This window comes from Dipteris shenzhenensis, chromosome 8 (genome assembly GCF_047967505.1).
Source record: "Dipteris shenzhenensis isolate YYH24624 ecotype China chromosome 8, Dip_SZ_1.0, whole genome shotgun sequence".
NCBI classification, from domain to species: domain Eukaryota; kingdom Viridiplantae; phylum Streptophyta; class Polypodiopsida; order Gleicheniales; family Dipteridaceae; genus Dipteris; species Dipteris shenzhenensis.
In genome coordinates this window covers 16,206,715-16,278,803 of record NC_141603.1, presented here as the reverse complement: position 1 = coordinate 16,278,803, position 72,089 = coordinate 16,206,715, and the positions used below count along the sequence as shown (strand labels likewise).

Below are 72,089 nucleotides of genomic sequence, written 5' to 3'. Positions count from 1 at the left end.
GGCGTGCCTACAACTAATCAAGGAGAGCTAGACCTAAGCTATGATACCATGTAAAATCGGGGGATCGAGCTCTCCTAGTCATGAGACAACATCTTAATGAAACACTAATCTAAGGAGGATGCAACCTAAGTGCAAACATGATGAAGAGAGTGCTCATGACATGTACCTCAAGTCAATTAGGTTCCAAGATAGATTAGCTTGGATTCATAAACAGAATCTTGAGTGTATGTGCATTTCTCTATTGTGCTCAACAATACATGATAGGCCTCTTATATATTCAGAGTGCCCTTTGAATAGTTCACCATGTGGGATCCTCTCATCCACATCTCTCCTTGTGGATATCCTCAATCCACATCTCCACATCATGTAGTCCACATCCTAGGGTGGCTACTTTGATTCTTTCCTATACCATACCTTAGCCTCTAATTCATGTGCACATGGCACCATATCTCAACATGGGTCTCACCACTTTGCTTCGAAAAGGGGTTTGTTGGGTTAATTCATACCCAAAAGTGTGGGAATTAGGCCATGAAAGTTCCACTTGACTAGATTAGATTAGATTAGATTTTGGCATTACCTCATCCATGACGCGTGTGAGTGTGAGAAGATGAGGCCAGCTAGCCTTTAAAATGGCACTGTTGTACTTGCCTATTGCATCAAGGAACCTACTCTACATTTGTGCCTCAACTTTGTGCCGTGTGTCTCAATCAAGTGAATGCATTCTCTCTCTTATCTCTAGCATGGGATTCCACCAGTGCACTATGCTGCTAGGTTCTACATGTAATAGGTATACCATTCCTAGGGTGCCCCTTACTACGGTACTTCTATGGATGAGTAAACATTCAACTAGCATAGAAAATGGGAAAATCAAGGCTTCTTTTAATTGAGCCCAAATAAAACAAATGGTAATTGTAGAAGCTTCTAGAGAATCCTAAAAATTTGAGGTGTCTGATGTAGGTTTGCCTCCCCAAGTTGTTGACAGTCAGAAAGCTTTTGAAGGTCCACATTCCACTAGATGGGGCTAGCCATTTTTCTCTAGCTATGCTCTTCATGGAGTTTAAATGTGAAGAGATGGATTCTCATCTATCCAATTTTAGCTCAAAGAATTTGATGAGCAAGCTAAACTTGGAACACCTCCCTGTGCTCCAAAGACAAGCTCAAGATGGTTCCATTCAGCATGAGTAGTCTCACAGCCATCAATGTGGTGGATAAAAGATCTTAGTGCAATTATTGCCAATGCTTTTTCATCCTTGGGTAACCATGATGCCTCTTCTTCCTTGGTATTGGGTTTCTTCTCTTTTCCATTAGCAATATTCCAGATTCCCTTTTTCCTGAGAATAAATTTTAGTTTGGTTTGTATGGAAACCTTCACCCTCAAATTTGTCAATCTTGGTTTTAGTGGCCATTTGGGAAGGTCTTACCACTAATGTGCCAGTGTCTAGTCCCTTACAAAGATAGCATTCAATTCAAAATATATCATAAATGCATCATGAGCATTTACCAAAACTGTCAAACCGCAGGACAAGGCTCCAAAGATAAGATTGAAAAATGCCTCAGACCACTTCCAATGGTCAAACATCCAAAAGGCAAAAAATAACTGAGATAATAATGAAACTTTCTAGAACTTAACCATATTCAATGGTTCATGTTAGAAGAAAATATCACTGTTACCCCCAAATTGAACAGTTTGAAGTTGGAGGGTGCAATTGAAGCAAGCAATGAAGGGGCTTTTGCAATGGAATGAAAGCTCTTTTACCATAGAGGATCCCCTAGAGAAGAATTGCGCAATGCTACGTCAGAACGTCTGTAAGAGTAGCACCTTTCTCGACTTTTTTTTTTTGCCTTTCTCCTCATCTACTCAACCATTGTTGCTCATACTTCATCAGCATGCTCCTTGTAGCATCATCGCCCAACAACAGCTAGAGCCATTTTGTGAATGGTGGCTCCTACGTGGAGAATTGTGCAAATCTTTGGTGGTTGGAAAGTGTGTCGGCATGGGCAAAAGATGTGGCCATTGTCTAATTCCTCCTAGCCAAGGATTTGCCCCAACACAAGGATGCTTCAGCTCAGAGGACAGGGGAAATGGCTCAGATAATGGAGAGAACAAGCTTAAGCAAATTCTGTTGGAAGAAAATGAAGAAAAGCTCCATTTGGGGAAGATGATGACATGGCACTCAAAGAGGGCTTAAGGAGGGTGGACGTGGCTCTGATACCACATGATGGAACAACAGCAAGGAATCAGCAAATGAAGCAAAATAGAGTTGTTTATTCAAGAGTAGAGAGGCCCTTATAAGGGCAACTGATTCAATGCATGTGCCCCAAAGGAGAGCATCTCCAGATCCACAAATCATTCCACTGATTTCTCAATCAGCCCCATGAATCTCTCAATCACACCTAATAGAACCTTCTACAACCAAACCTGGTCACACTAACCAACACACAACCCTTGTACCCCTTTGTACACCTCATTACATCAATTTGTCCTTCAATTATGACCTTATACAGATGACTGAGTTGGGCTTAATATTATTATTTTTGCATGGAAAGTAAAATAAATCAAAGGAAAAACAAGGTGGGGATCCCACTAAGGCCTTGCCTTTTGGAGTGTCTTTATAATTCTAAGTATGAAGTAACTTGATCAATATTTCCAATAACTTGTAAAAGGGAATCGATAGGTGTAAATTGAAAGGAAAGGAAAAGAGAACAAGGTGAATGATATTTAATCATTCATAAGGCTTGCCCAAGATAAAAAAAGCAAACAAAAAGGAATCCACTGGAAATGGTGTGGAGAAAGACTGCATGAGATAAAGGGGAGAGAGAGAGAGAGAGAGAGAGAGAGAGAGAGAGAGAGTTGGGCATGGGAGGGAGAAAATGTCGAGATGGTGTGTAGGAAGACTTGAGGAGATTGAGAGAGAGAGAGAGAGAGAGAGAGAGAGTCAACCACTTTAAAGTATGCATTCAAGTCTAATGAAGAAGAGAAGCCACACATCAACATATTGTCCAATAGGAAAAATGCACTTCCAAAATTTCTAAAAATGCCTAATTTCTACTTTGCCCAAATTGCATAGTCGCTAAGGCTACCCCAAGGGGCAGGCCAAAAAGCAATGAAGGTCTTCAAAGGAATATTGGTAAAGGTAGATGAGTGAAAGAGAAAAGAGGTGAAAGAGGTGTGTGTGTCTATGTGGTGGATGGACCATTAAGGGATGTGCCTATTTTGGCAAGAGTATCATAAAGGTGGTGTCATACAAGAGACAACTAGAGCCTCCATCTTTAGAGAGAACTACCTAACAAAAGACAAAAGCATTTAGGATCTTCACAAGAGGTCAAACAAAAGATAAGAACATTTAGAACCTCCACAAGCAAACAAAAACCTTAAACCCTAAACACATTGGAAGCCTTAAACTACTACTAACCCATACTTATACCTCATACTAGCCACAATTTGCATGGGAACTAACTTCAAAACGATGAACCTAATTAGTAACTCACTAACCAAGACATCCCTAAGGATAAAACAGATGAATTACATTCAAAAGGCCTGCCCTTAATTAAGGTCTATGTTGATGTATAGAAGAGAGTGGTCAGACATATATATGTAGTTTGTTCCAAATTCAACATGTTGGTTGCAATTGTTTGTCCAAATGTGGTCAATTATGGAACCATGACTATTTGTGGGATTTTTAATGAGTTGTTTGAAATTTTTTTTTGTCATGAATGAATATAGGTGTCTTGTTGCTAGGCTAGAGTTGTTGTAGTGAATATTGAAGTCTCCTACGATTGTTGTATGTGTTTGTTGAGGTATGTAGTAAAATTATTTTTCGAACAAAGTAGTGTGGAATGTTGTGATGATGGTGAGTTGTATACATTAATGCTAGCAAAATTTTGGAGATTTTTGGTAGAGAAAATTGTTAACAAGCATTCGCTTTTTTTGTCAATAATGTATTCTTGCCTTTCCAAGGATACTAAGTTTTTGAAACATGTTGTGTATTGTGGACTAAGCATGTGAATTGTGGTAGTGAAAGGGATTTGTTATTTTTTAAATGTAGTTCTTGAAAGCAAATTATGGAGGCATTTTGGAGACAGACTCTCATCGTTGAGAATGTCTTTGTAATGTGAAATCAAAGATCTTGTGTTTAGAGATTGCAAGTTCAATCGAGTGCTTTCATTTTTGGAGAAGTGTTTCTATTGGAAAATCCATTGTTTTTCAGTTCTTAGTCGCTCAATTTTGCATTTAACACTTTCGTCAACTTTTATGTGGTTTTGTTGGATTGGCTTCAGAGGAAAAATGTGATTTCGTATTCGTCAAAGTGCTATGTATTTTAGACCATGTGCTTTGATGAAGGAACGATCAAAAGCAAGGGAGTCCATGGATAGACCTTAGGATCGATGGATTGTTCTTGCTACTACGGGTTGTATTGGAAATTGTTTTCTTGACACTGAGTTTAGGTAGTTTTTACCTATTTGAAATTCTCTTGTGATTGGAAATATTGGAGTCCAAGTGGTAGGAATGTTCTCTTGGTAGAGGATTGAGTTGTTGTACCGTGCTCTTTTGCCGATGTTGTCGTTATTGGTAAACAATAGCCAAAGTACATGTGATTCATTTGGTTATCAATGATTGTTGAAATATGGTATCTTTACCATTGACCAACCGATTAGGAATGTCTAAGTTGCTCGAGCATATTTCTACTATCATTCTTGGTTTTAGATGAAGTGTATGGTGTAATTCTGCTATGCTCTTGGGGCATTTAGGAATTGATATTGTTTTGCTTCATGTCTTATGTCTTTTGTCAATTGCTTTTAAGATATGTGGATCGTCCACTAGCAATGCAAAAACCTATTCATTGTGAGTGTCTTTTGATGCATTTGTGTAGAATAAATGAGGAATGTTTTTCTTGTCTATTGGTTGACGGAGATATTGGTTGTTAAGATGTGAGATGTCTTGTAAAGTGTGCTCGCTTATCCTTATTCGATTGAGTATACCTATGTATTCAATGTTTGTTTGTCTCATTGGTTTTGTTAGTTCATATAGCTAAACATTTTCTTTCCAAAATGATGACATGGATGTTGAGTTTTGTGATTGTTCCATGAAAATCCATGAATCCTTGGTTGGACTTGCTTGGTACAGTCAGGTCCCCGTAGAGGATAACGTCTAGTCCTCCGAATGGTTTTTGATGATTGTGCTTAATCTCCCTGAGGTGCATGTCGGCTACAACCAGGGTGTTATATCCTATTAATGAAACCTGGTCAAATACAACTAATTCTAGGTCTTTATATAGTTGTGATAGCTCTTGTAAATTTTCAAATGACAGGCTTGTGTAATGGGAAGTCATTAGTGGCAAATGTAGTGCTGAATGTATTGTTGTGCCTCCTATGTTGAATGTTGCTTTTCCTACGTAGTCTAGTAGTAATATTTTAGGAAGGTCAACATTGGTTGTTTGTTTGTGTGAATAATGTCTCATAAGTGGTTGTATAATGAGAAGTAGTACAAATGTTTTTCCTATACCTGCATTGCCAGTCAAAAATAAATGATGTGGTTTTGTTAGTGCGCATCTTTTTTTTAGCATAATGTCTTCTAAAATTAGACGTTGCTCTTTGTTTAGTTTTCTTAAAGTGGAATAGTATTGTTCATTAGGAATTATGTTGTACTTTGGCAAGGACTTGTCTTGATGTTGAGTTACCTTTGGTAGATCTTGCATGTCAATACCAAGATCGTATTTGTCAATGCTTGAAAATGTAGAGTTGTTAGTTGATGAAAATGTTGTGGATGTAGTACTTGAGTTTGTGGGGAACTTAGGAATTAGTTTGTTGTTTTTTTTAAAATTTAAATCAATGACATATTTGTTTTGACAATACATGTCATGCCATGTATGGTTATTTTCTGCTAGGCAAAGTTCCATTTGGTGGTATGGGAGGAAGTGAATGCACAACTCTCTGTAGTAGTTTTTTGGATTGTGAATTTCATTGAAGTTGTTGAAGTGAATTGTCTTTGGTTTTTTCCTTTTTTGGGTCTTTTAAGGGAATATTGTGTACCCGCTTGCAAATGTAGCCAAACAAGTAGGATGGAGCTCTGTCGAGCATTTCAAATGCTTTGCAATAATGTCATCGAAGAAGATATTTGTGCTTTTAGGATGCATTTTCTCTAATTTCTCTCGACGCTTTAGTAAGTTCTTTTCTCTGGTGCGTTTGTATTAATGTATTGGAATTGTCTTGTTGTGGAGGATAGTGGCAAGGATAGAGCCAAGTATACTGCTTGTTGCGAGCTAATGTGTTGAGTGTTCAAAATTGCATTGCCAACCTTGCAGATGCGTTTGTTTGATGGTAGGCCGTTGGAAATGCTTTGCTTCATAGCGCTTTTGACTGCTTCTATTGTCTCTTTGTCTGCTTTTGTTATGTACGATGTGCAATATGTAGCGACTTCAGTGGATTTAAGATGAATTGGATATATGTATTTGCTTCCCATAGTTTGGACATTGTTGGATTGAAATTGTTTGCGTAAATGTCTTTTGGTTGTCTCTTTAAGAATAACGTGGGTTGTGAAATAGATGATTGAATAGTGCGAATGTAATCTTCTTCCATCATTTTTAATGCATCTAGAAAGGAGTCATAATTTAGCAACAATGTTTCGTCATCCAATAATTGGTTATTGATGTGTTTCATTTGTTTTTTGAGGATTTCTTTATTCAAATCATCTTTGAAGGGCTGAAAATTTCTTGTGGTTCGCATGGGTAAACATGGAAACCCAAATCTACATTCTGTTTTTTGCTTGAAGCAAGTTTTTCGATATTTATGTGTTTGTATTTCATGTTTATTAAGGGGAAATTCATTGATGTCAGTACTGATGTATGTGTCGACAAATTCTTCAATGTCTTTGTTAGGAGACATATCAAATGTTTGGGCATTGTGTACCCAAAGAAGGCCGTGGTCATGTTGGCTTCCTTGATTTTGAAATTCTGTGACAAAGAAAAAGTCGTGGACTTACCTAATATGGATTTGTCTTTTTTCAACAAAGTTATCAATGCTTGGAATTCGTGTGCATAGTATTGTGCTGTTGTAATTGGACCTGAGCGAATTAAATTTCAAAGGGAAATGTTTGAGCTTGAATCTTCATTTACATGGTGGTGACTTAGTTTTCTAAGACAATCAAGTAGTGGTTGCCACAATTTCTCAACTGCTGCAGATAGTGTTATGAAGAAGCATGAAGGCCCTAGTTGTCTCAACATTGCAAAGAGGTTTTTTTTTCAATTGGAATTTGTAGTCAATAGAGCTTCTTAGGTGCATAAAGTCACCAAATCCAATGTTTGATTGGAGTAGCTTCTCAATGTTTGTATCCAAAACAACATCTTTTACTTGCAATGTTTTTCCCTTGGTTTGTGCCTTTCTCATTCGAACCCAACATGAGGAGAGTACCTAACGCACTAAGATTTTCATTGTTTTGAAGAATAAATTGTCTATTGAGAAAGCAAAGAGCATGCAATGCTTTCATATGAAGTACAGTCTAAGATGTTGTAGTTTCTTTATTGCCCAAAGAACAACTTGGGATATGCTGGTTCCTCACAAAATTTGTCTTTAAAATACTAAGTGGTGAAAATCCTTCACAATAGTTTGATCTTCAAAGTCTACAACTTGATGGCTAGCATAAATTCCATGGATGAACGTGTCTGTTGCATATTCTTCGGCTTGTGCTCCAAAGGGTTTCTCATATTTTCATTTTCTATTTCTTCTTCTTTTTGAATGCTTTCAATGTGATTCTCCCAAAGAGGGTACATCTTCACGTTGTATTGTTGGTAAAGAGGAGTTTTCAGTAACTCCGTTAAAGCAACCATAGTCAAAGTTGGCTGCACAACACCGCTCATGTAGCTATGTTTATATGAGAGCTTGCCTTTTATGGCGACTGCCACTGTGTCGTTTTTACTCAAAAACCTTGGTAGGACGCGTTGGGCTCTATCGACATTTGCAAACACATTCACAACACTCCCGCAACCCATATTGACCTTCATAAGAGAGCTCTTGGATTTGTGCAAATGGAATTTGAATGGAAACAAGCCTAGCCTCTATTTTTTTAATTTATTGGTGCTAGGTTTGATTTTTGTCATTATCAAATCTTTCCTATTTAATAAGGGAAGCTTTAATTTCACAACATCCTTATAGAAAAGTGAACACAACAAATTTTTTTGTTTAGTAGTTGTTGATATATTTACTCCATTGCTTTGTAAGAATATTGCCATATGTTCTTTAAGCTTCTTCAACTTTGATAAGAATTTGAGCGAACCATAGCATGCACATGGATAACTTGGAGTATCCAATTTTTTTTTGTAGTATTGTTGTTGATAGATTTTTTGTTTTCTTTTTCTTTTGTTGCCGCAAATATTCATTTGGCATTTTGATTTTTCCTTTTGTGAATTCGATGTGTGCAACATTGAATGAGGTTGGACAGCAACTTTCCTCTTTTTGTATATTTTGTTTAAGGTTGCTTGAATAGTATATTTACTTTGTAAACAACTTGAGTAAAACAAAGAAGCAATATCTTTTGCGGCTAAATTTGGGTTTTGTAGCATTACTTCTTGTAGCTTGATTTCATCTTCTTAGTTCCATATTTGGTAGGTTCGTTTTGCATTCAAAGAAACCAATGGAGTGATTGTAGAAAAGTCATTTGATGAATCCAAAAACAAAGTATTTCTACTTTCTCTTTTGCTTGTGTCGATATTTGTTTTATTTTTAATGTAAAGACCATTGTAGCATAACAAAGAGAATGATGTACCGAACATAGAATGAAACCGTTTGAGAATATCAACAATTAGTGCAAGCGATGTTGAAGAATTTTGAACCAAGCTTTGCACTATTTCAATTGTTAAGAATGGAGCTTTAGATATTGTTGCAAAGATATACCATGGACTACTTAAATTGTTTGAATCAACACAAATGCTCTCAAACAAAGTATTCAACAATTGATCATAAGCTAGAGTTGGAAAGAATTGTATGAGACAATTTAGCACATTTGTGTTAGAAGGATTTGTACGTAAGAATTTCTTTCAAAGTTTCTTTTTTGAAGAAGTCCTTCTAAATCCATAGTTTAAACACCAAACCTTGAAGCAGTGAAGATTTAAAAAGTATATGGACACAAAATTAATGATTGAGACTTAATCAAAGGAAATCATTCCAGCGAAGTAGAAGCGTACATTATGCATTCGGCTCGAATGCAATGACAAATCCTGAGCTATTGATTGTAAAGCTTCCACTAGGTTTGCATGTTTTTAGCTTGCTGCCTGCCAACATAAGGTGTTCTTCATACATTTGGAGAAAAGGAACCCCTAGTGACAGCATTATGTCCAAATATGCTCCCCTGATATGAACTGGAACTTGCCCTCCATTGCGTTGTACTATGTCGCTAGTCAAGCTTGCAACTTGCTCAATGCTTTGTGGGCTCTTGCAAGTGTAGCAAAAAGGTCTAACTAGATCACGAGTGACAGGAAATCCTCCACAAGTCTCACATATGTGCTCCACAAGATCAGCATTCACATTGGTGAAGTATAGAACCCCAAACACCTACAATTGTCACAAAATATAAATGTGTTTGTATATATCGTCTAGAAGAAAAGCCAAGTGTAATACTAATATATGCACCTTAGTTCCATAGCGTAGTTGAGAAATTTGGCTAGAGAATGCTATCTTTAAGTCCTCCTTTGTTGAGCCGTCTGGAACATCTGCCAAAATAGTGAAGTCAAACACACAAATTGTGTTTTTTGCCTTCAAGAATGAAACATTCTTCAAGACATGCATAACCACACCCTTGTCATTGAACTCTTGCACAAGTTAGGTAATGTGGGCTTTCTTTCATTCACGCATGATAGCTACAAAACAAAAGAGGGAAAAATTGAGCCAATTTCCACCACATACTTTACATTTAATAAAATCAAGGATGTAAACTCAGTGCCGTCCTGTGGTCAATTTGCTATGATGATTTGATCAGCCATTCCGTCTTCATTTGCCACTTTGATAATGACAATTGCAATAGTTCCCACCACGACATTTGAAATGCTTAGCCTTCCAAAGTTTATCATCTCAGCTGCCCAAGACACATAGGTGCAAAGGGGGTGATCGGGCAACAAACGAAGGTTTCCTTCAAAAGGTTCTCCTCTAATGATGCATGTAGTGGCCTCAACAAGAAGGGAATATCTAGAAGTTCCCCCTTCAGTTGGTCCTCTCAACACAACGCTTGCTCCCTCAATTCTATAAAACTCAACAATTTGCAAGAAATTGACAAATTGGTGTTGAGAGAGGTTATTTTAGACAATAACAATTTCAACTTTCATCTCTTCATCATTACATTCTACAGTCTTTAAAAATTATTGGAAGAACACATTTCACATTTTATTTCAAAGAATATCATTGATCTTATTGTAGAAGTTCTTTTCAAAGAACTTTAAACAATAGTATGATTGAATAAGTGTGTATGTGATCAAAAGTTGCAATTTAAAAATGCCACATTAAAGAAAATTAGATACCATTCAAAGAAAGATGTCCATCAAAACATGAAGCACTTCTAAAGGAAATGTCTTCTTTGAGAGCATTCAAATTGCAAACCAGCTTTGGAGATCATCAATCAGTGATAATAACATTGTTCATGCCAATTTTGGGCGAAGGTTTCTTGGGTTCTTCATGAGTGGAAATTTCAGTGCAACTACTATGTTGCACACGTGAGGTTATGGTGGATTTAAAACTAACATATTATGGGTTCTCTCGGAGAAGCCTCTTCACTGAGACAAAAAAAATAAATCTAGTCAAACAACTTATGGTAGAACACAAAAATTAAAGAAAGAAGGGTTGTGAATTCACCTTGGGCATACGCAACTTGAGCCACTTCTTGAAATGAATGCCTCAAAGATAGGCAATGTGTTTTCTTAATTGCAGAAAATTTCAAAAGATTTTCTTTTGGAGGCCTACTTGGGCTTCCAAGTACCATTGAGGTTGACTTTGCACTAGGAGGAGAAGCACTCTTCTCAACATAAGAATATATCAGACTGCTACTGCATAAACGCGTAGGTTATCTTCTACTGCTGCAAAGACGATCAAGCCAAGAACCGGCCAAGAACCGAACACTGGAAAAGCGTTCCAACGACTAATGAAAGAGAAGTCGTGTGCTGCTACAGACACGGTTAAGCCAACAATTGGGCACCCTTGCGCGCATGTCGCGTACCCCCCCCCCCCCCCCCCCACCCCCCATGCCCCCCCCCCCCCCCACACCCCCCATGCCCCCCCCCCCCCCCCCCCCCCCCTCCCACTCCCCATGCCCCCCCCCAAACACCCCATGCCCCCCCCCCTTGCGCGCATGTCGCGTACCCCCCCCCCACCCCTCATGCCCCCCCCCCCCCCCCCAACCCACCATGCCCCCCCCTCCTTTGCGCGACATCCCTCCCACCCCCGCACTCCATGCCCCCCCCCTGCCGTGAGTGTTTAGCGGAACCTGTGACGAGTGGAGCCGCCACCCTGCCTGGCTGCCAGCGACTATATTATGGGGAGTGGTTCTCCTGCTTGTGGGCAAAGGCCGACCGTTGAACGAGGGTCGTGGTGTGGTGAGGCGTCTGGTCCCCCACCCCTCTTGTGACTACCGAAGGCTCCATGGGTGGGTGAACCCTTCTCTCCGCTGAACGTTTTGGCCGTTTTCGTGCGTGCCCGTCTTGCGAGATTGGGCACGGTCGTTGCAGCCGACGATCTAGTAGTAGCGTCTTGGACGGGCGTGTCGCCGTTGGCGTGCCACCGTTTGGGCCCTGCATGATCAAGGATTGCGTCGGTGCTTCCCGTCGCTGATGGTTTAACGAAAATTAAGGAATTTTAGCTTTGCTCCATTCAAACCATCGTTTAGGCTACCCTAGGGGCAGGCCAAAGAAAAGGAACGATGTAAGATTCATGTCCCATTTTGCCTCCCAATCCCCCAGCAGCTCATAGAGATTGATGTATCTTCTTGCATACTCAGAAGACAAAAGAGATTTAGACATCAACTTTCCTATTTTGGGCAGCACGACACAGCCCATCGAGACCTTGCTGCTGCATCGAATGCATAGATTAATATACCATGCTGCCAAGTTCGGACATCTCATCTTGTGGGAAGGCTGAATAGAGGTTTGGAAACGAATTGATAGACCCATTTGAGGAGCGGTCCTTGCATCATTTTTTGATTGGTTTCAGTACTGGTCCTTGCATCATTTCTGGATGTCCTTGCTGCTCAAATTGATATTGAGGATTTGAGGGAATTGGCGTTGAGGGATTGCTGTTCAATCAGTTTGGTTAGTTTGGAGCTAAGCAATTTAGAGAGCGTCTATTGCTGCCGAATTGTATGACAGCTTGGGAGCTGAAGAAAATCGTATGTGGACTCAGAATTTGAAGAAACGCGGGCGATTGCAGGAAGGTGCTATCGCTTGGGCATTCATAAATTCTCTCGAGAGGGAAAAAGACCAACACTTTTGGCTCTGCAGGTATCCCAGGAAACCAACTGGAGGAGCTTCGGTTAGAATGCAGGCGTACAGTGCTCTCGATGTTGTTATTGGAAAGGCCACTTTTTCAATCCACCACGCATCACCTCATCCTCCATTGCCTGTCTCACAGTCGGCGCATAGATGTCTTTCTGTCCTCAGATGGCCAAGTCTTCATATGGGTTCGACGATATCCTCCACCAAAGTGTTTTGCAGCCTGCGAACACCCGAAGACCAGAATAAACCATCCACTGGCGGGCAGCAAGTCAGTGACAGAATCAAAGAAGCATTGGAGACACCTCAAGGTGTGGAAACGGTTGCAGAGACAGTTAAGGCTCTGAAGTTTGCTTCAGACAAGCCAGAGATTTGTACTGCGGAGGAGTTGCATCACGTTCATGTGCCACAAACAGCCTGGAAGCTCGCGTTGTGGCGGTATCCACCACGTCCGGAAGTAAGTTATTGCTCACTTCGTTTGAGAATCAAATTGAGATTGTGCTGCAAAATCATAAGCTAGAAGCCGCGAAGGTGTCTACCGTTATCGCCTGTTGGTAACATTCTCCGTATTAGCAGGCCCCTGCGAGAAATCATCCACTTTTATTACTATCGGGAGTGGGCACCAATGCAATCGGGTTTGATTTGGACTCCAGTGTACGCACTAAGCCTCACTTATTGTCTTGTGTTTCGGTCTTTTCGTTGCACGCAAGGCCCAATAGAGTAACCCTGGCTACAATTTTAGGATTGATGTCATTATTTAGGAAATGCTGCTTACTTTGTAGAATTTCTTAAAAAACATCGGCTACATTTTTTAGTGGATAATAGACGGATGCTATACGTTGGTCTAGAATTTTGGAGTACGTTGTTGTTTTTCGGAATGTATGATGCCCAACATTCAAGTTTAAGAAGTTTACCTTTATCAATGGTGATAAGAAAGGAGTCTCCAAATAACACTTAATAGACTAATGTTGGGCAGAGATAAAACATACGTGACCCTAATTTCACCCAAAAAAATGTAAAAAAACATGCATTGTGCACATTACACTTGAAGCTAGTATTAATATTAAAGTCATGATTGGTGAAAGAGTCTAGCCTCCAGAGACCAAAGGCATCTGGAATATGGATTTTGATACATAGTGTCAATGATAGATCAATACTACATCAAAACATCATGATCAAGATTCAAAGGTATTAGGTAGTAGAAACTTGGAAGTAGGTTCTACACCAAAACATCATATAAGAAAAGGCTGTCACAGCCTGGAAACAAAGAATGCGTCACGATTCACAACCGATGAGGCTCAAGCCTCAAGCTGCACCCTCATCCTCATCCTCTTGCTCATCCTCATCATCATCTGCATCAGTGCCATCCTCCTCCTCATCACTATCATCCTCATCTGCCTCGCCATGGGACTCCAAAAGAGTAGAGCTGCTTGAAGTGGCACCAACATCCATCCTTCTTGTAACAAGAGGTGCTGCAATCTCTTCTCCCTCTGTATCCTTTTGCAAAGTGAGCAACCTGTCATCATCCTTCTCCTTGTAAGGGGCACCTCTATCTTCTCAAATCCCCTTTCCTTGATTTTGGAGATGAGACGCAAATTAGTATGGATGTATACTAATTTCTCAGTATTCTTTGGAAGTAGCTTATTCCTTCTTTTAGTATGGATAAGGGAAAATGTGCTCCACTTCCTCTCATCACAAGGAGAAACACATGTGCCTTGTGAGAGCACTCGAAGAGCCAACCGTTGCAAATTGGGTGTGTGAGCCCCAAATGTCTCCCACCATTTCACCCCCTGATGCATTCTCTTTTCGTCCTTCGCAATTGCACAAGACAATGTGCCTGACATGGACTTGTAAATATTCAACTCATCACATAATGTGCCCTGGCTCTCAACATCACTATGTGTACCGCTCTATGACATCCATCCACACATCATGCACCTCCTTGTCACCATCTTGATTTCTCTCTCTCCAAATAGGATGGAGAACAAAACCTGCCGCATGCAATGGAGAGTGCATCATATCCCATCTATCAATGCACAAGGCTTTGACATCAGCCAGCTTTGAGGAGTCAATTCCATCAAGAGTTGCTATCTTCTCCACCATCCGATCAGTGAGGTCATATACAAGTCCCATGGTAGCCCCTTCCCTATCAGCTAGGCGAAGGATCTTCAAATAGGTGCAGAGAGCTTCACAATGACTCTTGCATCCTGCCAGAATGAAGCACCCAATATAATAGAAGACACTTGTTGTGCCTTCGTAGTACGTGACACCTTCCTGCAATACTCATCGCTAACAACCATGCGGCGCAATCCATTGTAAACCCTTTCATCCAACAAGTTTGCTAACATGATAAACATGTAAGCAAACCGTGTTTGTGCAGGCTTCACCAATTCCTTCTTGCTGAAATTTCTATACATTGCTAACACGGTGTGTTTCTGAGTAACAAACGTGAGAATCATGTTAGCATGTACCAACACTGGCTTCACCCATGGGAGCTTTCCAATGTTCTTAAACAAGAGGTCAAGACAATGGCATGTGCATCTCGTATAAAAAATATGGGGCCGCTCTTCTCCAGCAATTCTCTTGCCTGCACACAATCAGATGTGTTGTCCATACACACCTGCACCACATTTTCAGCCCCAACATCAAGGATGGCATCTTTCAATATCCCAAAAATATACTCCCCTGACTTATACTGCCCACTTGTGTCCACTGACTTCAAGAATGCAGAGCCAGAATTGCAAGAGACCATGATATTGATTATAGGCCGACGCCGATATTTAGATCAGCCATCACAACATATGCTGCAGCTATATTTTTTCCACTTATCTCGAAATTGTAGCATCTCTTGATTAATTATGTGAGATCACTTTTTCTTTTCAAGATGCTGAATGGGCATTAATAGTGGGCTTGTAGGGCTGCGTACGGAAGGCCATATGTACGGCTGTACGGATGGCATACGGAAAAAATGCCGGTACACGTATGGATCTAACAGTGTATATTATAGAAAAAGAATTTGGAAAGCTTGCATATTGCAGGAGAGTAGTAGGCTTTGAACTCTGATAAAAGTGTTGGCATGCACTGCTTACAAGTGCAGCATTTTGATACTGTGGTTTTCTACATGTTCCAAAAACTTACCAGTGTTTTGAGGGGCTTTATTGAGGCTTCCAATGATGAAAAGTAGTGTATTTAGTCTAGAAGGTCAAAATGAACTTGTGTTATTAATAGAGTAGGGAAGTGAGAGGTTTGACTGCATACCAAATGTAGAGTCTTTCAACTTTGTATAGGCATGATACCTGACTCTAAAGAACCTGGTATATGAGTATCAAGAGAGTTAACGGTTCTTCTATAAGCTAAGGATTTAGTATGCTTGAACCTATGAGCAGAACGTGCAAGGCAAACATGTACTACCCAAATCTTAAAAGTTCTTGGTAGGGAAAACACGAGGAATGTCAAAGTTTTACTCTCTTTAGCTCCAGAATTCTCAACAGGCATTTCTTAACAATCTCGAGTTCATGGAGTGCCCTTGTCATAAAAATAGTTGCAATAATATGGATAACAGGATAGCTTAGGTAATAAATCAAGCAGTGAATCTGAAGGAGAATCACCTAGGAGAGAGACTTGTGGTAAACCACAATAACAAAGTGTAGGTCTTGCAGAAATTGAAATTTGCATGGATAGAGAACTAGGATGGAAATTAAACACCATACTGGATTGGTTTCCAATCAAATAAAATGTTGAGTAGTACCATCGGTGACTGAATCTCATTGGTTGGAGTGAGCAGCTGCAAGCGGTGCGGCTTAGTTAACTTCTGAATCGCGAGCACATCAGTAGCAGCACGCGGTGAAGCAAATTATTTAGGATGGTCGACCAATGGCGAGCAGCGGCGTAGTGAGCCAAGCATGCCACCTTTTAGAAGGCGGTTTTGTTTAGTCTAGAAGAAGCTTTGTAATAGGGAGAAGGGAGGAGCAAGAGATGGACAGTACGAGTGCACACTCCCTCTCACCTGAGCTTGCTAGGTTAGGAAGCTTGACACCGAGTGTTTACAGTAAGCCGAGGCGGGCTTGGTTGTACATACAGTCTTACTTCAATATATGAGAGTGGTTCCGTCCTGTTTCTCATTGAAGAGTTGTCTACTCGGTGTGATATTAAGTTCCTGTGTTGTTAACTCGGTTCTCCGGCCACCATACGTTTCCCCTTCAATAGCTAACCTTGACCTCTGAGTATTTAATGTTGACCACTGTTTCGTAATCTTGAGCACGTGCACTGCACTTAACGGATTGCAAGAGCGTGCATCTTCACCCAAGCGCTGCACAGAGTTGGGTTATTTATGAGCACCAAGCACCTTTAAGTAAGTCTCTCGAGAGTGAGCAAACTAGAGCGTCAACATTTTGGCGATCCTGCTGGGGAAGGGTCAATTGAGTTGTGAGTTGACGAGTTGATAGTTGGGGATTTCTCGAGGACTGAGGTAGCTTGTGCTCGAAGACCGGCGTGTGGAGTACATAAAGTATTCAGACAGCTACTTGGCTACTTTTCGACGTAGCCAATGGCCGACACGTGCTCGGAAAGAAGAAAAAAAACACGGCCAGGCGTGAAGAGTTCCTGAGCCAAAGGAATTGGATACATCCTATCATGAGAACTGGTGCGGTCTCAGAGCCAGAGTTCAATGCCTAAAGGAGAATGATAGAAGCATTGATTGTCCAACAAGAGCGTAGAGCACGAGGAGAGAGACTTGGCCACTCCATCCCAGGGGTAGAAGTTGATTACTATGCAACGGAACGTTGGTCTTGGGCTGAGGCGCCCCAAAAGACTGGCAAATGAAGGTTCCTCATGGCAAGTGGGGTCCGATCACTCTTCAACATAATGCTTGGATTTCGAGCGGCTGGCCATTTCCTCACTAGAACATCAAAATGAGAGTGAGCATCATGCTAATGAACGAAGAGAGACTTCAACGATATTCGATTGGTATTCCAAAAAATCTCGTCGAGAAAGATATAGACAAAGAAAACCAGCCACTGCAGATGGTTAAAGGATTAATAGACAGGAAGAGCGGCGTGCTGATGATGGAGAAAAATGCCACTGAGTACCTGAAGAGATGAATGTGGAGCAGCTATGGCAATTTGTCCGAGCTCCTATCGCCATGGATAGAAGTTCTACTTGGCCTGCTGATGTACAACGACCCGTACCTCTAAGGCCTGAAGATAGTGCAATGGATCAATTGCGGGTTGGTCGACAACGACCTCATAAGCATGAAGGCAGATAAGACAGATGGAGAACCAGTGACTAGGTTGTGCCGAGTGGAAGACCTGCTTACTCTAGGTATGGAGCGAGGAGAATGGAAGCACCTTTGGAATGAACAAAGAAGTCCAGGTCCAGGTCCAAGGTCAAGGTAAAATTTCAGAATTTCAAAGGCACTGATGATGACGACTCGTATAGTCATCTTCAAAATTTCTTTTAGGTTTGCCATATCAATGGTGCCACAACAGATGAATTATTTTCCGTGTACCTTAATAAAAATGCACTGAGATGGTTCAATCAGTTCCCAATTGGGTATTTTTTTGATTGGTATAGAACAAAGGAGACTCCATCCAAGACTTTGTACTTAGGATGAGAGCTCTTATCAACCAATTAAGTACTGTGCCAGAACAAGTCTATGTGGGCTTGGTTGATTACAGGATACACCCAGGTAGACTTGCGTAAGCCGGAGATAGTCAATCCTACTAAGACTTATGAAGAGTTGTTGGACTGAGTTGTCGCTCTTGAGAAGAGTGAAGGCTTGAAAGGCAAGACAAAGAAGAAAGATGCCCATATTGACACTGAGGAAACACCGGCAAAGAAAGATAAACTCAAGACAGAGCTGAAGAAGGCCTTGTAAGAATTGGGCAGTCAATGAAAATCAGGTAATAATGAAAAGTGGTGTAAGTGTTTTAGGAGTAGGCACTTAGAAGAAGAATGCAAAACGAAGTATTGCAATACCTGCACCAAGTGTGGGCATGACGACTCGGATTGTTGGTTCAATGTCAAAAATCGCCAACTATCAGGAAACCAGGTGACCATTGATACTTGGCCTTCGAGTGAGAAACCACCATGCCTCGAGCAAAAGGATAAGAACAAGAATGGCAAGGAGAAAATAGATTTGTCTAAGATCAAATGCTTTTGCTGTGGAAAAAATCATCTCCGTTCTGATTGTCAAATTTGGCTGAACATTTGAAATTCCTCAAAACTAATATGGAAAGAAAAAATTGGACCTAGAATGCCAAGCAGTTGTAGCCGAGCTACTAGATGCAGTTTATGCCCAAGTGGTTACCGGGTCAAAAGGTTAAGTTGTGACTTCTATAGATATGGGCTCTTTAGACAAAGATATCAATTGGAAAGCTCAAAAAGAGTTTGCTGCTAAAATTGCTAGCGCTTTGAAGGGCAAAGCATTGGCAGTAGGGATGCTAGATGAGCAGTCACCGCCGTATATTACCAAGCAAGGCGTATCTTCAAAGGCAAGCGCGCATGAATCGAGCACTTCGTCAGATTCTAGGGCAGAGCTAGCCTGAGTATGGAAAATATTTAAAGACATGCAAATCAGTTTAGCATTTGCTGAGTTGATGCGGATAGCTCTGTATTGTTGTGATTCATTCACTCAGCAAATTAAAGAATCATTCGAGCAACCAAAAGAGGTAGACTCTTTAGTCACTATACTTGTCATTGGCACTCCTTTAGTGCTCATCATGGCTGAGTTTGCCCTCACCTCTGGAGTGCCGATAGAAACTCAGTATAAAGACTTTGTATAAATGGATGCTCAAGTATGTGTGGTGTGGATTTGTATGTGTGAGAGCATATTTTTATACTATAGTCTACCCCCACTGTTGGGCACTGATGACATCGGTGTGGATGTCATAGTAGCTAGTCCCTGCTATGCGTGATGGAGTTTATGGTTTTCAACCTTATGAGTGACTGTCATGAGATTGAAACTGCACTATGTTGTGTTTTTAGAGGATGAGTTTGGGAATGTTCCTGTATTCATCTAGGTATAAGTGATCACCATTAAAGTCAAGAAGGAGACCATACCAGGTTTGATATTAGATGGTGGTTCCGGAGTGAATATTATTTTTGAAGAAATTGCTAAGAGATTGAAGTTCAAGTCCTTCAAACCATCTCCCTTCCGAGTACGCATGGCAGGTCAACAACCAGTTGACCCAAAAGGTATGCTACAGGATGTTGTCATTTCTGTAGGTGATGTTTACTATATAGTCAGTTTTATAGTAATTGCCATGGAGCAATATGCCTATCCGGATAACCTTGGCTTAAAAGTGCAAAAGTACTACATGATTGGGGTTCGAAAGAAATGATTGTTAAAAGGATTTAGAAGTCACAGATCCATTTTCTTAGGATGTCGAGTCAAGATTGATGGAACTACAAATACTTCCTCTGGGTGAGGTTGATATTTTCCAAGTGGTTGCAGACATTAAGCAGAAATTGAAGGCTGAGCAATTTGTTAAGCAAAAAGATCTATTCCCAAGTAACTTCACTGAAGACATTGAAGGAGAAAGGGAGTTAGCTGAGGAACCAGTGACTATTACACGACTCAGTATTGAACAATTGGTGCAAGAACCAACCCGAGACCTTAATCTCAGAACATAAGAAAAACCTTCAATGTTGGTGGTAAGGGCCAATCTCTCTTCCGAGCAACTAACGGTTGTTAAAGAGTTGTTCATAAGGTATAAATATGTTTTTGCCTAGAACTATACGGACCTTCGTGGAGTTCCTCCTGAGTTGTGTCTACGTAGAATACCTCTAGTGGCAAATGCTAAACCAATTCGATAACAAAGGTATAGGATGAATCCAAACTCTGCCAAACAGGTAAAAGCCGAGTTAGATCAACTTTTGCTTGCTAGCTTTATTTATGCTATTGACTGTAGTGGTTGGTTATTTCCCATCGTGGTAGTGCCAAAGAAAAATTGTAAACTTCGAGTATGCGTGGATTACCGGAAGCTGAATGCACAAACTGTTCCTGACCCATTTCCAATACCTTTCTGTTGGAAAGGTCACCTCCCCATCTGTAAGCCCCCAAATGAGGAGAGTGTGGGGGAAGGAGACCTAGAGCAGGATGTGCCCAAAGAGAGAATACCTGGATGTGTGGATCTGGGACAGGTCTGGAGCATTCATGGTTGGTGGGGTATCCCAAGGATGAAAGGCTGCATCAGGAGCAGCTCATGTGCAGGGGGGACACATTGTCTTGGATCAGGTCTGGCATGAGGCACTCAGAGGACAGCTTCAGGATGACACAAGGCGTGGAGTCATGGCTGGACTGTGGGCAGGATTGTGACCTGCAACAGACACCAGCAGATGGCGTCAGCATGGCGAGCCATATGGCGAGGGTAGTGGGCAGGCGAAGGGCCTGCAACAGACCCTGATGATGGTGCATAGGTTGGCGCAGCAGAAGCAGGGTGAACAGGTGCTGACATGGCGGGGGATGGAGCAGCACATGGCAGCCCATATGGAGGGCTGGTTGGGCTGGGCAAAGCCAGCCAACCAGGCCCTATCTAGGGCTGGCCAAGGGCTCAGCTCTTGCATGGAATTGTGGGCCAGCAGGCCCTAGAAAAGAGGGCCCCAAAAAGGGCATTTATAGGCAGACCAGGTCAGGGCCTGGTCGGCCTGTTTGGGTCGGCCATAGGCAGCCTGACTGGTCGGTTTTTTGCCAGCCCATTAGGGCCTATAAAAGGAGAGGCACTTGCCTCATTTCATTATCCAGCATAGCCAGCAGTTCCAGGGCAGAAAGGAGCAGCAGGAAGCCTACTCTCTGGGCCTATCTACAGGAGGTGAGAAGTGCAACAAGTGCTGCAGACTTAGCCAGGAAGAGGCTGGACCTTGGCTGTCTTCTAGGGCAGCAAGGTGCTGAGATCATCATCTTCTGGAGCAGCCATTCACAAGCAGGTTGGAGCAGGTGAGAGAGTGCAACAAGTGCTGCAGACTTAGCCAGGAAGAGGCTGGACCTTGGCTGTCTTCTAGGGCAGCAAGGTGCTGAGATCATCATCTTCTGGAGCAGCCATTCACAAGCAGGTTGGAGCAGTGGAACAGTTATCTTGGAGCCTACATTCAGGAGGACCAAGGGGACCTGTGTGCTGCAGACAAAGCTTGGCAAGGGCTGCCCACCTAGGCTGGTGCAAAGACAGTAAGGTGGAGAAGAACACACTGGACGGAAAGTCTACAGACGCTCGAGGTGGAGCACGCGGGCTCGAGTCTAGAGATAGCCAACAGATAGGAGAAGTACCTTGTGGTAAGATCAGAAGACCACACCATTGGTGGGACTCTGGATCTATCTCTTTTATATTGTGTCCATAGCTTTGGACAGAAATATATTATTTTGGTGGTTTCTCTATCTGGCTGGTTCATTGTCTATTGATAGTCTGCACATCTATTTTATGCACATAAGTTAAGAAGTTTGTGATTCCACACCCCACACCACACTGTGTGAGCTCCTGGGCATTACTATCAGTCTTCTGCTGTGCGTACCCTTTGTTGGGTAATTTCTAACACTTTCACTGATGGAATTTTGAATTAAGATGCCGGACATGAGATGTACTCATTTATGGATGGTTATAATCAGATTAGAAGCTCTAGAGGATGAGTCTAAAACTGCCTTTATTATAGAATGGGGTGCTTTTGCAACCTGAGTGATGCCCTTTGGTTTGAGAAATGCTCCATCAACCTTTTAGAAGTTTATGGTAGAAATTTTCTGAGATTATCTCATTGAATTCAGTGCCATTTACTTGGATGATTTCTGCGTTATTTCCTCAGATAAAGATCATCTTTGCTTTTTTTTCATTTTTTTTTTCAAAAAGATTACTTCATTAAGTATGAATGAAGGCTGCAAGAGCAAGCTCAAACGCGGGAGTACATCATGTCATGCTTGAGGAAAAAAAACAGCTCAAAAGGAGCTAACAAAAATCCAAGGTGGAGGCTGAAAATGCCACCTCAACCCTGAAGAAGACTCAGAGAAGAACATAGATCCTCTCCAAACTTTGAAAAAAGTCTCTCTCCTGGATGTAGCTACTCTGAAGGATCCTTGCATGCTCGCCCAAATGGCCATCAGTGTGTGTATAGTATCAGTCCATATACTGGCCATAGACTGGGAAGGGTGAACCTGTGAACCCTCCATCGCCTCCGTACATTTGGCCCTCCAAATATGCCAAGCTGCAATGCTAGCCAGAATCTCCCAAGATGTGTCTACCGAGGCATCTGCAGCTCTGAAAGGAGTGGAGGGAGCATCCGGGAGAGAGCTCAGAGTGTCATCGTATAATGAAGGGTGAGTCTGAGTCATGTCTCTCGAAAAACACCTGAGGGTCAGTAAGAGAGAACCATGTCACTGATTCCCAAGTCATGAAGAAGGGTGCTTTATGAAATATGCAAAGAATCCTGGCAAGACCTTTTCAGATCGTCCTTGCCTGTCTGCACTCCCAGAGGCAATGCTGAATTGATTCAACTGCTGTGTGGCATCAAGGACAAGTAGGGTCAGCCCCGAACTTGGATCTCCACAGGCTCACTTTAATCCCTCCATGTATAGAAAGCCAAAATAAGAGAGTGATCTTTCTATTTCTGAGGGATTTCTAGAGCCTCCTCTAAAAGTTTTTCTGCACCTCTGTAGAAATCTGAAAACTATCCCAATGAGGAGCTCTGGAGGGCCTCCAACCTCTATTGCTAAGCTGAAATCTCCTGGCATTTCTGACTATGTAATGAAAGAAGGGGACGCTCTTCTCTCGGTGCCCTTCATCAATTCATTCCCACTTCCTTGGGTCCCACTGCAAGAACCCGATGGGGGAACCACTATATAACCAGAGTCTCCAAGACCCAAGTGCCAGGAGAACACGGTCAGGATCAAGATACCACTGTGAGTCCGTGTCCCACTCCATGTAACCTGCAATCCTAACAGGCTAGAAGGCAACCTCCAAAAGAACATCCTCTGAAGATCTGAGAAGTCTACCTCCTGACGACTGAACATCAAAGACCTCATGTGCATCCCGCAAGGCAATAACCTGTAAAGGAACACCGGTTCCCGTGAAAGCTCCCACCCAAGTGGACTCTATGATTGTCACGCACCGTTCTTTCACAATCACGATCAAAATTGTAGTAAGATAATAATCACGAATGAACAAGAAGAGAGATTCCAGTATGAATCAAACTGATGAGTCTTTACAATAATTTTGGAGAAGAATCACTCCGTGAAGGAGCTCGATACCACCCGTCCACCCCCGAGCTATCTCACTCTCACTCTCACTCTCACTCGCTTGAAGATGTTCAAATCAGATGATCAAAAGATCAAATCTCATTCACACTCTCACTCTCACTCTCAAAATATCATGATCTTATCTTCTTCTTTGCGCTGCCTCGATTCGCATGCGCTATTGTCACTTTCGCAGCGCCTCGATATGCATGCCTTCTCTTCGCTCGAGCAACCTCGAGATGCGTGCCTTCTCTTCTCTTTCGCTCAGCCTCGATATGCATGTCTTCTCTTCGCTCATGCAACCTCGAGATGCGTGCCTTCTCTTCTCTTTCGCTCAGCCTCGATATGCGTGCGTTGGATTGTGTGTTCTCCTTCTCACGATCTCCTCTTCTTTTATAGCCTTTCACGACTCCAAAAAGAGCGGCCAAAAGCCCTCAAAATCGGCCAAAAATAGCTTTTCTCGAAAAGCGTGCGTGTGCTTTTTACCTTCTTTTAGCGTGCGCTTTTGATAGCAAACGCGTACGGAATCTCGACGTGTCTTTAAACAAAAAAATAAAAATAAAAAATAAAAAATAAAATAAAAGGCATGAAAACAGCCCTGTTTGGAGCATTACCACGCCTGCCTCGTAGATCCAATGGGCAAGCTCAATAGCTCATCTCGAAGATCGGACCCTCTTCTTTCCCTTTGCATTTGACCTTTCATGGCTAACTCTTCCATCTCGACCTCCGTCTAATGCTTGCAACTTTTGACACGGAAATCTAGATGCACTTTTAGCTCAAAACCACTTTGTTAGCAACTTTTGACCTCCATACATGCATGCAAACGAGTGAACCACAAATTTTTCAATAGGACAAAGTTTTTCTACTCAACAAGATCTAAAACTCTCTCATACAGAATTTCTTCAAATTATTTCTCTAACCAACTCAAAATCAAGCCGCAAAATCCAGCCGACACCATAATGGACAAAAACCAAAATTTTTCGACCAACACCAAACTTTCCCAAAACCTTCAAAACATCAAAACCATCCCTTTTGAACACTATTTGTGATATATATTCCAAAATATTTCATATACAAAATTGGAGCGTCACAGTGATCGGCATGTCATCTTTATCTATCCACTTTGCTGGTATGGCTGCTCCTATCTGCTACATCCTGACTGCACTCCCTCTGAGGTGGCCAACTAATATGAGTGTCTGATTCTCTGAAAGCTTTCTAAAAGCCTTCTAGGCACCTATAGTGGAAGCAGGTCTCCTCTCCCATCTAGACCATTGCATATTATGTGACACTCCTAGTGATCTACCATGCTCATCCAATATAGATTCATTCCACATGACTGACTGCTTGTCTATGTCTTCGTGAGAGGAGGGTGTAACTCTCCGAAGAGTGTCTCTGAAGCTGCCCCAAGCTTTCAGAATGGAAGCCATGAGAGGTGAAGAGGGAGATCTAAGATGGACGGAAGTAAAAATGCATCTCAAGCTGTTCATCCAATCTCCCTCGTGAGAAGGTGTATAAGATTGAATTCTGTGTAAGAAAAAATCTTGCCAAGGCTCATGTCCAGACATCAATCTTCTCACTAAGGCCATAGACTGCAAGTTCGGATCAATAATATTGAGACCTCCTTTCCCTGTGGGGAGAATGAGGGTTTCGCAAGCCACCTTGGCTACAACATCTGAGGTGCCATCTAACCCACTTCAAAGGAAGTTCCTGATAGGTCTCATGAGCTGAGAGATACAACATGTAGATCTGCACCAACATGAGCAAACGAACTAGGCAGTAGCCAATAATACCTGGTTCACAACCACTACTCTGGATGCAAGGTCAAGTCTGGCAGAACTCGAAAAAATGAGTAATGATTTGAAGTGGATACCCCAGGTGTGATGCATGTGTCCCACCTCTGTCCAAAGTCCAATCATCCACATATAATCTGTCAATCCGTGCATGGATAGGCATCTGCAACCTCTTGTTTGACCAAGAAAACATGAATGATTGCGGCTGAGTGTGGAAAGCATCATCATGCCAAGCATCTCTGCCATTGTACCGAAAAAGGAAGGCATCCCAGGCTGCTCTCTCTAGGGAATGGATACCACCTTCCTTACCTCCTCTTTTGTCTGTGGGCATTTCAACCATGTTGAAATCACCCTCAATGATCCAAGACTCTGCAATGCAAGACCAAGAAAGCAGCTCCTTCCATAGAAGGACATGGTCCCCTCTTGAGGTTTAAGAAACCAACCTTACGCCCACCAATCAAAAGAATGATCCACTGAGGTGTAGAGGGAACTATGATCCCATGTCCAATCACCAAGGTAGCATCGAAGAAGAAACATAAATGCAAGTACCTCCCCTAGTGCCCAACTCCCCATCTGTAAGCCCCCATATGAGGAGAGCGTGGGGAGGGAGACCTAGGGTAGAAGATGCCCAGAGAATAGATAGAGAGAGAGGGGGCTGCCACATGAGCAGCACCTCACAAGAGAAGATACTTGGAGCTTGAGAAGCTGTCTCAGATGACGACCATGTCCAGGAAAGGTGGCGAGGGCAAAAGTCATTGGATCTGGCCTGGCAGGAGGCGCAGCAAGGCAAGGATTCTCTGGTCAATAGGCGTCTAGGTGGTGAGCCAGATGGCAAGGGTTTTGGGAAGGAGAGCGACCTGCAGCAAGCTCTAGAAGTGGCGCACACTTGACGGAGGGAGCCAGCACCTGGTCAGCTGTTTGGAAGGATGATAGGGCTGGTCACAGCCAGCCTATCAGGCCTGGAACATGGCTGCATAAAGGGGGGCTGGACCCTGAATATATAGGAGGGCATGAGCCCTAGTTTTGTGGGCCAACAGGCCCTTGTTTTGAGCCCCAGAAGGGGCGCATTTAATGGGCCAGAGGGGGCAGGTTGACCGACCAGCAGGTCGGCCATTTTTGGCCTGCTGGGTCGGTTATTGGCCAGCCCTGTAGGCCTATAAAAGGGAGGGCCTTGTGCCCTCATAATCCATCATCTGGAGCAGCCAGTCCATGAGCAGAAGGAGTAGCAGCGGGGCTACCTTTGGGCCTATAGTTAGGAGGAGAAAGAAGTATTTTGTGTTGCAGACCTAGCTTGCAGGAGGCTACCCACCTAGGCTGTACCCAGGCAATAAGGTGGAGAAGATCATTCTGGATAGAAAGTCTACAGATGCTTGAGGTGGAGCAGGCGGGCTCAAGTCTAGAGATATCTGGCAGATAGTAGAAGGACCTTGTGGTAAGATCAGAGGACCAAACCATTGGTGGGTAAGATAAGAGTCAATGGTACACCTGAGGGAGGCCGGGGAATCTGAGGAAGAGTGAAATCGTTCGGCTATCCTCCTCCACAGGGTCAAAGCCCAACGGCGTCAAGAAAATCCTCCTGGAGCTTAGTGCTAAGGGACTACCCTGAGGCACTGTAACTGCTGCATTCAAAGAGTAAAAAACAACCCGGAAGAAACCTCGACCAAGCAGACGAACATTTGTGAGGTGCCCTGCGAGGTCTCCAAGTAAAGCGGAGAGCATCCAATCCTTGGCTTATAACCTTGAGGGGTGGGACCCATGGATGCGAGCAAAGAGTGATGTTGAACTCTCCTGCTTTGTATTTTTTTTGAGCTACTGCAACTCCTCTTTTGAAAATGTGATGGTTTTCCCGGTCGGTGGAAGTGGGCGAGGATTGGCTGAAGGCTGAGCCATCGTCAATTGAGGTGGGAAGGCCGACTCGAACACTGTTCAGCTCCGACTGCAAAAATGCTGCTAGGAGAGAAAGGGGAGGAGAGGGTGAAGGCTGAGGGGAGAGAGGGGGATGAAGAAGGCTGAAGGAGGGGGAGAGAGGCTAGAACTAGGGGTAAGAGTAGAGAGGACGAGGGGGGGAGAGGATAGGAAAGGGAGTATGAGTAGAGAGAGGAGGAGAAGAAAGGCTAGGAGGTGCGGGGGGCGGGGGGGGCTGAGGGAGGAGGGGTGAGGCTAGGGCGGGGGGTGGGAGGCGGGGGGAGCGGCTGAAGGAGGCAAGGGTAGGGGCAGGGGTAGGGAAGTGGAGAGGGGGCTGAGGGAGGCGGAGGTAGGGGCTGAGGGAAGCGGGGGTAGGCATGCGGGAGAGGGGAGGCAGGGAGGGGGCTGAGAGGAGGGAGGGGCGGGGAGGGGAGGCACAGAGGGGCTGAGAGAGGGCAGCAAGGGCTGTACGGGGAGGAGCAGCAGCTCGAGCTCTTCAATGCTTTTCATCTCTACTATTTGGATGTAACATGCAATGGTAATCTGATCTTGTAACCTTCTTTAAACCTTTAGCAAGGAATTAGCATTATGCACTATAGAGAGAGAAAGGAGATGAGGGTAGAGAGAGAATGGAGTCGACAACCGATTGGGTCCCTGTACCCACTGAGGGCCCCCTCCCCCAATCAAGGGAGAATTTGCTTTATACTTGGAGAACTGAGAAATACAAATAACACTCTTTGAGAGAGCACGGAAACGCGCTTTTGAAGAGTACACTGTGCACATGTACTGCAGACCCAAAGACTTGAGAGGCAACACCGACCAAAACGAGGACCTTGATGCTGTCCACACTGACAATGTAGGGCACTTCTGCAAGGCAAGGAAGAGGCTTGTGCTGTCCATCTGGATGCAGGGTTACTGCGTGAGTGAGAGAGTTAAAGCTAGGATTAATAGATTCTAAAGAGAGTTGAGAGATGACTGAAATATAGAGCTGAGAAGTGAGCTGTGCAAAACTGTAAAGAAAGCTGTAAAGAGCTGCTGAAACAGTTTCCTAACCTTACTCCGTTTGCTGGTCTGAGTCCCGGACTGATGCGTAGACACCTTTCAGGAGGGCTGAATTGAGGCCAAGAGCTGAGGCTGGTTAGAGGCCAACTTCTGGAAGTGTCAGGCTGCTCAAGAGGGGCTGGAGGGAAGCTGTAGGAGTGCTGAAGGCTTGGGGAGCTGAGTGAGAAATGAGGACCTGGAGGCGCCCTATTTATAGGGCTGGAAAGGCTGAGCCAACCTGCCAAAAATAGCCGACTTTTTAGTCCGCTGTTTTGGCTGGTCCCTTGGCCCCATAAAAGGTGGCCTAGGGAGGGGTGCAGGGTAGCCTATAAAGGCAGCCCTTCCCTTGCCATTTCCCTTCACTTGTCCCAGCCTTGAGGGGGCCCAAAAGGGCTCCTATCCTATACTGGACCTAAACCTATCTCTAATCCTAAGACTGAAACACTACCCTACTGCTCTTCATTGGGTACCAGTGAGCCAAGGACCGGTCTGTCTAACTTGACCCAGGGCTGAGAGACTAACTTACGTAGCTTGTGCCCGACTGTCCCTGGACAAGGGCTCACAAAGGGGTCACAGCATATGACAAAATCTCCTATTAGGGAACTCTTATGCACTTGTCGATGTAGCCAGTGTGTCACAGTGCACCCAAGTGCAGGGGTGCATGTGACATTGGGAAAGGTATTTTAGAGGTGTAGACAAGCGGGTATTTCACTCAACCCGGCTAAGAGTGTGTTTTGTGTTGAGTTGGTGTATTGCTTAGTCAGGTAAAATTTGTGCTATTCAACAGATGCCAGAGCTTGAGAATTCGACTCAATTGCGTTCTTTTGTGGGCTTTATTAGTTTCTATAGATGCTTTATTAAGGACTTTACCAAGATTGCAGCTCCATTGCATGAGTTAACAAAGAAAGATGCCAAGTTTGAATGGACCGCCGAGTTTTCTGTGGTTTTTCATGACTTGAAAAGCCGAGCAACGGCTACACCGATTTTGAGGCAACCGAGATGGGATGTCATTTTCCATGTGCATGTGGATGCTTTGGGTTATGCACTAGGCATTATCTTGGCTCAACGAGATGGTCAGTTGGATTATCCGGTCTATTATTCTAGTCGGTTATTGACTCTCAGTGAGTCTAACTATAGTACCACTGAACGAGAAGATTTGGGTATGATATTCAATGTGCAGAAAATAAGGCATTATCTACTCTGCAACCTTTTTGTTTTTTATATTGATAATCAGGCGTTGCTTTTTCTGATCAACAAAACTGTCATTCAAGGACGTCTCATGTGTTGGATGCTTCTTCTATAGGAGTTTAATTTTAAGATTATTCATAAGCCTGAGAAAACTCATGCCCCGGAAGATGCTCAAGGAGTCACTGCTGAACTTCTAGATGCTGAGCTTTTTGCAATTGATTACTGTGAACATGAATATGCTGAGTTGGTGGATTATTTGTCCAAAGTCACATTTCTTGACACACTGTCTTGTGATAGCGTAGGCAATTAGTCTTGAAGGCTTGGAAATTCACTTTAATTGGTGGACCTTTATTGTCAGTGTGCTGATGGTGTTCGTCGATGGGTTTTGCTCCACGAGCGAGCTATAGTTCTGCAAGACGCTCACTCGGGTCCTTCTGGTGTACATTTTCAAGGAGGGTTGACCGCAAGGAAAGTGTTGCAGGTAGGGTTATGGTAGGAAACTTTGTTTAAAGACGCTCAGACTAAGTGTATGCACTGTGATGTGTGTTAGCACATTGGACGTCTCTTGTTAAATCAATCTATGTCATTGCAACCTACTCATCCTTGGGAACCCTTCCAAAGATGCGGTTTGGGTTTTGTTAGCCCTTTCAAGCGTGCGTGGTTTACACAAAATAAATATAGTATAGTGGCTACTAACTATGCTACTAAGTGGGCTGAAGCTAAGGCACTTTGTGATAACTTGGCTCGAAGTACTGCTAAGTTTGTCTTTGAAATACAATTTGCAGATATGGATGCCCTATTCAGCTTGTCAGTGATTTATGATTGCATATGGATGGTTTGCTTGGTTCTTCTGTCTAACTGAAAGCTCACCTCCTGCACCCCCCCCTTCTCCCTTGCGCCCCTTGCCCTTCTTCTGCATCGCAATGGCTTGTTGCCCGACAACTTTTGTCGTGGACTACAGGGTAGGGGTGCGCTAATCCTGCGGCCCCTCCATTTGCACCTCTGTTGCCACAGCCATTGTACGGGCTGTGGCACCGTACTTTTCCAGCCTAAGGTGGTTCCCTGCTAGTAGTCTCCGCCAATTGCCCGTTGTAGCTTTCGCGCCTGCTCTTGAGCCGTGCCATCAGCTCGTTGCTGCCCGTACGACACTCCTAGGCACCTGTAGCAGCTCGGCTGCCATCTTTGATAGCTTTGCTGCTGCTTGGTGCTACCTCTCCAACTCGGTCCCTCGTGTGACGTGTACATTATTCTCGCCAGTCAGCTCTGGTATAGCAGCTCGTGAACGTGCAGAAAACCCACAGCTGCTGTGTGTCAACTGGTTCTCCCTTTGGAGCTCTTTGATTGCAATCTTCTTCACTCAAAGGAGAGTTCTGACGCTAGGGATTGGCTGTGTACGCTCATTGTCCTCTTTTTTTTTTTTTTGCAAAGAAAGGAACCTTCTATAATGCTCGAAAAGCTTCATACAAAACAGTAGCCTCGAAGGTCCTGAGTATGGAAAAAACTGGGAAAAGGTTGAAAGGAAAACCGGCCTGTTCTAGAGAAACCTAGCTCACTGCCTAGGGGATCTCTGGTACTGGGGCTAACAGCTAGGTGGGGGGACTACACAACCAGTGAATCCCTTGCGAAGTGAAAATGCAAAAACTTCTTGTAGTCCAAGCCTTGCAAAGTAGAGCACGCTTCGTGACAGTCATCCTAGAGCATGGGGTCCCACGATCCCAGGTGGAGCGGAGGGTGTAGATGATATCCTGCCAGATGATGACCAAGGTAGCTGAGGGTGGAACTGGATGCTCACCCATCACCAGACTGGAGCGAGCAACCCAAATGTTCCACGCAGTGATACTTGCTACTTCTCCCATACGCTGTCCTCTGGAGGAGGAGGAGACATGCTATCAGGAGGGACCGCCTCATGGAGCTCTATCCTCTAAATGCTCTGACCTTGTATTCGGTAAGCTGGGGAGATCTCATCAATCTGGAACGCGTGTACTCCCTTAGTCAACCAGGCCACCATCCCTCAGGTATAGTCCCTAATGAAGACTTTGCATATGGGTCATGATCCTGAGGGCTCCCATCCAGATCCTCGCTGCACTACAACAGCTCTAGAGGCAGTGCGGGATCGTCTCCAAAAAACCAACAGAGCAACAATGACACTGCCCCTCCACCCGCATCTGCTCCAACCACGGGCCGATGGGCAAGCCTCCGTGGGTGACCAGCCAGAAGTAGGATATTCCTCGACTGTAAACTAGACCATAACCGCGTCCAAAACCTGGAACGGACATCTCGGGGCACTCTCTGGGCCACCCAATGTCTCTCCCTTGAAGGGGTCCACACCGAAGAGTCCATCTGAAGCCTCCTGTCAATCCGTGTGGTGTAGGAAAAGAAGGGCACCTCGTCCACCTGCTCGGCAAGGCCGCCCCTATGCACAAAATGGAGAGCAAGAGTGAGAGTGAGCAAACGTAAGTGTATTGAATAGTAGAGTGGAATGAAGTGAGTACAAAGAAAGAGTGAGGGGTTTTGTCTAAGTGACAAAACCCCTTGCCGAGCCCCTATGAACAAAATGGAGAGCAAGAGTGAGAATGAGCAAACGTAAGTGTACTGAATAGTAGAGTGGAATGAAGCGAGTACAAAGAAAGAGTGAGGGGTTTTGTCTAAGTGACAAAACCCTATTCTATCTACTGACCGTTGTTAGGGATTGGATTGTGGTTAGGGGGAAAAACCTCAATGAGGCCCTAACCTACTTATAACAATACATTGGCCACTTCCTAGAATATGATAATAATTCTAACACCCCCCTGCAGTGCTAATGTGGTGTACAAGGTAGTGATCAATCACCAAAAGGAGATAAGTTTAGGACACTGCGAAATGCCTCAAACTTCTCACATGGAAGTGCTTTGGTGAAGATGTCTGCAACATTGTTGTGTGTTGACACATAGATCATATTGATCTCCCCTGCATGCAACTTCTCTATGACATAATGATAATGAAGCTTAACGTGCTTTGTGCGGGCATGAAACACAGGATTCTTTGCCACTGCTATAGCACTCTGACTATCAGTGAGAATTGGAGAAGGACCCTCCAATAAGAGACGAAGATCAACGAACAAACGTCACAACCAAACACATTCAACTATCGTTGTGAAAGTTGCCTTGTACTCAGCTTCACATGAGGAAGTAGCCACTGTAGCATGCATTTTTTGAAGGATCATAACTGCAAGTCAAGAAAGCATAAGGATCATCCTCAATATTGGTTGTAGTATCTGAACTACCCACTGAAGAATCTGAAACGCAAGACAAAAGGGCATAGTGCTCTTTCACAAAGTTGGCTGTAACATCTCCTCCATCATGTGCATTAGGAGCTGATGCATCTGACACAGCTATACCTGAATCCCTTTTCTTTTCTTTAGCTATGTGCTTCTTGCATTCACCAATATAATGTCCTGGCTTCTTGCAGTAGTGACAAATGCCCTATTTTAAAGGCTTATCTGCATCACCCTTAGCCTGATAATTGTCCAGAATCAGCTTTATGCTGATGTGCGGGTTGATTGGCATGTTGTTTTTGTTGCCCTTTTCCCTTGGGCTTAAACTTAGAAAGCATGGCATGCTCGCCAGCCCCTGTTGCCATATTTCTTCTGGTCTACTCTTCCTGCAACAAAAATCCTACCAACTCGTGAAAAGAGAGGATTGCTACCCCCCCTCAATGACAAATTCAGCGAGGTGTGGAAACCAAGATAAGACTCAAGAAGAGAATTCAGAGTGGTGGTAATCATTTTGAATCCGGAATAACTTCATCAATATTCAGCAACTGCTCCCTCAAATCCTGAAGCTTTGTGAGGTAAGCATTCATGGAATCTCCCTCATCCATATGCGTATGAGATAACTCTCTCTTCAGGAAGGAAACTCTGGCATCATTTCTTGCTGCAAACATACTCTCCAAAATCTCTCAAGCTGCCTTTGAGGTCTTGCATGACCGAATGTGAGGAATAATGAACCTCTTGACAAAAAGATAAATCATAGAAAGAGCTTGTGCATCCCTAGAATCCCATCTTTACTGCTTTGCTGTGGGAGCCACCGGAGTAGGAGATGCTCCAATTATTTGTGCTGCATTTTGACCTCTAGCCCTGCCTTCAGCTGTAGGAGTGACAGGTGTAGCCACCGAATCTGGCTTTGCTTCATCTCCATTGACATAATCCCAAAGATGTCTTCCAACCAAGATGTTGCAAACCATAAAACTCCACAAGGAGTAGTTAGTGCCATCCAACTTATCCTCCTGTGTGAGGACTCTAAACACCTCATTGGGGTTGTTCTGAGTCATTTTTGCCAGATAAACTCAAAGAACACAGCAAACTAGACAAGTAAAATCCCTTCTAGGGATGTAAAATGCACAACCAGAGTCAGCCAAAGAAAATCTGCCCACAATGACAAATATTGTCACATCCTATCAAAGGCTTGAAATGCACCACAATGCTCTGCAAATGCCCAAAAATCTGCAAAAAATGGCAAAAATCTGCAAATTGACTCACATTGAGTCCAAAACTGCTTGCAAATATCCAAAATGGTCTTTCAATTGCCAAATTGCATCCGAATGCCAAAAGCCCCAATTTCTTTAGGGAAATTGCATCCAAAAGAGGGCAAATTAACTGAAAGTCCCAAAAATGCCTGAAATTGCAGTTCAAAACCAAAAGCCCCAAATTTTGGGGTGAAATTGAGCAAATGTCACTCAAATTTCAAGTCTCATGCAAAATCCCCAAACTTCCACCTGCAAAACGGAACCACCACAGCTAAACAATGGCTCAAATGCACAAATGCTTGACAAAAGTGCCTTCCAAGATGCACTGCAAAGGAAAACTGCTCAAAGTACTAACGCCTCCAAACTGTATAGACTGACAGTACGGCTAAGTACAGTTGTACGGTTGGTACAGCCTGTATGGATGTAATCCGTACACCTGTATCGAAAAGTACGACGTTGAAGTACGGACGAGCTGGTACGGTGCAGTACGGCGAATCTGTATGGAACCTGTCAGTTGCTGTACGGCGACTTGTATGGAAATGTAGGTACACTAACAGTACGGAATTGCGTGCATGTACGGATGGTTGTACGGCGCTCCACTGAAGATGTACGAAAATGCGGGCGTCAAATAGTACGATTGACCGTATTGTTGTATGGACGAATGGCGTAGAAGCAGTCATACGGACTGTACGGAATGGAGACTGCAGGTCGCGAGCAAGAGCTGGAGGACAGAGTGGGATGGAGGCAGGAGGACGGGTAGGGTGAACCTGCTCTGATACCAAATGTGATCAAAATGGAGAGCAAGAGTGAGAGTGAGCAAACGTAAGTGTATTGAATAGTAGAGTGGAATGAAGTGAGTACAAAGAAGAGCGAGGGGTTTTGTCTAAGTGACAAAACCCTATCCTATCCACACTAACCGTAGTTAGGGATTGGACTGGGGTTAGGAGGAAAAACCTCAATGAGGGAAAAGTGCCCCTAACCTACTTATTACAATACATTGGCTAGTGCCTAAAATATGATAATAATTCTAACAGCCACTGGAGGGCCAGAACCACTCTCCCAGATCCCACTGGACCTCCCTCAGGCCTGCCCTCCCAAAACCAGAGGTGCCATCTAGGGGCATCCTACTTTGAGATATTGGGAGGGTCAATGTGCCACTCCTTTCCCAAATGTCCCACCACTTTGATTATCTGCCAGTGAATCCCATCAAGACTCCCATCCATCTATGGGTCTCTCTCAGTGTCTAGAGTAGGCCTCCAGGTCCTACACGAAAAAAACCGGGCTGCATGCTGTCTCGCTGCATCATCATCCTCTTCAACTTGTCCTCCCTTTCTTGAGAAATGAAATCCCAAGAATATTTCCAAATAACGTGGACCATGAACTCTCACTGAGCTCTCAAGCAAGTACTCAACTGGCTTCAGTTTACCTTGTCCATCACCTTCTAGCAATCTGTGTCCGAGATTTGAAGAAGCATCCACACTTTCCCTTCTACCTTCGAAGAAGGCCCATTCCTTCCTATCTCGCATTACCTGAGACATACGAAGAGCAGATTCTCTTCATAGCATGCTATAAAGGCATAAATTAATAACATCAAGTACATACCAGACCGTCGTACTGGCTGTGTGCTTGCTCTGAAAGCAAACCATGCACCTCATCGAGGCACATATCAAGAACTTGTGCAATCCTGTATTGTCCTGTTTTAAATAACAACCACCATCTGAACATGAAACCCTAGGGCATTCCATTGAATCCACCCTCGTCTCAGTATCAACAGCCACGCACCTGGAAAATTTCAAGCACTCCATGCTGTTCTTCACCTTCACAAAGGTTTTCGACTCCATGTCGGCCCACATCTTAGTGTTAGACATCTTCAATGTGTCTTCTAGGGTGGCATATCTTAGCTCAGTACACATGGAGATGTCACCAAGAATAGTTCTTCAATTGCCACATTAGCTTTGGCTTTTGTGTCACAATCTGAATCTGAGTCGGATTCCTTCTTGTTCTTCTCATTCGCCTTCTTCTTTTTGCAATCCTTTGCAAAATATCTGTGTCGCAATAGAAACACTTTTGCTTTTGCTTCGTCTTCTTGGAAGTGTCCTCGTCATCTCTAGAGTCATCCTTCTTGGGCTTGCCACCGTTAGGCTTGCCCTTTCCTTTGCCAGCATTTATCCTTTGCCAGCAACGCCTTGTCATCGTTGTCGTTGTTGTAAAGCTTCTCCCTAGCTTCTTCTTGAGCAGTAATGGACCCAACTCCTCAAAAGTCAGAGGTTTGGTCGGCTGTTCTACTGTCATAGTCGTAACGAAGCTTTTGAAACTCCAAGGTAGCCTCCTCAGTACCATCAAGGCTAACTGGCATGCGTCCACCTTTGACCAACCGATGCTAGTTGATCCCTCACCACCTTGACCTTCATCAAGTGGTCATGACCGAATCTCCTTCATCCATATCCAAGTTGTAGAGCTGATGTTGAAGAAGCAAGATCCGGGATGTGTTATCCATCTCATATAGATCCTTCAGAATGGCCCACGCCTCTACTAACGTGTCGGCGGCCATCTGGATGTGAGGAAGCACAGAGTCCGCCGTAGTCCTTATGATCTATGTCAGGGCATGGGCATCTCTATCTTCCCTTGCTTCGAGCTCCTCTCCATCTACTGGTTTCAGTATCCTCCCATTGTTGTCCATCACATCCTGCGGCTTCGTCTCGGCTCCCGTTGTCAGTTTCCACAGTTTTCGAGCCACTAAATGACTCCAGATCTTCACCTTCTAGATAGGATAGTTAGTCCCATCCAGTTTCCCGGACTCTCTAAAGTTAGGGATGGTGAAAGAAAGAACTCGATTGGGGGAGGAGGAAGGGAGAGAAGGGGCTTCTGAAATTGACATATCTGCTGCTAAACCACATAGCAAAATTGAAAAGCAAAATCAACCTTATGTAGACCAGAACTCTGTATGCACGTGACTGAACTTGAGCTACCCTCGTTCTCGCAAGGACACTGTCATCCAGTCGTGGAAGTCGATTTCCAAGAGCCTCCGAATCAGGGTCGTCCTTCAGCAAGGTCCCTGCTTTCAGGCTCCCACACTTGTGAGCCTCCTACTTCGGCTCTGATATCATGACCAATAGAGGGTACGCACAGCGAAGACTGATAGAATAGCCTAGGAGCTCATACAGTGTGTGTGGTGAGTGGAATCACTAACCTGTGCAGACTCATCAATAGACAATGATCCAGCCAGATATAGAAGCCACCAAAAGAGTATATTTCCGTCCAAAACTATGGACACAATACAAAGAGAGATAGATCCAAAGTCCCACCAGAGCATGGTCCTTTGATCTTACCACCACGTACTTCTACTATCTGCTGGATATCTCTAGAACTTGAGCCCGCGTGCTCCACCTCGAGCGTATGTAGACTCTTCATCCTTTGACCTCAGCACCTTGCTGCCCTAGAAGACAGCCAAGGCTCCAGCCCTAGAAGAGCTCAGTCTGCAGCAACTCTTCCCTTGCTTTTCCTCCTGGATGTAGGCTCAAAGGTGAGGGTGGTGCTGCTCCTTCTGCTCCCAAAACTTGCTGGCTGTTGGATTCAAAATTGAGGCTCAATGGCCTCCCTTATATAGGGCCCAAGGCCCCTTGAAATAGCCGACAGGCAGCCACGTTCTGGCCGATCAGTGTGCCATAAGACCCCCCCCACCAGCCCTTTATCTTGGGCTGTGTGCTCTTTGCATTTAAGTGGGGGCCCAGCCCCCTTGTTTTGTGTGCCAGCTGAGTGGCTGGCCCCCTCCACTCACCCCTATATATAGGGCTGTGGGATGGGCCATATGGCCGACCAGATCTGGCTGACCAGCCAGCTCCATGGCCCTTTATCCTTCAGGGTGTTGCCCTTTTGCAGCCCCTCCCTTTGCTGCTGCCAGGCCCTCCTGCAGGCTTCTTACCTGCCCATAGGCCGGCGCATCCCAGGCACTTCTGTCCCTTTCCTGCTGCTCCAGATCTGCTTCCTTCCAAACCATTTCCAGGCCCTGTACTTGGGAGCCATCTGTTGCAGTCTTCTCTTGTGAGGTGCTGCCCATGTGGCAGCCCCCCCTCTCCCTCTTCTTTGGGTATCTTCTGCCCTAGGTCTCCCTCCCCCACGCTCTCCTTATTTGGGGGATTATAGATGGGGAGGTGAACTTTCCAAGAGAGAGGGTGTACTAAGTACAACAAAAAGGTTTAGAGTATTCTTACATGATGCTCCGCCACCTTTGCCAATCAATTTCATATCCCTGATGCATCTCCTTAAAGAATGGCTTGGTTCCAATCTTCCATGCGCGCATGTACTCTGCGTCAGTTGTTGGAAGCCTGCCAATCAAAGAAGTTTGTGGATGCAAGTTCAAGGAGTTAGATATGAATGACAAAAACTGCTAGATATACAACAAAAGATAAAATATACTTACCATTCATGCCTCGTTGGCCAGTCTTCCACCACCTCGAGGTGTGAAGTACCTACAGTCTCCAACCAGATTCTCCTCACCACCCTCTACTAATTTAACCAGTTCTTTGGATCCTTTTCAAACTCTTCTATTTCCGCCTTCTAATTTGATGGATCACACCACTACAGCTTCTTCTTCTCGAGGGGTTCACCTCCAAAAAATTAGTGTACCACGTGCATTCAAAAAGATGGGTATTTTAATCCCATTTTTGGGAAAAATTTAACAGGATTACAATAACAGGAGGGTTTTTTTAATTGAATTTTAGAAAAAATATGTTAGTTCATAAGTAAAGAGGGGTGGTTTTAATGATGAAAAATTTTTAGTTGAGGGGGCTTTTAAATACTCGTCGAAGAGACGTAATACCTAGGATTTCTTAATACCCAAGTTCTTCTTACCCTCCCTAACAATATCTCTTAACTCTGATTCCTATGATGTTTGAGGAGATCAGCCATGCGCCTAAGCATGTTATATCTATCAAACTCGTATTGGGGAGGGTTGGGATATCTCAGAGTCACTTTGGCATGCATCCACATCTTTTCCATCTCCTTAACTGTTACAGTGGCCTATTTGCACATTGTAAGACCATGCCAAGGTGTATGTGAGGTGACTTCTCTACACAGAGAATGAACTGCGCAAATAGTGATTTGCTTCCAAACTGCTTCCAGTGTGCAGATTATCTTCTTGAAACATGTTTCCCATTGATAAATGAAACAAGAAAGATCCAAAAACTGAGCCATAGCTGCAATCACAGCCAAGTCGTTATGCATGCGCCTCTTTTCCATCTACTTACCCGTATGTCGGTCCACTTCCACATTGTAAGACAATGCCAAGTGTTGATGAATTGAATTGTCTACACAAAGATAATGGAAAATTGCTTCCTAACTGCTTCCATTATGTGGCATCTCTTCTTGATACATATCTCATGCCAACAAACCAATTTTGTGGTCGAGCATTGAAACATTACCTTTCAAGGTAGCTATATTCTGCTCAATGGATGAATCAAATATTTATTTGATAAGAGTGCCTTACCAGCTATTTGTTGAGTGCAGGTTTCTTTGGCGCGCTCGATGGCTGAGCAAGGGTTTGATACGTGGATTTTGGAGGTTAGAGGAGCAGGTTTGAGTAAGAGGGCGGGGCAACCTCCAGCTAATCAAAACTCTAATACTAGTAATGGTCCGATCGTTGAGGGGCAACCTCCAGCCAACCAAACTTCAAGTACTAGCAATGGTTCTATCATTGGTTCTGAGACTGGTGGCATCAAGATAACAGAGCAGATTGATGGGTCATCTTGGAGCGAGTCAAAGGTGGCAACCAGTTTGTCCAACAGTGTTTTCCAAATCTCTGAGAAATTGACAAATATTTTAAATGAAGGACAATCACGGCTCATATCAGCTCCGTTGTTAGACCGGATCTCCGGCCTCTTAGAGGATCTCCAATTGTCAGAATGGTATGATGAATTTCGAGATAGATTAGCACGCATTCTGAATCAGAGACAGGACTCAGCTATTGCAAAGCAGATTGTAGATCTAAGCAAAAGGCTTTTAGGGTTGCTTGAAGATGGACAGCGTGTTGTTTCTCCTCAATTATCAGACTTACAGGACCGGCTCATCAATGCTCCACAGATAGCTGATCTGCAGGAACGGTTGATTGTCACAATTGATGATCTCAAAAAGTTGCTGGATCTAATTGTAACATATGATTGGGATTTTGACAATTATCTTGAAGAGGACGTTCCAGCAGCGGTAGGCATTGTGAAATTTCCAAATTAAGGCTTGAGATGTTTTTTAATAAGAAGGTTGTGATTCTTATACATTGGTGAAAACACTATATTAGATTCTTTAGGCTAGCTGCTGCTTCACCCTTTGTATGTTAGCGCTCTCATATCATATCCACTGTCTGAAAATTATCGGAGCATCCACAAACAGATGGACTACATTCGCAGTCATAGCAAACCCCCAGATGGGAAAATACATGCAATTGGGCATTCTATGGGTGGAATAATTCTGTACGCACTTATAGCATCACAAAGTAAGTGGTTTTTTAGTACTGGAAGACCACGTAAAAGTTTTTGCATTGCATATGAGATTCAAATGTGGCAGATGCCAGATTTCAGCTAGCTGACTGGCATCAGCTAGCTGACCTTGATTCTGCTTCTTGCAGAGCAGAACTGTGGCCTGGCATCAGCTGTGACTTTAGCATCTTCACTAGATTATGCTGTTTCTCACTCATCGCTAAAGTTGCTGCTCCCTCTGGTAGTTTTATCAGTTCATGCTCCATCCACAAGATAAATCAGAATTTCTGCTGTGGCATTTTTGCTGGAGTTTCTTTTGGAGATAGGTGTGCTTCTTAATGTTTAAACTCTTTGCAGGCTGATCCAGCACAATCTCTCAATGTGCCTGCTGTTCCTCTTGGAGCTCTAATGACAGCACTTCATCCCCTTACTGTAAATCCACCATATGTCATGGCTTGGCTCAGTCCTCAAGTATCAGCTCAAGGCATGATGGATCCTGAACTGTTCAAAAAGTTGGTTTTGAACAACTTTTGTAAGGCAGTCTCCCATGATTATCTCTGTTGGCTTTTTACAAAGGCATGAAATAAGTTTGTTCTTTATTTTATGAGTTGATTCTCGTTGAAAGAGTTCTATTTGTGTATGTTATACTATATATTGGGAAGGTATCCATGTAAACATAGAAATGACGGAGAGAGGAATCCACCACTATACAAAGTGCGAACAGTCATTATTTGACATTAGAGGTCTTTGTTGTTTGCTCAGGCACAATTCCAGCAAAGCTATTACTGCATCTAACGTCTGTGTTCCAACCTGGCGGCCTGCGTAATCGAACTGGGACCATCATTTACAAGGACTACCTTCATATGTGCCGGACACCTGTTCTTGCTCTTGCTGGTGATGAGGATTTGATATGTCCTCCCCCAGCTGTCCTAGGTAATTCATGCTGAACACTCACTGAAGCATTGATCAGTGCCAACAGAAGCTGAACTGTGGTGATTCTTGCTGTTAATCTGGGATCCAGTTTGTAATCTTTCATTGTGTCTGTTTTTAAGGTTAAATTCACCCTTTCACGTGTATCGATGGATAGCTTCCATGGGTAATGGAGCAACTATTTTATATAAAACATACATGTAATATATCTATGTATGAGCGCCCCCCCTCTGCGGGCGAATACATTGCATATCGACTAAGTACCTTGGCAAAAGTTTTTAACAAAGTTGTGTGCACTGGTCTTTCCCATATTTGGACCCTTGACACCATCATTCCCATTCACAAGGCAAGGGGTCCCACGAGTCCGGAAAACTATAGGACCATTATGATTGGGCATGTCATGGCCAAGATCTATGCCTCAATGTTCGATACATAGGTTAGTGAGTTTGCAGAGTGCCAGGGACCGAGAGCTGATAGATAGGCATGATTTTGCGCTGACTATGTGACACTATATCACATTCTCACAGTCCAAGGTGTCATTAGGAGGTCAGCAAAAGGAGATGGAGTGTTTATTACTGTTTTTTGGATTTCCGCAAGGCTTTTGATACAGTGCCGATAGCCTAACTTATCAGACGCTTGTAGGGATTTTGGATACAGTGAGGAGATCATTTGGGCAGTTGTGGCAATTTATGAGATGGTCTCATGCTAGGTTTGGGTGGACAGAGGAGACCAGGTGGCAGGAGCACTATTGGGGTCAAACAGAGGTGCTCATTATCACCACCTCTTTACATGGACGAGCTTGAGACCTTCAGGGAGACCCGAGGGGGGGCATGCTCTTCTCTCACCGGCTCCTTATTTGAGATTCTCCTCTATGCAGATAATGTGATCTTACTCTTCTCTTCCACTGAGGGCCTCCAATGACACCTATATGCACTCCACATGTGGGAGACACATGATCTAAAGGTCAATCTCGGTAAAACCAAAATTATGATCTTTAACACATCCAGGGCAATTCTGCACAGAGAGCATTTCATCTTTGATGGTTACCAGTGGAGATCGTTGCATTCTGCACATATCTGGAAGTGCCTTTGTCTGGTCCGATTTTCCAATTGAGCAGGGGAAACGTGGCGCTTGTCAGGCTTGAGCGACAATACTTTCATTCTCAGGTCCAAGATGTTAGAAAATCACAACAAAGGGTACGCAAAGCGTAAGCTTCTCAAGAATAGAGACACATATAGATATAGCCCAGGCACTCACACAGTGCTGAAATGTGGACACTGTAACCAAAATATTATGTTCTCGTACCTCCGTGGCACTTCTAGAACACTCAGCCTGCCTGCTCCCGTAGAGCTTGAGTTGGCCTTGATTTTGTGCCCGCAATCACTTCTTCAAGCTGCCCCTGCTAGACAAAGGCAGCGTATTCTGTGAAGACTTGACCTCCTTGTTGCCCTGATGTGCAGGCAATGGTGTGGCTCAATCTCCCCCTTCGATCAACGAAGTGATGAAGACTTTGTGAGCTCTTTGTCTGCTCCAAACAGCCACCTTCCTTGATCTTGAACCGGTCCTTGAGGCAGGCTCTCTACAGCTCCAATCTGCTCCCAAACTGGTATTTCACCAAGGGGCTGCCTTTTAAAGGTCCCAAATGCCACCAAACCGACCTAGACAGGCCGACCCCTCAGCCTGTGGGGCCGACCTATTGGTCTGTGGGTTCAGCCCCACATGCAGCCATGTGGCTGCTCAATGTGTCCGGTCTGGCCACGTGGCAGTCTGCCAGTTGCCCAGCCCTTTTCAGCCCCCAATCGGGGTCTTCTCCAGCCTTCTACTGGTCACAGACATTCTCCAGCCAGTCGCTACGAGCTCCTGGTGCCCCGCCTCTGTTTTGGACCTGATCCAGCCCAAAACCCTCTACTCCAGACTGCTGCCAGCATCCGTATACATCAATAGAGGCGCTTGCAATCATGGGGTCTTCCGGGATTTTCTTTCAGGACCAATCTCCATGTGTACCAGTGTACTGCGGCACCATCTATGCTGCTTTGGATCCATCTGATCCAGAGTGTCTCCAAGCCCGTACATCTCCAAGGTGCAGCCCTCAAGGTGCCACGTGGCATTGCACCACTTCATGGCAGACTTCCATGTATTGAAGCATCTCCGAATCTGCTCCAGCCTCCAGGGTCTTTCAAACAGTCAGGTACTGTTCTGTGTGCTTCCCACATGGCAGCCTATGTGCTGCCCATGCGGCAGCACCTTTTCTTGTATTATCTTTATCTGTATGCTGCCCACATGACAACCAATGTTGTGTCCATGTGGCAGGCCTTTTTTCCATGTTAGATCTCACCATGTTGCCGCCCAATCAATGCTCACATGTCTTCCAACACACACTGGTACACCTCCCCTTTGCTCTCCTCATTTGGGGGCTCACATATGGGAGGGACCACACAAATTCCAACAAGGGATCCTTGGACCAAGTCTTTTCTCTTTGATTCTTTCCCAATGGGTACCCATGGTGGGGCCCTAATTTATCAGAGGTGGATTGGGCTCGAGTGGAGAGGCTCTAGGTTCTTTTATTGGCACAGATGATCCGCAGTAAGCCGTTGATCTCACGCTAGATCATTTTGAATGAATTCGGGTTCCTCCCACTCCAGCTAGACGCAACATTCCAAGTGTTCTCATATCTCCTTCAAGTCAGGGTAGGTTATTAGGGGTAATTAGGTTTAAAGGGTTGAGTAGGTTTGAAAGAAAAGGGTACGTAGGTTTAAAAAGCACAAACACAAGGGGGGACTTAATTAAGGGACATGTATAAAAAATTAGGGGAAATCACTTTTAACTATAAAGCTACAAAAGATCTTAAAATCGGGGATTTAGGGCAAAGGGGGAAAAAAACTAGCGACCAAGGAGTAAAAAAAACAAAACTAAAAAAGAGGGGGAAATTTTAATTAGAGAAATGTTAGGGCAAAATTAATGGGGGTTAAAAAGTTAAATGTTGTTTAGATGAGGTTTTTTTATTAAAAAAAGGGGGTTAAAACCCCTCTACTGCTGGGGAAAACCTCAACTCCAGGTGAGCAAATTGCTGTACACTGAGATGAAAAAATTGTGAGGGAGGGGGCCCTATATATAGGGTCACCCCGTGCCCAAACCAACTGACTAGGGGAGGGCATAGTGGCCGACCCTGGGTCAGGGAAAACCGATCAGGTGGTCGGTCAGATGGCCTTGGTAAGGGGCCTGGATACCCCGCCATCCAAGTCACATTGATGGCGGCCTGGCGGCAGCCCTCTAGCAGGCCCGGGGCGGGCACACATGACCCTGCAACACCTTGCAACAGTGGCGGACAGATAGTGAGCAGATCCAGGCAGATGGCGAGCAGGCCTGGGCTCCGTATGCCCTCGCTTCTGCTCCGTACAGGTCCATTTGCACGCTGGTGTGGACAGCCATCATCATGATCCCCCTCTACCTCTCCTGGGTGGGCAAACCCACAAGCATGGTTTTTTCCATACGTTACCATACGCATACGTCATACAAGTACGGAAGTATGATTGGAGTATGGTTCAGCCCTTGGGGCTGAAACATACGTGACCCTAGTTTTACCCAAAAAATTTCAGAAAAATATAGATTGATCGTTGATCATTGTACACATTAAATTGACATAGAGGTATTAAACTGAAACTTGAAACTTGTATAATTGTATTAATTTTAAAGTCATCCCTCATGAGTCACGAGTCGTGAATCGTGATTCATCATTCATGAAAGACTCCAGCCTCCAGAGACCGTAGTCATCTGGATTCTAGATTTTGATACATCATAGATGGAATCATAGATCATAGATCAATAATCAATACTACACCAAAAGGTCCAAAACATCATGATCAAACTTCAAAGGAAGTAGGTACACCGTACTAGTAACTACACCAAAACATGAAAGGCAAAACATCATAAAGAAAAGGCTGCCAGTGCGCCACAGCCCGGAAATAAAGCATGCATGACAATTCACAACCAATGAGGCTCAAGCCTCAAGCTGCATCTTCATTCTCATCCTCTTGCTCATCCTCATCCTCATCATCATCTGCATCAATGCCTGCACCCTCCTCCTCCTCCTCCTTCTCCTCCTCATCACTATCATCCTCATCTGCCTCGCCATGGAACTCCAAAAGACTAGAGCTGCTTGAAGCTGCAGCAACATCCATCGTTCCTGTAAGTGTAACAATAGGGGCTGCAATGTCTTCTCCCTCTGTATCTACTTGCCTCGCTAGCAGCCTATCATCATCCTTCTCCTTGTTGATCATTTCTAGGGTCACTTCTATCTTCTCAAATCCCCTTTCCTTGATTTTGGAAATGAGACGCAAATTAGTATGGATGTATACTAATTTCTCGGTATTCTTTGGAAGCAGCCTATTCCTTCTTTTAGTATGGATAAGAGAGAATGTGCTCCAATTACTCTCACAAGGAGAAGCACATGTGCCTTGCGAGAGCACTCGAAGAGCTAACCGCTGTAAATTTGGTGTGTGAGCCCCAAATGTCTCCCACCATTTCACCCCTTGGTGCATTCTCTTTTCATCCTTTGCAATTGCAGGAGCAAATGTGCGTGACATGGATTTGTAAATATCCAACTCATCACATAAGGTGCCTTGGCTGTCAACATCATACTTGGTGTACCGCTCTATGGCATCCATCCACCCATCGTGCACCTCCTTGTCACTATCTGGATTTTCCTCTCTCCAAATAGGATGGAGAACAAACGCTGCCGCATGCAATGGAGAATGCATCATATTCCACCTGTCAACACATAAGGCTCTAACATCAGCCAGCTTTGAGGATTCAATCCCATCAATAGTTGCCATCTTCTCGACCATCCGATCAGTGAGTTCATATACAAGTCCCATGGTAGCCCCTTCCCTATCAGCCAGGCGAAGGATCTTCAAAATAGGTGCACAAAGCTTCACAATGAGTCTTGCATCTTGCCAAAATGAAGCACCCAATATAATAGAAGACACCTGTTGTGCTTTCACAGTGCGTGACACCTTCTTCTTGCAATACTCATCACTGACAACCATGCGACGCAATCCATTGTATACCCTCTCATCCAACAAGTTTGCTAACATGATAAACATGTAAGCAAACCATGTTTGTGCTGGCTTTTCCAATTCCTTCTTGCTGAATTTTCTATGCATTGCTAACACGGTGTGTTTCCGGGTAACAAATGTCACAATCATGTTAGCATGTACCAACACTGGCTTCACCCATGGAAGCTTTCCAATGTCCTAAAACAAGAGGTCAAGGCAATGGCATGTGCATCTAGTATAGAAAATGTGAGGCCACTCTTCCTCCACCAATTCTCCTGCCCGCACATAGTTAGATGCATTGTCCATACACACCTGCATCACATTTTCAGCCCCAACATCAAGAATGGCATCTTTCAGTATCCCAAAGATGTACTCCCCTGACTTATACTGCCCACTTGTGTCCACAAACTTCAAGAAGGCTGAACCAAATATGCATGAGACCATAATATTGATTATAGGCCGGCGTCGAGTGTTAGACCAACCATCACAAGTTATGGTGCAGCCATATTTTTTCCACTTATCCCGAAACTATAGCATCTCTTGATCTATGCATACTGCTTCATTAGTTAGCTCCGTTGTGCGCAAAACATTGTAGGATGGAGGCTTGAAGGTAGGCCCAACTTGGCCAATGGCACGAACCATCTCCAAAAAATAAGGGCTCCTTACCTTCCAATGAGGAATATCCTCTGCAAAGAAAAAACGAGTATGCATCCTTCCGTGCTTGTGACTCCCATGCCTTTTCCAAGGTTCCCTTTGACATCTTCAACTTCTTTTGCTTTAGCTCATATGCACTGCCAGATGCATTTCCACTTGCAGTACCACTCACTGAGGCATCTCCCAAATCAGCCACATCTTCAACAAGCTGTTTTGCAGCAGTTTTTAGGGCCACCTTTGCCTGCAATCTTCGACAAGTATCTTTCACATTTTCAGGAGGAGCGGTACACTTGTCAACCCCCAAGCCTGTGAGCCCAAGAAAATGTGCCCTTATACACGTCGGTCCTCCATCCCATGAATGAGGGCAATATTTACATACAAGTGAATTGGCCCTTCCCTAAAGGCTTTAAGGCCTCTAGAAATTCCCATTATGGTCCTTTTTGTCTTCCCATTTGCAGATCTGCAAGTTGCAAATTTACAAAAGAGGGCAAATAAGGCATTGGGCAAAGGAACAATTTCCAAAGAGGGCTTGAAGCCCTTGCAGGCTGCCCTGTTAGATGGCATCAACTAAAGAGAGAGCACTTGCTGCAAAACAGGAAAAAAAAGCAGCCATTGCATTTACCTTGACACTTGGAGCAGGTAGAGCGTAGAGGCAAGCTGCGGGCTGCAACTGTACGGTGACCACTCACCTCCAAAGCAAGTAGAAGAGGGCAAAGGGCTGCCTAAATAGAGGGCAGCAAGGTGCTGAAGAAGAGGGCAAACTGAAGAAGAGTGAAGGGCTGAGGGGACTCGGGAGTTGGGACTGAAGAAGAGGGCAAAGGGCTGCCTAAATAGGCTCTTGAGAAGAGGGCAAAGGGCTGCCTAAATAGAGGGCAGCAAGGTGCTGAAGAAGAGGGCAAAGGGCTGCAGCCTGCCTAAATAGAGGGCAAACGTCTGCCTAAATAGGCTCTTGAGGCAGCAAGGTCGGTGTGCAGCCTGCAGGCAGAGAGTCGGTCGACGGTGAACAGTGAATTGTGATTGGAAATTCGTACGTACGGCCTTCCTTGGGATTCGGGAGCCTTCACAAGGATGTTGTACGGATTCGAACATAGGAGCCAAGCAATAATATAAGGTACGCATCCCAAATTTTTCCCCCCCAAAAAAGTAACGTACGGAAATCCGTACGGACGTCCGTACGTACGGCCGTATGGAATCCGTAAAATGACCGTACGCGTACGGATGCAACAGTGCCCACAAGCAAGGCCCTCTTTCTCCCTCACATGGGCTGGCAGACCCACAATCAAAGCCCTCACTCAGTGATGCAGGAGATGACACCCCCTCTCAGCTCTTTGATCATGAATCATCTTGAGTAAGTTGGAATGGTTGTTAAGCAGCTTTGTGCTAAGGGCTTGGTGAAGAGGCCGTACGTCCGTACGGAATCCGTAAAATGACCGTACGCGTACAGATGCAACAGTGCCCACAAGCAAGGCCCTCTTTCTCCCTCACATGGGCTGGCAGGCCCACAATCAAAGCCCTCACTCAGTGATGCAGGAGATGACACCCCCTCTCAGCTCTTTGATCATGAATCATCTTGAGTAAGTTGGAATGGTTGTTAAGCAGCTGCTGTGCTAAGGGCTTGGTGAAGAGGTTCGCCTTGTTGTCCTCCGTCTTGCAGTATGTAAGGTGGATCACATCATTGAGCACCTTATCTTGGTATTGGATCTCAGTGTGCTTGGTACGAGCATGGAACACTAGGTTTTGAGCAAGTGCAATACAACTCTGATTGTCATTGTGGATGACTGTTGGGGATGTTTGTGGAAAGCTGGGGATGTTTGTGGAAAGCTGATCTCCTTGAGTAACGGGCGGAGCCAAATTGCCTCACAAGTAGCGGAACACGTAGCATAGTACTTAGCCTCGGTCGAAGAGAAGGCTTTAGTGGGTTATCTTTTACTGCTACAAGTGATGGCGGCTGAGCCAAGAGTAAAACAATACCCAGTGGTGGAATGATGAGTGTTTGACTCTCCTTCCCATTTTGAATCACTCCAGCCTAAGAGCCAAATCTTGGATTGCTGTCTTGACTGATAAAATAACCCTCGATTGCGAGAACCTTGAAGATAGCGAAGGATCCACATATCAGCATCCCAGTGGGTCTTTTTAGATGTTTGCATGAATGAACTCAGTAGACCAATAGAGTAAAATTGGTCCAGAGTAGCCAATTCAGGGAGCCGATCAGTTGGAGATATCTGCTTGCATCCACAAGATCACTAGGGTCATACTTGGGCAATTTGGTACTGGGATCCATGGGAGATGAGATGGCACGACACTCTGTCATTTGAAAAGCCTCCAGAAGCTCCTGAGTATATTGATTTTGGGACACAAAGTAACCTTTCGGCCCCTGTGAGATCTCCAGCCCCTGAGTGTAGGGGCCCGAGATCAGTCATCTCAAAGGTTTGGAAAAGAGTAGTCTTGGTCTCGGAGATATGAACAACGTGGCTACCTGTGATGAACATATCATCAACATACAAAATGATGAGTGAAAGAAGACCACTCTAACGGAAGATGTACAGATTGGGATCAACTCGTGACCTTTGGAAATGCTTCCATACACAGAACTAATCAAATTTTCCATTCCAGGCTCGAGGAGCTTGCTTAAGCCCATACAATGCTTTCCTTAACTGGTAAACCGTTCCTTTTGACTTGGTAAACCCAGGGGGTTGTTCAACATAAATCTCTTGCTTTAAATCTCCATTTGATAAAGGCAGACTTAACTTCCATCTAGTAAATGGGCCACTGCTCATGGGCAGCAATTGCTAACATGGTCTGAAGAGTGGCCATCCTGGCAGTAGGAGCAAAAGTGTCATCATAATCGATCCCTAGTCGTTGTGAGTATTACTTAGCCATAAGGCGGGCTTTGTGCTTATCCACAGTACCGTTCGATGTGTACTTGGTCTTGTAGACCCATTTGACACCAATGACTAAACGGCGCTTGGGATGAGGTACTAACTCCTAGATCCCATTTCTTTCAATAGAATCCAACTCCAATTCCATGGCCTGCTTCTAGTGTGTCTGAGAAAGTGCTTCTTGTATAGTTGAAGGCTCCTTGTCTTTGAAAATGCTGAACATCAAGGAATAATTGGCCCGGAGTGGAACTACCTTCATAATCTTTTCCTTATTCCGGTGGGATCTACGTGGGCATCCTCTTCTCGAACCATGAAGAAGGGATATTTGTGACACGTGAGTCACGAAGGGTTTCAATCAGCCAGCGTGGTACATTCTGAGAGTGAGACCCTGAACTTTCCCTTGCTGCTTGAGGAGGTGGGGAGTCATCTAGATCATTGTCCGGGTCACTCTCGGTCTGCGAATCGGGAACAACTACTAGTACTTGGGGCAGTTCAGGAACATGATCATCACTATTGTCATCATCTACTGGCTTTGTGATAAGAGGAGGATCGGCATCAATCGTAGAAGAGGGAATTCGTTCATCAAAGATAACATCCCTGCTGAGAATAATCTCTCTCCTGGAAGGGTCATACAGCCAGTAACCTGTTGATTGAGAATTGTATGGACATAACATCCAACTTCCCCCTCTGTTTCTTGGGAATGTGAACAAAGGCATCACACCCGAACACGTGGAAATAAGATACATTTGGCTTCTTTCCAAAGTAAGCCTCAAAAGGAGTAACTTCCGGAACATTAGACATTGGAGAACGGTTAAGGCCTCAGGCCAGAGAAACCGAGGAACCAAGCGTGGTCCGAGACATTCCAACCACTGGAATAAAATTTGCGTCCTTTGTCAGATCGAAGGGCTTTAACATGAAAGTTAGATTCATTTTCAACAAGGACACACCATTCCTGGAAACGAGAGTGAGAGACTTCTGAGACAGAAAGTAGATGGCTGACTTGGTCAACGCTGACTGTTAACCTTGGTTGGGCTGATCAATGCCAATTGTCGACCATGCAGGTCAAAAAGTCAACGCATTGACTTTTGATCGAAAAGTAAACTCTGCATTTTTTTGACCTATGTTCACTGCTGATTGCACAAGGCTGCCTGCTTGCTGTACGGATGCCTACGTGGTAGTTGACCTGGTTGTCTATGTTGGCACTAGTTAGCATGGCCACGGGCTTGTGGATGCCCATGACAGAAGAAACCTTGGAAGAGTGCATCCCTCCTTTGCCATTTGGAATTATGTCGAGATTGCCTTCACCATGTACTTTGATGATGGAACTATCGCCGGTACGGACATCTCTCCCTGAGATCAGAAAATCTTTGAGCCCGGCTGGAGGATTCATATTACAAGATGCCCCACTGTCGACGATCCAACTCTTGGAATCATTGACTTGAAGAGCCACAACCCCCTCTCCAACAGAGGAAGTCAGAGAATCGATAATTTCATTGTGAACAAAGGCAGGATGTATAGCAACAGAGGAGGAACCAGACTCCAGTACCGTTGTTGTTGGCCTGAACAGGGCACTTCCTCCAATAATGGCCTTCTTGGCTAGAGTGATTACATGAGCGCTCCACCATGAGCACCTCCTCTACTTCTCCTATCAGGGGCTCGACGACCTTGATTCTTTCTCAACCGCGGAGCTGCCAGAGCATTGGGGCCACTGCCATAGGAGGAACTTTGAAAACGCTCCTCTTGGTCCAGCACCATAGGCACTAATTATTCCCAAGTCAAAGTGCTCATCTTGCCACTAGTGATAAGCGAAGAATAGAAGGCAGAATACTGGGAAGTGAGATGAGAGAGCAGAGTAATGGCCATATCTTTAATTTCCTTCCCGGTAATCTCTTGTTGAAGTTCGTGAAGCTTATTGATATGTTCCTGCATGGATGAAGACGTGGCATGTGAAATTTGAGAGAAACCCTCTTCATAGGAAAGGTCCCGTTATATAGGGAGGCCAGGTGCTCCCAAATACTCTTGGCTGCCGTTGTGTGCTTTACATGATTTATAATATGAGGAGTACAGCTTAGAAAAATGAAAGAATGTACCCTTGCATTGACTCTATCTCAGATTTAAGGCAAGTTCTCGGCCTCCTTCTAGTCTAGAATGCCTAAGCTCCCATTAAGGGGATCTGGCAGTTTGACACCCACTTGAATGAAATCTGACAAGTCGTAGGATTGCAATACCGACTCCATCATGACACGCCAAATGCCATAATTGTTCCCGTCCAATTGACAATCTATAGGGAAAGGGGGCAACACTGGAATCTTCACCTTGTTTTCTGCCAATTCCTACAGAGAAGCCATTTGGATAGAAGGGGGGAGAACGGAGAAGAACAGGGAGGAGGGTAGGAGAAGAGGTATGAAGGAAAAGAGGGAAGGGAAGATGGAAGACAAGGCAGAGAGGCTTGAAGAGACTTCTTCCTCCAACCTCGGCCTTCACACATGTAGGCCATCTCCTGGTGGTTCTAGTGATGCCCTATAGGCCATGGTATGTGCCTTGTAGGCATGAATATAGGCACTTGTAGTGTTAGTGCCTTTTAGGCCACCTAGGACACTTAGTCCTATGTGACACCTAGGACACTTAGTCCTAGGTCTAGGTACTTGTACCTTGTACTCCTTTTTCCATTATCCTAGTTTTGACGTGACGGCAGACTCTATCGACTCTTTTGCACCTTGCTCTCTCTCTATCATCTAACGATCCTGTAGTGGTATCAGAGCCACGTTTTGAATTGTTTCCTGCTCCTTGACTTGCACAAGCTCTCTTTAGCCTACCTGCTCCTCCATCCGTATAGTTCGTACAACTGTACGGACCCACGTACAAACAAGCTTGCAATCAGGACCCCCGTCGTACGGAACAACCAGTACCTGCTACAGCCATACGCTCTTCTCTGTGCCAGTGATTCCGTACACCAGATGTCCGTACGACAAAAGTACTGCGCCATACACCTTCTGTACAGTTGTACAGAAGGTATCGTAATTGCTTCAGTACCTCCGTACTTGAGTTCAGTACATCATAACTGCGCGTATATCTTTCGTACTATTCCGTACATCGTACCTATGATGTGCAATGTACATTGGATCTGCTCCGTACAATTGCACACAGCAGATGTCCGTACAACGTACATGTTCCGTACGTCACCGTACAGTGCTCCGTACTACTTTCCGTACCTTCGTCGTACATTTCGTACGGCTAGCGTACTTTGCATCCGTACAATTATACAGCTCACCGTATGTTGTACATGCGTTATATTTGCTCTAGGATTTGGTACAGCCTTTGCACGTGTGAAATCATTTGCAGAGTATTCTCAAAATTTGGGGCTTTTGAGGGCTTTTGCTCTCCTTATCTTCCTTCTACTGTTTGAAATCTTCTCAAGCCATTTCAACAGCTTGGAAAGCCTACATTTTGAGGTTCATACTTTGGGACAGGTGCACTTTTGCAGTCATTTTGTGGACAGCAAGTCCTAATTCTGCAGTTGCAAGCCTTGAGGCTATATTTTTTTGGAATTTTGTCTGCAATTCCTCTTTTGATTCAATACATTGGGACAGATTGAAGAACATTGAGTCACATTCGCTGGACATTGAGTCAGATTTTCAGACATTGAGTCTTTTTTGCAAGACATTGAGTCAAATTCGCATACATTGGGTTATATTGCAAAATTTCAGCAAAATTTGGGGCTTTTCTGTATTTGCTCTCTTTTTGGCCTATTTGCCCTCATTAAATTTGGGGCTTTTGCCAAATTTGCTGTTTTTGTAGTGAACATTGCTTGCCACAGTCACATTTGGGTCAGATCTGCATTTGCCCTTTGATTTGGGTTGGAAATTTGCAGATATTTGCTGTCATTTTTTGGACAGCCAGCTTTTGCAGTGATAGCCTTGAGGCTTTTGGGTTTTCAGGTCTCTTTCAGGGTATCACATTTGCTAATGGCTGGGAACAATCAAGATCTATTTGGTGTTCTTCGTGAAGATGATAAGTTGGATGGCACGAACTATCCGATGTGGTCTTATCTCATGAAACATATTCTTGTTGCAAAGCATTTGTGGAATATTGTTTCTGGGGTTGATCTAAGGCCAGCTTGTTGCCTCTATTGCTGGTCCCTCTGCAGGGGGTACTCCTCCTGATGCCTCATCTTCTAGCACTCCTGCTACTACTCTTCCAACTTAGGAACAGACACGATGGGATGCAAGAGATGCAAATGCACATTCATGTATTGCTTTATCATGCAAGAGAATCATTATTCCACACATCCGGTCTTGCAGGACAGCAAAGGATGCTTGGGATAAATTGGCTTCTCTCTATCAAATTCGCAATGAGGCACGTGTTGCATATTTGAGAAGGCAATTACAGAAGTTAGCATCAATGAAGGTGACTCTATGGATGCATACTTGACAAAGGTGAAGGACCTCATGGAACAACTTGCCAACATTGATGAGGTGGTGCCAAATTCACAACTTGTCAGTACCACATTGAATGGACTGCCAGATACATATCAAGGGTTTGCTACAACCCTTCGATTAGTGGCCATGGGTAATTTAGACCACTATTTTTTTGATCAGCTAGTTACTTTGCTTTTGCAGGAAGAGCAAAGTCGAGCTGATAGACAAGCCATTATTCCTCATCAAGCATTTGCTTCACAGTAGACAGGAAGAGGCAAGGCTTCCAAGCCTATGGGCAAGCCAAAATCTGTGCATAGCAGCTGCAATTCCTCCCATGCATCTAAAAATACAGTAGATAAGTCAAAGAAGAAAAGATGCAACTATTGTCGCAAGCCAAGACATGACATTTCAGAATGTAGGAAGCGCATTGCTTCGGAGAAAAAGAAAGCAGGATCGACAGTTAATGCCTCACTTGCTATTGAATCCCATGAGCCAGGAGATGCTTCACATGCACATGTTCTTCAGGATGATTGGGCATGGGCTGTCCATTGTTCAGTTGATTCCTCCAAAGCTGATGCATTCTTTACTGCTAATGATGCTCAGTCCTGCTACTTTGATAGTGGTGCTTCAAAGCATGTCACATCTTGCAGACAGTTGTTTCACTCTTTAGCTGATGCACCTCGAGGGGGGGCTGTCACATGTGCTAATAATGCTTCATATGCTGTAAAAGGAAGTGGAGATGTGCAGCTCACATCTATTTCAAGTCATCTTGTCACTTTGACAAATGTTCTCTTTGTGCCTGGAATTGAAGTCAACTTGATCTCCATATCGACAATTTGCAAAAGGGTATGCCCAACAACAAGGCATTGACTTTGAGGAGATTTGCTCCCACATCCAGGATTACTACCATTAGATGTGTCATTGCCATTGCAGCCCATCATAATTGGCAAGTGCACCAACTTGACATCAAGACCGCTTTTCTTCATGGGGATCTGCAGGAAGAAGTATATGTCACACAATCTCCTGGCTTTGAGGTGGTTAATTCTGAAAATAAGGTATGTTGGCTTAGAAAAGCTCTTTATGGTTTGAAGCAGGCACGTAGGGCATGGTATGCCAAAATTCATGCACACTTACTATCCCTTCGTTTTCAGAATAGTCCCACAGAACCCACTCTTTATGTCCGTGGGAGTGGATCTGATTTTTTAGTGCTGATTTTATACGTGGATGATATGCTCATCACGGTCCCAGATACTCAGCAAATTGCAGCATTCAAGGCTGATTTGCAACAGATTTTTGACATGTCAGACATGGGACAGCATTCAGTTTGCTCATGTTGAGGGGGGTATCATGATGTCACAGTCCAAGTATATTGGACAGCTCCTTGATCGTTTTCAGTTCGAAGATTGCAAGCTAATCTCTACTCCAGTAGACCCTGGCTTCAAGTTCTCAGCTCGTGATGGGAGCCCACCATGTGATATCACTCTTTATCAGCAGGCTGTTGGATGCCTTATTTATTTATGTCACACCAGACCTGACTTGCAGTATGCAGTATCTCAGCTCAGTAGATTCATGCACATGCCCAGTTCACAGCATTGGTAGGCAGTGAAGAGAGTCTTCAGATATCTCAGAGGCACTCAGGATTTAGCCCTCTTCTATGATGATTAGGGTTCACTTACCATGCATGCTTACATGGATAGTGACTGGGCAGGATGTTCCGATACCAGAGTGTCACATACTGGCAATTGTTTTTTGCTTGGCAATTCATGTATCTCTTGGCTCAGCAAGAAGCAACCAACAGTTGCCACATCTAGCTGTGAGGCTGAGTACAGGGCAGCTTTCACCGCTACAGTAGAGTGTGTTTGGCTTCGACAATTACTTATAGATCTTGGTATTCGCGAGACATCCTCCACTATTGTCTACAGTGACAGACATAGTGCTTTGGCCATTGCGCGTAACCCAGTGTTTCATGCGCGTACCAAGCATATTGAAGTTCACTATCATTATGTTCGGGAGCGGTTGTCAGCAGGAGACATAGAGTTGTCCTATCTTCCCACAGAGGAGAACATAGCAAATATGTTTACAAAGGCACTTCCTTGTCCCAAGTTCGAAGTCTTTCGATAGGCTTTACACTTGGTTCCCTTTGGTACATGATCTGACATTCCTTGTACATTCATAGGTGGCTATATCCTTTTGGATGAACATGTGCCACCATGACCAGAAAATACCAGGTATTCTAAGACGTTTCCAGAATACTTCAGCCCATCCCATGGAGGGGGGTTTGTAGGCCTTCTCCTGGTGGTTCTGGTGATGCCCTATAGGCCATGGTATGTGCCTTATAGTGTTAGTGCCTTTTAGGCCACATAGGATACTTAGTCCTATGTGACACCTAGGACACTTAGTCCTAGGTCTAGGTACTTGTACCTTGTACTCCTTTTACCCATGCATCCTCTCTGAAAGCACCAACAAGGGGCTATGTACTAGGCTCTAGCAAGGACTTGGTTGGCCACCAAGGCCCTATGTGCTAGGGAGAGTTTGGCTGAGTTCCCATAGAGGAGCTTGTGCTGCACTCTCTCTAAAACCGAGACTATCTGCTACTTTGCTAGATGTCTATCCCGACATGGCAATTGAGATATCTCATTGTCTGCCCCCTGAGAATCCACTGAAAGCCAAGGGTTGATCCTCAATCGTGGAACTCTTGGACCTACTCTGTCTCGGTAAGGAAGCCAACATATTTGACCCAAGTAATCCTAGCACTAGAGGATGCGTTGGAGAAATGCAAGGCCCCTTCAACCGCCTTACGGCTCCGAATCCAATAGCTCCTTTTTTTGTCAAATCCAGAGCCTCATCCTGGTGAGGCCTGTAGACTGAGAGCACAAAAAGTAACCAAATGCCTCTGCAACAACGAAGAGGCAAAGAAATGGGCGAGGGGACAATCTTGTTGAACCGAGCAAGAAAGAGAAAGGCCTCGCCTGGGTGACCCGCAATAAGCATATGACTGGAACTCTCGGCATAGAGGGATGAGACCCCTTTGATCCACCCGTTCGATAATCCTGATCTCTGCATAGTGCCCTCCAAAAGAGACCACTCCACACTATTGTAGGCCTTCTCAAAATCCAAGAGAAGGATAGCGAGAGGCTAGGACTCCCCGGAGCCCAATCATGTGCCTCTTAAAAGGTGAAGATAGTGTCCAAGATGTTGTGCTCGTGAACAAAACTTGCCTGCTATCATATGTCCATTAGGTGGAGCCGTAACTGCAAACTCAAGACCTTGGCTAAGATCTTGTACACGATGTCCAATAGTGTAATCGGTCTCCACTGGCAAAGATCAGCCCTGTCCCCCCCCTTGGGGATCAAACAAATCCATCCGCGATTTAGAGACTATGAAAGAGAACATGAGTTAAAAATCTCTTGAAAGGCCAAATGAAGGGGGTGTGAATGTGCTTTTCCCAGAAGAACCTAAATGAGGATGGTGTCAGGCACTTCTATGGAGGAAGGGTCTTGAGGGCCTCCAAAAGCTCATCATCGGTGAAAGCTCCTCAATTTGCCTACTCATGCTCGGAGGGCCCAATGTTGGAATATGGGTCCAAATTGCCTCTCGGGCTGCAAGTTCTTTGGGGGGCGACTCCTCGTACTGAAATAGGCTCTGATAGAAGTCTGTGGTCATCTCTATCTCTCGAGGGCCAGAATGCATCCGTCCGCTGAGGTCTCTCAATCTATGCAACTGTGTCCCCGTAGACTGTATCCCATTGGTCTAGAAACATTGTCTAGTGATCCTGTCAGCTGTTGTATCCACCTGGCCCTAGAAGAGTGATAAGATAACTCTGCATGGTGGATGTCCGTGTCATGGAGTTCAAGTTGCGCGCACTCGTGCCGATCGGCAAGCCATTGGTGAATCCTGCTCCTTGAGACAATCCATGGAAGGCAGGACCAAGTGGTTTCGAGAGAGAGCCTGAGACTAAAGCTCCTTGCCGGTCCTTTGGATCACGTCTGCTCCCAATGGGGCCCAACCTCCCTCTGGTGGGGTCTCGAGCTGCTACCAAATCTCTATGGCTGCCTGCTGACCCCCTCCTCTTGGAATAAGGCTAGGATGCGGACGCCTTTCTGGGAGAGTCCTCGATGGGACCATTCGAGGTGTAGAACAGCCGGGTAGTGATCAGACGTTGTGGTACTTACCAGAATGCCAATGGCTCCTCCCTTGTGCAACACCCAATCTTCTGCATAGAACTTGCCCAGCCTCTCTAGAAGTCCATCACGATGACGCTGGCCAAAAGAGAAATGGAGGCTTTCTTGAGGTCTGGAGAACTCTGCCTCTTGCTGTGGATTCTGCCACTAATCGTGAAGATAAATAGCTCCCACGTGCTCCTCTCGGCTGCTGGCATCTTTGAGAAAGAGGCTTCGTCTTGCTTGTCCTCCCCAAATTCAAGATATTTGAAGTCTACTCCACCAACTACCCCCATGGAGCCCCCTTTCCGGGGTTGCAAGATCAACCAGTCATCTCTAGAGCGAGAGCATACACGTTTTGGAATCTCTTCGTAGTTCTATAGTCCAAGCCTCCAAAACTCCCTCAGAAAAGGTTGCCTAGGGGCAAGGCCTCGAACTTGGAACTTGAGAGAACAAGTGGCCTGACTCAGGCTTCTTCAAGGAGGTAGAGTTTTGCAAGGGAGAGGTGGAGGGTTGCGATTGACACAGGAAAAGCACATGAAGTGAGGTACAAACAGCAACAGTCAATGGCATCTTTTAAACAGGAAGCAGTAAGAGTTCATGCGGTTATTATTTCATGACATCCTTATTTACATCAAGACTATCCAACAGAACATCATATGTATGTTGAGCAGGTTATTGCAATTTTGAGTTGCAACAACATACAAAAGCTGGCAGTTCTACTTTAACGGAAGTAAAGATTGACTATTTGTGGCATAGCTGGCTGTGATGGGAAGCCTGATTGATTCTAATCAAATTAATTGGTATATGAGCAGTATGAAGATCATGAAACCAACCAGGCATGAAGGGGGACAGAATTGTAAGCGGACCATGTCAGCCAAGAAGGCCATGTCAGAGAGGCTATGACAGAGAGCCTGAAGGTGAGAAGTGCAAACTGGTCATGGCAATCATGGAGGGAAGAACCTTGAGGATGCACATGCAGGCTATGGTCCTAAAGAAGGAGATGATTTATGACAACAGGTGCAGAAAGTAAGCAGGAACTACACGGGGCAGACTGATGTTTAGTCTTAACAAAATGACATCTTATGCTGAAGAAAATGGAGGAGCCAAAAGGTTGATGAGTTCAAGATGCCCAAACTATGACAGCGGCATGAAGGATGAAAAAATTCAAGTTGATGATGGATATACTGTGGTTATAACTCATATAATGACAATGGATATAATAGATTATATTTTTTAAATCTGTGTAAGGGGCATAATGTTTTAAGGGCTGGACGTATTATTTACTTGCTAATATGCCAAAAGGAGCTGCCCTAAATGTAACAACATGCTTTCATCCAGATACTGTTAAAGCTTTACCGGAAGAGCTGGTTACTTACAAACTATTTGGGGGGGGAAACCACCATTATGGCCATTATGACCTTGTCTGTGGACGTATGGTAAGTGAAAATTATACTCTTATGTCCCATTGTTTCCTGATTATAAGTTCTCTTGATTGTAAACAGTGATTTTTTCTTATGGCTGTGGTGTTTGGTGTATACGAACAGGCCAAACAGGAAGTTTACCCCTGCATCCAAGATTTCCTTGTGCAGCATGACAATATAGAAGGCCATGATACTAAGAGTTCTTAACTCGTCTTTGGACATATTGCAAATGGGTGGATTTACCGTTTCAAACACCGACAGATCAGGGACTATATGCAGAGGCTAACATGCATTGCATTTCTCTTGTAAAGCATTCCAGAAGCTGGATGCCAAAATAATTACCATTCTTGTGCTTCTCCATCAGTGATGTACTGCACACGTTTCTTGTACATGATACACAAAATGTTGTATTCGATATACAAAATTCTGTAATTGATAAAAAAGCAATATGTATTTCCTGCTGTCCTATTTTGAAGGATTCCCTCCAAAGTATGGTGAGTTTTGCAAGGCTTGCTGTGTGCTAACGTTAAGATGGTCGAAGAACCCACTCAAGAGCAAGGGCCAAAAGAAGACCTGCATAAACATCTTCTTAAAGCCTAACCCATTTTGGCATTAGGTCCTACCCTAAGCAAACAGAAAATCATTTTAAATGAGACAAATTCACTACAATATGTTGCTTATTAGGCATTTGTAAGGGACAAGTAACGGTTATATATAAAGCTTCTTACATTGCCATACTATGAAAGTGGTATGTGCAAAGAGAGTTGGCTCTATTGCTTATGCTCATGTCCCAAATGCACTAAGAAATAAACTGGACGTCAAGGCAATCAAGTGTACCTTCACAGGGCATGTTGGAGAATCAAAGGCATATTAGGCTATATGATCTAGTCAAGCAAGTGTGAAGTCAATAAGGCTTTTGGAGATGAGGGTAGAGAAGCGTGAAGTCAAGAAGGGTGGAGGACACGACAAGGATGTGGAGCAGTGTGAAGTTGATGAGATAGCATGGCATTAAATGGCCAGTGCCCATCAAGCCACCTTGATGAGCAATTGGCTACAATTGAAGTCTATTCCACCCACCGTGATGGGTTACCTAAAATTACTTGTTACCACGGTGGTTTGGTACGTGAATGACGGCATCACAACATATATGGAAAAGGGGACCCCTTAAGGGCCATATTGAGGGGGGCTCTTAAGGGCCATATTGAATTTGATTAATTGAAGGCCACTTACGATTATTGAGATATGCCACTTGATCAAGTGGCATGTGTTCAACTAGGGATTATTGTCTGGCAATACTTAGACATAGGCATAAAAGAGCACCCTCGTTCATATTCAATCCCCTATTCACCATAGACAAACTCTATTCCCCGTTGCTCATCGCCTATTTCTCCACTACTCCCTTGTTTTCCATGCATGCTAATAGCAACTAGCCTCTTTTTACTAATGTCATCCCGCTTCTATCTTCTTCTTCCTACAAGGTGGTCATGTTGCGTTGCATGCATATTTTAATGATGTGCATTGTGCATAGGCTTCGTGTCCTCTGACCGTTTCCAACATATCAATGACTTTTTCTACATGCATGATTTCGGCCTATATTTAGTTGTTTTCTATGGATCCCATTTAGACATTGATCTAGGAGTTAGCACTTTTTTGGAAGAGTTCGCTCAATTTTCCTCTTTTTCTTGTTAGTGGCCCTTTTGCATGGTGGGGTAGTATTCTTTTGAAGTGGAGCTTTGAGAGCAAGATGATTTCGACAATCTACAAGCAAAATGATTTCAAACTTGGACAAACTTGGAGCAAGAAGGATTCATCAAAGTGGAGGTGCCCTATTTCTATCCAACCTCCTTTAAGATGCACCTGAGTATGCTGAATCAACCAATTGTAGAGATCAAGAGCTCAATATTCTCTTGCCAAATTTCATCTAGGGCTCAATATTATCTTACCAAATTTTGTAATATAAATTTTATAATGATACAAACACACTCTCTTTTCTCATATTCTCTTGCCAAATGGTGAATCTACTTGGATTGTATTGTTATAATAAAAAATTTGTAGGAGGCTATGATTTTGTAGTAGAGTATGGGGCGATAAATTTTAAAGTCAAGAGTAGATAGTTTGGGCCACTATTGGGATGCTAAGGGATTTCTAATATACCCTTGAAAACACATGATATTATAGTTTTTGACATTCATGTTTGGGATGCTAAGGGATTCCTTTGAGCACACGTGAAAGTGTGTTATGTGGTCAAGAGAACATAAAAAGATCCTAAATCCTAAAATGTTAGTGTCTTTGCAATCATGAGCATGCACTAGAAGAACTCCAAAAATTTTAGGAAATTTAAGTATATAGGAAAAATATGGTCGATTTAGCTAAAATAGCATGACCACTGCGCTAGCTTTAAATATTCTTAAAATTGCTAAAGTAGCTCTCCTGTTGAACAAGCGTTGTTGTCACACACAAGAACTTGCATGATGGTCCCACTGTTATGTGGATCGCCACATGTCATGCATTGTATCCCTATTCAAATAAAGGTGTGGATTGTCGAGCTCTGCATGGTGTTTAGAATGGCTATATGCAAAGCTCATGCGTCGAGCTCTACACACTATACAAAACTATAGTATGCCCGTGCAGTAAAGACCTAGAGTGTTGTGTGTCTGCACGGTGTTTAGAATGATTACACTGGCAAGTTTTGATAGATTTTGTCTCATCATTATGCTAGTGTGGCAATCAATACACCAAGAAAAGACCCCCGACAAGAGCATGGACATATCTCAAATTTGAAATCTCACCCACCAATGTCACAGGGTGGTGTTGCATGGCCACAAAAATATCCAAAAAACATTTCCACACTGGCTACACCCAATTGTGCATTGACCTTGATATGTTGGTTTAGAAGAATGGATGATATTGTTACAATTTTGTACCCAATATGACGTGTGCTTTTGATGTGCATTTTCCATTAAAAGGATTTTGGATTCACAAGAAGTTAGGAAAGGGAGTGAAAGAGTGCAATTACGGATCTGCCAATTTTAGACCAACTATGTCATAAAGAAAAGTAGATGCGAAGATGCACATAGTCATGCCTCATTAAAAACTAAGCTAGCAATGATAGTGATGCATAGAGCTATCCATTAAGCAATAGGCTATACATCCAATGAAGAGCTATGGGTTGTGAATTCATATTTTAAAGGAGGAAGTATCCATAATTTGTTCATGTATCTAGTAATGCCAAATAAGTGTGATTTGGTCTATCTTCCTATGCTCCCCTTCGTGTGTTTGGGTTCTCTTTAGATAGCATTACATGCCTCTTGGGTTCTATACTTGGTGTCATGGTTTGTCGCCTCTAAGAACTCACATTCTTTTTTGGAATAGTAGTTTCTATTTGTGACACCATTACTTAATGAATCCATTTCTCTTTAATCTTCATCTATACAGCCAAATCTTGAGTGGTCTTTAAAATTTTGATGCTTTATAATATCTTGGAACAAGTACTTTGAAGTTAATCGGTGGCCCATGACCCTTGACTTGTGTGGTTGAACTATTTATGCTTCACAATTAATTCATCCATCCATCTATATCCTCCACTCCAATGAGAACAATATGACAACATCACACTTAGACTCCAGCTAAAACAGCACAACCAATATTATCACTAATATTATTAAACCTTGTTATTGTGTCACTTATCCTGCCAACCCCTTCATATATTTTTATTTGCAATGCCAAATGATCATTTTGAACACAAGGCAATTCTTCTATACTCATAAGCATGTTGGAGTCACTTTTAGTACAAGCAATCTCTTCTATGTCAACATCAACATCAATTATAATATTAGGAATGTCCTCAATATGAGTGACCATGCCACTGTGATGTTTTTCATAATTGGGATAATTTCCTGATTTGGAGTTCTTTTGTGTACTTTTTTCCTTCTCACAATACATTCCTGTATCTTCATCACACTATAGGAAACTTAGGAAATTTTGATTACAAGAAAGGTAGCCCCTATTTGATAGTACTATGGACCTATAAATGTCTCCTCCTGCTTACTATATGCTGTCTCCAGTGGAATCTGGCTTTGCAAGGCTGCAATGTGGATTCAACTCACTGATTGAAATAGGTAACAGGATTCTGTTGTGTTGCAGAAATAAGGGCCTCCTAGTTACTATATGTTGTTTTCCATGAAATCCCTGCAATGGGCCTGCTGGTTACTATATGCTGCTTTCCGTGAAATCCCGCATTGCAAGGCCGACAAGTGGGATTCAACACCATACTATGCATTGAATTTTGAATGATGCCTTCACACGTCAACTTAATTAGCTCTACCATACAAAGAACATTCAACATAGTCCTTGAATTTGCCAATTCCTAATACTTCTATGGAGCAAGATGACATGTCAACCTTTCCCCCCTCAAAACAAGTTTTCTTTATAGCTTGAAAGTCTTTGGAATGATTTCATCTCAACCGCAAAGAGTTCTATGTTCTTGCATATCAAAAATTTCACTTTTAAGAATGGAGGTGAAATTCTCTATGATGTCAATGATCTCTGATAGTGATTGTGTCCATTGTGTCAAAAACCTTCTCTTTTCTTTTACTTGGATTGTTCACTCTTGACTGTGCACTATTTGAGGATGAAGGCAAAGAAATATGTTGTATCATTGGTACTAATAGGTGAGTTGGTACAAATACTATAGTCATATTATCAAAATACAATGGAGCCTCGTCAATGATAACCTCCCTTGATGCGACCAGTCACTCTACACTCTCATATCCTACTCAACCCTCCTACTGCACCTCTTGCTCCACCCTCATCTCCACCATTTGGATCCACCAAGTACTATGTCCCACCTCTAGCTTATTCCATTCTTGTTCCTAGCTATCTCTAAAGTGGTGGCAACCTCTCCCATGATTGTAGAGTGGGCGATATGCTGCAAGACCATAATTGGATCAGCAATCTACCCAATCCAATCCATGTGAGGTGTACGTTTGAGTCCCACAATGATTTAGGTTATTTGTGAATTCTATATGGGACACATTCATATGTGGATCAAGCCATAAAATAATATTGCAAGAGTTTTTGCAATGTTAGGAAATTGATTGATCTTCATGGTCGAGTTGAGTAGCTCAGTAGTCAAGTAGAGCATTTTTGTGAAGTTTAGAAACTCAAGAATTTAATGAAATGAGCATTCTTGTATCAAACAGAAATCCTTTTTGTAATATAATCTTGTTAATGCATACAAACTTGTTATGAATCTTGGTTTAGGAATAATGTGTTCTTGTATCGACAGAACTCCTTTTTGTAATAATAGTGGAGGCTTAGGTAGAGTGAAGGCCACTGCCGTGGTGTGGTTCATGCGACGGTGGTTGTTTGAGGTGGTTAAACCATGTCTTTTTTTGCCAAACTAGGTAGAGTGCAATTAATTAGCAAGCCATCACGGTGGCTCGTTGATGATTATTTGAACGAGTGGTAGGTGAATAATTGGTTGCTCTAATTTTAATTGGGCTTGCTTGCGAGTTAATTATCACTTAATTTACCAATCACTGGCATGGTGGCTTCTTCGTGATTATTTGGATGGCGCCACTCAATGTGGGCAATCCTACCCATCCATATGGTGCAACGGCATGCATGCAATTTAATTACCACCAATCACTAGCATGGAAGCTCATTTATGATTATTTGGACATCCCGATGTTGATTACTAGACACTGTGGTGGCATGTGATTGCATGTCGGACTTGAAAATGGGGAAAAACTAATTTGAATGCATTTTAAATTACTAGTCACTAGCGGCTTATGATTCTATATTGCATGCCACCAATTATTTTTGGTGCAAAACAAGAAATTTAGTTTTGCATGCATGCAATTTAATTACCACTTAATTACCACCAGTCACACTGGCATGGTGGCTCCTTGAGGATTATTTGGATGTCCCGATGTTAATTACAAGCTACTTTAGTGGTGTATGATTGCATGCATGGAAAAACCTAATTTTAGTGTAGTTCAAATACCAGTCACCGCGGTGGCATGATTGGACAAGCTTGCATGTTGGTGATTATTTTGGAGCAAAACAAGCAATTTAGGCTAGCATGCATGAAATTTAATTACCACTTACTTAAGTCACTAGCATGGTGGCTCCTTCATGATTATTTGGATGTCTCGATGTTAATTACTAGCCATTGTGGTGGCATATGATTGCATGCGATTATTTATGGGGCAAAACAATTTTTAGTGTAGTTAAAACTACCAGTCACCATGGTGGCATGAGATTAAATAGTAGTTTATGATTTTACAATTGGATGGGCTTGCATGTCAGCACTTATTCTTGGGGCAAAACAAGCAATCTAGTCCCAGTCACCATGGTGCCCTCACCTTTAATGATGGTGGCTCGAATTTTGATTAATTGAAGGTTGCTCATGATTATTTGGATGGCACCACTGGACCTCTGGTAACCATGTCACTCAGATTTTGATTAATTAAAGGTGACTTATTAAGATGGCTCATGAGGTAGCACCAGGTCTCTAGTCACTACGGTGGCTCAAATTTTGATTAATTTAGGTGGCTTAGTAATATTAGAGTGCGCATGTTACTATTTAACTGTGGCCCTAAACACGATTTGGCTACTTTGCTGTCATATGCCCCTGCTCTATTACTTTGCTTCATGCTCCCTCTACTAGCTCTCATCCGCTCATCTACTCTCTTGCTCGTTTGCTCCACTACTCACCCAATCTTTTCACCATGCCAGGAACTATAGGAAACACAACCAATATTACTACCCCCCTTGATACAATGTGATCCCAATCTTGTTTGCTTTGTCATACAAGGTCATTATGTTGCACTCGCTAGGACTTGAAATGATTGCTCTTGTGGAATGCCTTTGTAATCTCCATCGATTCCCCCCACATCTCCATGTCGCTACCTTGGATGGCATGCACATAGTTGGCCTCTTTTGGCTGTGCTCTATGGATTCCCTCAATTGATTTTTAGCATGGTTGCTTTTTGGATCCTTTGGTTGTGCTATACCTCCATCGCCACCTCTCACCATCTCCTCCTTCACCTCTTGCATAGGCAATACCCCTCCTCTACATCGATAGCCCCTCTTCCTCCATCGCCCTCCTCCAATACATTTGCCCCCTCTCCCTCAATCAACCCCTCCTTCCCTATGGTGCCCCCTCTCTCTCAAATGACCCCTTCTCCCTTGAGGCACCCTATCCCCCTCAATTGCCTGCTCCTCCCCTGCTCCGCTCTCCCTCAATCGCCCCCTCTCCCCCTGCCCCCCTCTCACTCAAATTCCCCTTGTCCCTCAATTGCCCCTCTCCCTCATATGCCCCTCTCCCTTGAAGCACTCCCTCTCCCTCAATCGTCCCCCCCTCCACTGTAGCACCCCTCTCCCTCAATCGCCCCCCTCCTCCCCTATTTGGTACTCCTCCTACCCCCATACATCCTGTGCCATCCCCCTTGCCCTCTCCTGTGCATCACCTCCCTTCCCCTCCTCCTGGACCCATCCTTCCTGCGCCATCCTCCCCCACTTCTTCTACCACACCGCCACCCTCCAATTGCCATCCCCTTTTCTTGTAGCATCCTTCGCCTCTTCTCTTGCACCAGACCTCCACAAATCCCCTGACCTCTTCTCTTGGGCCAAATCCTTGTCCCTCCTACTATCACCCCTCTCTCCTCTTGCACCATTTGCTCGTGTTAACTTCTCTCCTCCTTGCCATCTCTATTTTTTACCCCTTTACGTATCAAGTTCAAACCTCACCTGCCCAAAGACAAGCTATTTGTGCCTTTTATGCAAAAATGGCTTTATGGGGATCTGCTTCATGTCCCTCCCCCGTAACCTAGGCCACCAGCTCCATGAATTCCCCTCCTCTTGGATAGCGCCCCAAAAGGACTATTAGCAATTATCAATATTTAGTTGTACAAATATCATCTTTGTAACTTTTGTTCAATGAGCCTCATAACTACTCAGTAATGGTGGCTGAGTGGCTATCCTCACCAAATGTAATCCTTTGGGCTCTAAGGCCCTCAATAATGGCTAAGATTTTATAAATGTAATCTCTTTTGCTCAATTTTTGCTCCCATGAGGAGGCTCAACAATTGATGAGTTGTTAGTTTTTATAAACTATCTTTAGATGTAGATGTAAAATGTTTTGTTTAATTTTTGCTCCATGAGACTCTCAACAATTGCTGAGTTGACAATTTTTATAAACTTCCTTTGAATGTAGATGTAATCTCCTTTGTTTAATTTGTGCTCGATAAGGCTCTTAGTAATTGCTAATTTGGTGGTTTTTTATAAACTATATTTGGATGTAGATGTAATCTCTTTTGTTTAAATGAGGCTCTTAGAAAATTTTGAGTTGTTATATCTTTGGACACAGTTTAAGTTTCAACTTTAATATAAATAATACTATTATTGCAGTTGTTGTTGCTGGTAGTACTCATCGTTGGTGGTGGCAGTCATTGTTGGTTGCAGTCATTGCATAAGTTATTGGTACACAAGGAAACACATTTTCATTGGTTTTAGGATTAACTACAAGCATCACTAAAATAGTTCCAAGAACCATTGTGGTGGTTACAAGGAAACACATTTTCCTTGCTTTAGAATTAACTGCAACCTGCACTAAAATAGAACCAATGTGATGGTTCACAAGGAAATACATTTTACTTTGTTTAGGAGTAACTTTTGACCACTTGTTTTAAACTCGATGCAAAATATATAAATAATTGTGGGACCCCAATGTGGGTCTCACGTGGCCTAACCAATTCACATAAATACACTTTAGTTTAATTAGGAGTGGTTGTAGCCACCTCTAAGAACTAGTGTGGTGGTCGCAAAACAACATCAACACGAAATTTACAAATTTAGATCATGGGAGGGTTGTGCATAGATGATAGGTGGCAATCTATGAATATTTTACTGATATCAATCTCGAATACATGGGGATGCCCAAGGAAGATGTGCTAGAGATGGCCATTGAAGATTTACAAGAAAATATGATTAAAAAAGAGCGGCACACGCCCATTGCCAAACCCGCCTCCAAGACCGCAAATGATAAGAAAAACACCTCAAAGACTAAGCTCCACACCCAGTTCCAAACAAGAGTAGCTACCTCTATTTTGAATTGTACTTTGCTTTGAGAAGTACTTCTGTAATAGGCAATAAACCCGGTAGGGATGAGGTTTTGATAATGAAAGTAATCCCTCCATTTGTTCCTCTATCATAGATTTTCTTTCTACAGAAATGTTTAGTGCTCATTGTTTTGGCCTTGGTAAGAATCTATGGAGAGTTGGGATGGTTTTTTGCTAATGAGGGCAGATACCATGAGTATATGGCCATATTAGTTGTCTAGTTGAACATGTGGTTAGTGTTCTTAAGTGTAGGGTTAATAATGCTATTAATAGTCTTTTATCTTTATCTGCCTCATTTTTTATCTTCATTTGTTCTCACATTGAGAAAGAGTACGTGATATTACAAATAAATACAAACGAGATACCAATCCCTGGGATCAAAATTGCATGCAAGCGACTGCATGAAATTTCAATCTTGAGGGTAGAGAGAGAGAGTCTTGGGAGTAGAGAGAGAGGGATGGAATTAGAAAATCTATTTTACTTGTCATTGAATATGTCTAAAACAAGTCTTGCGCCACCGGGCTTGAGGGTAATGTTGTAGCATAGATCTTTCAAGATTTGTGTGAGGAACTATGTATGTCATGAAGAATGTGTGAGGAGCTCCGTAATACGATGCAACGGAGAGATCGTTTGACAACAACGATAGTACAATAACCAAATAATAGACACAATAGAGTAGAATAAAAATTTTGTATCAGATACAACTGATGGTGTTGTCCACCCGTGCTCTCTCTAGTAGAGGCTCGATGGAGATCCAGACAAACTCTAGATGGAGAAGGACTGGAGGTAAGGATATTGGCATTCAATGTTGAGGCTTGAGAAGTGGCCTCCTTATATAGCCCTTCATAGTAGACCAATTCCACCACATTGGTGGGTTGGCAGTGGCACATGCATATTGACTTAGCATAGTGTGTGACGAAGTGTGAGGATGGTGGCACATGTTTGCTTGGCTTTCACCACCAGCCAAAGACCATTGACCACCGACCATTGATCACGAGCCCGAGGGCAAATTCACATGCAAATGATCATGTGCATGAAATAGAGGGCACACCGTCATGGACCGGGGCATATGGACAGGCCCCAGACCCCACCGTTGGGGGCGTTGCCCCCACACCCCCATCAGGGGTGCTACCCTCGAATCCCAGAGGAGTATGTTGATCCTTCTACCATCTCCTAACCATCAAATGGTCACCATGAGACCTCATCTAGTGTCAAAACTAGGATCCTACCAATGTCTAATGCTCACACCATGGCTTCTCCTCATAATGGGAGCGTTACAAAAGGGCACTATAAAACATTGGTAGTTGCATATGAAAGGTGGGCATTGCACATATGCCAACAGTGACAAATAATGGAGAGACAAACAATGACTCACCATAGTTTGGGGAGAGTTTTGATGACATCACTGAGTGTCTCGAAGAGGGGGATAACTTTGCAGTTGTCGTTGCCTCTAGGGAGAACGAGGAAGATGACCCATACTTTGTGTTGCAATGCACAAAACCTGAGCACAAAGTTTGAGGAAGCATTTTAGGATCATTGGGGAACAATCTATGAGAAGTGGGATGTAGTAGTTGGAGCTTTTTGGTACAACAAAACATCCAAGAGAGACCACAACTACTTTCTATTACATAAGAGTCCTCAAACTTTTGTGTACTCTCATCTAATAGGGGCTATTAAGTCCTAGATGCAACTTGTGCCACAACGAAAGAAGATCAAGAGTGTCTTCAAAATGGATTTAGACACCCATGAGCACATCATGGTTTTCTTGGAGTAGTGGATGAGGATGACTAAGATAGTACTAAGAAAATGTAGTCTCATTGCAAGAAAACAATATTCCACTTATCCTAGAAAATGGAAAATGTATTTGAGACCGCTTCTTTTACTAAATACCAAACAATCACCGTGCTTGTTTTTGTAAATCCCACGCTTGTTTTTAGTATATCTGAAACAACCACCATGCTTGTTTTAGTAAATCCAGACCCCATGCACAATGCACAAAAGCAAGACTCAAAATAGTAGGCACCCCCCAACAAGACGAGAGAACTCTGCTCTAAAAATCCTTGGCTCTTCTTCAACCTCTCAGGGAATCCATAGAGCACAACCATATAGAGGCTAAAGGTGTGCATACCATCCAAGGTGGTGACATGCAGACATGGAGGGCATCGAGTGAAGGAACGAAGAGATTCCACAAGAGCAATCATCTCAAGTCCTAATGAGTGCAACACAATGACCTTATATGAGAAGGTAGACAAGATTGGGATTAGGTTGCATGGAGGGGGGATAGTAGTAAGAGGCATGGTAAAAGCGTGGCTGAGCAGTGGAGCAGATGAGTAGGCGAGCAAATGAGAGTTGGAGGAGCGAACATGGAGCAAAATAGAGCAGGGGTGGCAGAGGAGGGTGCATGGAGAAAAGTATAGAGTAGGGGTAGATGAGAGCAAGGTAGCCAAATGCCACGGACCTTATATTAATCAAATTTCAAGCCACCACAGTGATTGGAGGCCTGGAGGGAAAGAGTTCATCCAAATAATCATGAGCCATTTTAAACCACCGCCTTAATTAATCAAAATCCAAGGAGGGTGCTGCCCTGTGGTGCCATCCAAATAATCATGATCCATTTAAATTGCAAGCCACCACGGTTGCCGATAATTAACTACTAGCTTAGTGGAATCTTTGGCACCCACCAACGGTAGTGGAAATTATTACCCACCACCATGGTTGGTAATCATGAAGAAGATGCCACCGATGTGGTAATTAACTAGTAATTAATTGCATTCTACTGAGTATGTGATTTGCAAGCACAATTCTTGGAGAAGAAGTGGAAGAGATAGGATATTCTAGATGTATAGCCCAATGCTCAGATTACTGCAGATGGTGGAGT

General features: G+C 43.8%; 2 protein-coding genes across 2 annotated transcripts; one reads left to right on the top strand and one right to left on the bottom strand.

Annotated features, from left to right (window-relative positions):
* Positions 1–11,910: 11,910 nt before the first annotated feature.
* LOC147899184 (uncharacterized) lies at positions 11,911–60,727 on the top strand. Its single transcript, XM_087378087.1, has 9 exons — positions 11,911–12,918; positions 13,038–13,115; positions 39,606–40,298; positions 40,482–40,584; positions 40,717–40,808; positions 40,925–41,099; positions 41,330–41,500; positions 60,004–60,101; positions 60,210–60,727. The coding sequence occupies exons 1-9, from the start codon at positions 12,361–12,363 to the stop codon at positions 60,291–60,293; spliced, it is 2,052 nt and encodes a 683-aa protein (XP_087234213.1). The 5' UTR covers positions 11,911–12,360; the 3' UTR covers positions 60,294–60,727.
* On the bottom strand, positions 45,502–46,605 carry LOC147899185 (uncharacterized). Its single transcript, XM_087378123.1, has one exon. It carries the CDS (start codon positions 46,597–46,599, stop codon positions 45,502–45,504), a length of 1,098 nt encoding a protein of 365 aa, XP_087234249.1. The 5' UTR covers positions 46,600–46,605.
* Positions 60,728–72,089: the final 11,362 nt, after the last annotated feature.

What these genes read in the sequence shown, in the direction of transcription:
- LOC147899184 (XM_087378087.1), top strand. Translation starts at nt 12,361, where the DNA reads ATGTGGACTCAGAATTTGAAGAAACGCGGGCGATTGCAGGAAGGTGCT. An exon ending in GGTTTGATTTGGACTCCAGT is followed by an intron (nt 13,116 to 39,605) that starts GTACGCACTAAG and finishes TGTTGAGTGCAG; the next exon opens with GTTTCTTTGGCGCGCTCGAT. An exon ending in CGCACTTATAGCATCACAAA is followed by an intron (nt 40,585 to 40,716) that starts GTAAGTGGTTTT and finishes TGCTTCTTGCAG; the next exon opens with AGCAGAACTGTGGCCTGGCA.
- LOC147899185 (XM_087378123.1), bottom strand. Translation starts at nt 46,599, where the DNA reads ATGTTTATCATGTTAGCAAACTTGTTGGATGAGAGGGTATACAATGGA.